This window comes from Silene latifolia, chromosome 9, assembly GCF_048544455.1.
Source record: "Silene latifolia isolate original U9 population chromosome 9, ASM4854445v1, whole genome shotgun sequence".
In the NCBI taxonomy this organism is placed as follows: domain Eukaryota; kingdom Viridiplantae; phylum Streptophyta; class Magnoliopsida; order Caryophyllales; family Caryophyllaceae; genus Silene; species Silene latifolia.
In genome coordinates this window covers 167,707,866-167,779,954 of record NC_133534.1, presented here as the reverse complement: position 1 = coordinate 167,779,954, position 72,089 = coordinate 167,707,866, and the positions used below count along the sequence as shown (strand labels likewise).

Here is a 72,089-nt window from a genome sequence, read left to right as displayed (position 1 = left end):
TTTAAAAGTTGCACTTGTTGAAATCTTCATTACGACGGTTTGAAAAACGTTTTTGTTTGAAAACTGATTTCGAATTTTGAAAATTCGAGGGTAAAATTCGTCATTATGACGGCGTAAAAGGGTGCTTTGAGAGACAACGGTCGATGAGGAACCGAGGTTTAAAACGGTCATTATGACGACGTAAAATGGTATTTTGAAATGTTTTGTGAAAACCAAGGTTTGAAATTGTCATTACGACGGCATGAAAAGGTGCATTTAAAATGGTTATAAAAACCGAGTTTTGAAATGGCCATTATAACGGCATAAAAAGGTGCTTTGAAATGGTTGTAAAAACCGGGGTTGAAAATCGTCATTACGACGGCCTAAAAAGGCGTGTTTTTTGAAATGGTTGTAGAAAACCGGGTTTGAAAATCGTCATTACGACGGCCTAGAAAGGCGTGTTTTTTGAAATGGTTGTAGAAAACTGGGTTTGAAAATCATCATTACGACAGCCTAAAAATGTGTGCAACGATCGGCGTAAGACCGAGGTTTGAAACGGTTGTGAAAAACCGGGTTTGAAAATCGTCATTACGACGGCCTAAAAAGGCGTGCAACGTGTTGGAGCCGGTGTCCTCCAGTTAGTGCGGATAACGTTATTGCACGTACACTTGTACGGACAAGTGGGAGCTTGTTGGGGCTGGTGTCCTCCACAGTTAGTGCAATGACATATAAATCTCTAAAAGGATCAAAGGGTACTTTTGTATTATTATCAGTTGGTCCACGTTTATCAATAACGGTTGGCTTGCTAGATAAGTTTGACGTTATTGTCATACTGATGGCGGTGATCAACTGGTCCCTAAAAGTCACACCTATAGGATACGTTTGAGAGATGTGACGGTATGAAAATACAGTCATGTTGATGCCTAATATGACTAAGCAGTTAGTCGGAGTTATTGACTAATAATTAGTCAAACGCGATGTTGAGATAATTATTTAATACGGATTAAATAATAATGGCTAAGGTGAATTAAGCAGTTAATTCGTAAATTGAATATAAACGATTATATTTAATTAATGTATATTGAATTTAATTAATTATACAATATTGTCATTGTCGGACATGTATTAATATGTCGACTAATTCATGTTACTAGTCGATATTTTATTATCCGATAACGAGTGACGATTTATAATTAAAACCCGTCATATACATTTAGCAAAAACAAGTCGGACCACGAGTTAAAATAAGGAGAAAGTGGAAAGCCCACTCCCTCCCTAAGTCACGGTTTGGTCGACCGAATGGAACAAAAAGGAGAGTCCCTCTCCTTTTTGACCTAATCATTGTCATTTGCAAAAATTAGGGTTTTGGAGGCATTCTCTCTAAAATTCTAGATCTCACATCAGAAAACTCACAAAAACTCTCTCAATATTGCAAGGCAATTAGAGAGTACTTTCTAGCACAAGGGGCATAGTCTCAGACGATCTTGGGTGCAACAATTAGGAGGAAATCTACATTGATTTCTGTTCATTAGGCCGAATTGCACAAGGACCCGAGGTTGATTCTTATTCTTTTATCGTTTCTCTTGTTTTTCGTTTATGACAATTAATCACATGTTAAAATTGCGTTATAGTCCTTAATTTTAAGGGGTTTTATACGGATATTACCCTACAAGTGGTATCAGAGCGAGGCCACGTAAATTTTTCATCGTGATTTTCATTAAACGATTTGAATCGATAATTTTTTTTTTTTTGCATTGAAAACCGTGCGGCCGAATTTTTTTTTACACGGCTGTTGTTTTTTTTTTTTAAAACCGTGACATCAGTCGATCATGGACTGTATTGTCTCGATCGATTGGTCTTGTTTTCGATTAATTTTTGCATATTGTTATTATAATCGGTCTTTTTAGCAATATGTCAAGGTTTTGTCAATTGTAGATTTAATTTAATACGGATTAGGTTTAAATTGCAATTGGTTTTTTTGTCAAATCGATTTTGTTTGGGATTTGTTATTCTCACGGTTTGAGCTGCCGAAATAAAAAAAAAAAAAAAAAATTCCATGTTTTGCTCTCGGTCAAGCCGTGAATAGAAGAAAAAAAAAATTTCGTGTTTTTATTTTTTTTTCGGCCTTGATATGTACATAATACGGATTTTGTGCACTCGCTTGATTGTGAAACGGTTCACACACGTACCATTTAGTTATTTTAAAGCGGTTTAAAGTAACGGATTGTAATGAATTAAAATTAAGTTGATAAAAGCGGTTTTGTCATATAATTTTAAGCGTTAAAAGGTGGTTTGGATAAATTTAACATAATTACGGAATTATGTCACGAATAAATTTTGTTTTAGTTGATGCATCTTTTATTTATCGTTACTTTTGAATGCCATGAATGTTTTTATTACGTATTTAATTTTACAAACGGTTGTAACTTAGTGTGGCCTTAGTAGAACGTGTTACCGTAATGATGGAACACGGTCTTGGTTGTATTTTGAGATCTCGCATCTCCATTTTGGATTTTTCCTTATAATTACAGTTTTAATTTAGAATGTAAATAGGTTTATATTTTGTAAATTTTAAATTGTAATTTTGAGAAGACCGAAGATGGAGAATCGAATGCTCACTCCCGCTACATGGATCAAGATAGAACATCAAGATAAGCTTCTCGGGTCCAACGGTGGATTCCAAAGTTGTATTATGTTCATTTTGTTAGGATAGGACACACTAGGACTTTTATTTACGTTTTACATTTGTTTTATGTTTTTCATCGTAACGATAGTTTGCATCATATTCCGCCTAAAACCAAACCACCTAATATTTGCATGAAAACTGACTCATATAGAGGTTACGCGTTAGTTTTCTATGACATACAGATGTCACACGGTCTTTCTAAGCCATCACCTAAGTTAATTCATTCTCGTAATGCTAGATTTTCGTTCACTTAAAATGAATTAAAACTAAGTTGATGGGATCTTCCTCGTATAACCAAAAATTGAGAATAGTCTTTATAGGTCAAACTCCAATGAATCCCTTCTTCGTCGGTAGGCATAATATGACCCCTTCTACGTCGGGTAAGTTGGAACTGATTGACCTATTTTATCTCAACACTATGGTCACTCGTACGATCATGTGATTATGGTGGACTATAGATAGGATTTACGGAAATCTATCGACCAAGAGTTCTAACGGTAGAACTAGCTAAACAGTTGGCTTATCAATTTGCGGAAATTGAGACTTGGGATCATTTGTATAATTCTTGAGGTAGATCGATTATACAAGTGCAATGAGTCTACACGTTAAAATGATTTTTAAATAGACTTAAATCACCTCGATGAGTTGCTTATTTCGTTTTGTTTTTCCTTTCTTTTTCAGTGTAGATCACGATCATTTAAACTGCTAATAATAAAATGGCTGGCCGTACGGACGACCCAATGCCAAGTGTCACATTGGACCGTGAGTCCTGGCTTCGGATCTTCATGAATCAGATGAATAAGTCTACTCGACTGAAAAATGATGGATCAAACTTCGCGGACTGGGAGGCGGCATTACGGAATGCTGCCATTGCTGACGGGAAGCTCAAATATCTGATAGAGCCCATCCCGCTAAACCCAGGCCCCACGGCTGGAGTTAACGAGATCGACAAGTATAGCGATTTCGCCATGGAAGCGGGTGCGATAAAGAACGTACTCATTTTTGCAATGGAACCCAATTTGTAGAAACGCTTCATAGCCCAAGGTGCAAACAAGATTTTCACCACGCTCACTAAGGAATTCTCGAAAGCACCGAGAATCGTGACCTATGAGCACACCTATCGCTTCTTTGAGGCGAAACTCCAGAAGGGCCAACCGGTTAGCCCACACATTCTCAGCATGATTGAGAATGTCGAGAAACTGGAGGCACTTGATTGCAAGATCAGTGAGAACATCGTGATTGACCGCATGCTTCATTCACTCCACGATGGTTTTGCGCTCTTTAGAGCCAATTACTATATGAATGATTTGAAGAAAAGTCCTCATGCACTACACTCCCTTCTCGTACAGACCGAGAAGGACATGAAGTTCAGTGGGAGCATGAAACAGGATGTTCTCGTTGTGTCAAACAAGGGCAAGGGTAAGGGCAAAGCTCAGGCAGACCTAGCAGTAGGTAAACCGAAGTTTAAGAAGTCGGGATCAGGTAAGAGTGGGCCTGGTGAGTCGAGCACCTCATCAGGCGCGACAAGGAGCAAGACCGGTAACATGGAATGCCACCATTGCCACAAGACTGGGCATTGGAGGCGTACATGTCATGTATACCATGAGGACATAAAAGCAGGTCGCGTTACTCCTGTTGGTATGTCTTCTTCTTCTTCTACTTTTATTCATATGATTGAGATTAACCAAGCAAGTTACGGAACTTGGGTACTAGATACTGGTTGTGGCTCTCATCTGTGCAATCATGTGCAGCGGCTCCGAAACATCGAACCCCTCGTAAAGGGTGAGGTGGACCTGCATGTCGGGAATGGAGCACGAGTGGCTGCCGTCTCGAGGGGAACATATGTGATCCAGCTTCCTAGCGGATTTGAGTTATTTTTATATAACTGCTATTATGTACCCAGTCTTTCCAAAAACATTATTTCATTTTCTGCACTTGACAAACTTGGTTTTTCATTTGTAATAGAGAATAATAGCTGCATTTTCTCATTACACGATATGATTTATGGCAAGGCAGTCTCCATGAATGGAATTTATGTTTTAGATCAGACCACTGAAATATTGCACGTAATGAATAAAAAGTTAAAGGTTGGTGACAAAGATCAAACTTATCTATGGCACTGCCGTATGGGACACATTAATGAGAAACGCGTTAAACAGCTCATACAGAATGGAGCTATCTCGGCCTTTGATTTTCAATCATTTGGCAGGTGTGAATCATGTCTCATTGGCAAGATGACTCGAATTTCCTTCAAAGGTGTTGGAATGCGCGCTGCTGACCTATTAGGACTCATACATACGGATGTGTGTGGACCTATGTCAATCACCGCACGAGAAGGCTATAGGTATTTTATCACTTTCACGGACGATTTAAGTAGATATGGCTATGTCTACTTAATGAAGCATAAAAGTGAGTCCTTTGAGAAATTCAAAGAATACCAGAACAGGGTACAGAACCAACTGGGTAGAAAGATTAAAACACTACGATCAGACCGTGGTGGCGAGTATCTTTCACACGAGTTTGATCAACACCTTAAGGACTGTGGGATTGCCTTACAGTTAACTCCACCTGGAACACCTCAGTTGAATGGTGTGTCCGAACGGAGAAATCGAACACTACTTGATATGGTTCGATCCATGATGAGTCACACCGTATTGCCTGATTCATTGTGGGGTTATGCTCTTTCGTCACATTTGCTCTAATACTTAACCGAAGTCCGTCTAAAGCTGTTGACAAGACTCCATATGAACTATGGAAGGGAACGGTCCCTAACTTGTCCTTTATACGGGTTTGGGGCTGCGAGGCTTATGTCAAGTGGAGACACGAGGATAAGCTCGGCCCGCGATCGGTCAAGACATACTTTATAGGTTATCCTAAAGGAACATTTGGTCATTACTTCTATTCGCCAACCGAACAACGTGTTTTTTTTGCGGCTAGTGCGACATTCTTAGAGAAGGAGTTTCTCGAGAACGCGAAGAGTAATAGAACCTTCGAGTGTCGGAGATTCCGAACCAAATGCCGAGCAACCATTGGAGGAACCAGTTCCTTCAATCCCGGCTGCGGTGAATATTCCTGAGGAACCTAGGAGGTCGGGTAGAGTCTCTATTCCTCCGGACAGATACATTGGTATGGTCGAGGAACATGACATAGATGACATTCTGCTCTTAACGAGTAGTGAACCCGCAACCTATAAAGGTGCCATGACTAGTTCCGACTCAAAGCTATGGCTTGAGGCCATGCAATCCGAGATGGACTCCATGTATGAGAACAACGTATGGGATCTTGTTGACTTGCCTGCTAAGGTTCGTCCCCTTCAATGCAAATGGCTTTACAAGATAAAGCATTCTGTGGAAGGTCAACAAGATATCTATAAAGCACGACTAGTTGCTAAAGGTTTCACCCAAGTGCCAGGTTTGCACTACGATGAAATTTTTGCACCCGTAGTCATGCTGCGTTCCATTCGGATTATCTTAGCGATTGCCGCTTTTCATGACTATGAAATTTGGCAGATGGATGTGAAAACCGCCTTCTTAAACGGTTATTTGGAGGAAGAGTTGTACATGGTACAACCCGAAGGTTTCATCGATCCTGAACATCCTAAGAAAGTGTGCAAGCTTAAGAGTTCCATTTATGGACTTAAGCAAGCTTCTCGGAGTTGGAATCATCATTTCGACCAAGTGATAAAAGAAAATGGATTTACTCGATCGGTCGAGGAACCATGTGTAATACTCCGTATTTATAAGTCTTTGGGTACTCTATCGAGTAGGCCTTACTCTGTCGAGTAAGGGTACTTTGCGAAATAAAATAGTTTCTGACCTGTTGGGTACTCGATCGAGTAGCTGGGGCACTCGATCGAGTAGGGGGGTACTCGATCGAGTACCTTGGGTACTCGATCGAGTGTCCGGTTTTACGGGTAATTTTCTCGGGTTTTGTTAATTATGCGATTAAGGTATTTAAGTATCGTCGTCATTGTTTTAAATCACTTTTACAAAACCTAAAACCCTGTTTAAGAGAGAAAGCAACAAGTTCATCTTCCTAATCGCATTCTTAGCAATTCCCGGAGTTCAGACGGTCAGTTCTTGTCGTTGGTTATATCGTTGGATTCCTTGCGTCGAGGGTAAGATCTACGTACCCTTTTTATTGTCTTTCCTTTGATTTGGTTAAACCCTAATTTTGGGATTGGGGGTTTTTATGATTTGTTAAGGTTAGATTGTGATTATGTGATTATGTGATAGGAGAAGGATTTGTAAAGGAGAGGTTTTGAGACAATTTTTGCTAGATCGTCGATGATTGTGTTGCTTTCGGTAGGATTTCCTACTCGTATTAGTCCCATAATGGGATATTGGTGATGTGCTGTAATTAGTTGTTTGATATGATGATTGTGATGGTGATTGTGATTGTGATTGGTTGTCTATGGTTCTCGAGATGCGTTCTCGGCTGAGTGGGGTCACTTGCGGGAGTGACTTCACGCCCTAGTTTCGCCCTTCGTGGAACCCGCCACGGAAGGGGATGTGCACATTAATGGACAGGGTTATCGCTCGGTATGATGAGCGGGGCTTAGGTGGGAACGGCTGCGGTCCCCCATCTGGCGGTGGGTCCGGTGGGATGTCAAGTATTGAGATGATGGGAATTGGTTGGTGGTGTGTGTGTGTGTGTGTGATTCATTGTCTGTTTATCTTATTGTTGATGTATATTGAGTTGTGTGATTAGTATTGACCCCGTTTAAATGTTTTAAAAACTGTGGTGATCCATTCGGGGTGGTGAGCAGTTGATTGGCAAGGGTATATCTTGATACGCGTGGGATCTAGTGGGATGGAGTCATCACATATCGAGTCTTTAGTCTTCATTTGTGTTTGTTAGGACAGTTCCTTTCAGTTGGTTTATAGTTTGAGAACAGTTGTATTTTGCTTACAGTTGGTTTTGTAATGTAATCACTTAAACTTATTTGATTAAGTATGTTTCTTCATTGTCTTATGATTATCATGCCTCGGGTAACCGAGATGGTGGCATCCTTATACCTGAGTGGTCCTGGTAAGGCACTTGGAGTATGGGGGTGTTACAAATGGTATCAGAGAGACGATCCAGAAACCTATAACCAATGAACTTAATGAACATAGGGAGTCAATTAAAATGAACCCGGGGTAAAGGTTGTAGGAGCTAATGCAAAGACTTGGGAGACGTCCTAAAGTCGCGAACTCGCCCTACAATTTTGAACCGGTCACCATGGGATAAGTGTCGGGATCGTTATGTGCATATTGTGTCTTTGTGTGTATCTATGTAGTAGTATGTTGCATGAATTGATGATGATGACGTGAATTATATGTTGGTGGATTGTAAAGCATGAAAGTATAATGATTGATACATGTAATTTGGCATGTTATAGTTATGTAAGGGAAAAGTGTTTTGTCTATATATATATAAAGCGATGTGTAAGTCTACATGTTGTTGTTGTCGTGTTGAGTAAAAAGTACGAGAAAGTTGGGAGTGTGAATTGAACATGTCTTTGAGTGAATATGTTGAACGAATATGGTGGATAAATATGTGGTATGATGGATGAATTAGTGGAAAATATGAATCATCGTGGTAGTAACATGTGAATAGGGGACTTGATGTCATGTATTTGTGATTTTGTTTACGAAAAGTGATAGAATAAAAACATGTGGGTAAGTCATAATTGGCAAGTTAGATAAGTTATGTGCATGATGAATGTTGTTGTTTGGCTTTTGAAAATAGTAACATATGATTATGAATACTGGTTTTATGAGTTTTGACTGGTTTTGTTTGCTTGGTTGTTGTTTAAGTTGTTTGGAAGTAAAATCAAGTAGTTGTGTTTTTCGATTATAAAGAGGTTGTCTTTAAACTGTTATAACTTGAGATTCATAAATGATTTTGATGTGATTCCAATTGGAGGTGATAGCTTGTCCTTTTACGATTCTAACGATAGGTCACACGCCCAAAACGACCAAGAAATGAGTGAGTTATGACTGTTTTACGAAAACTGGACAGTGCTGAGAATTGGGGTACTCGATCGAGTATCCTCGGTACTCGATCGAGTAAGGGGGCACTCGATCGAGTACGTTAGTTACTCGATCGAGTATCCCTGGTGATTTGTTTTACGTGCTTCTGATCTTGACCTACTCGATCGAGTAAGTCCCTTACTCGATCGAGTGGCCTGTACTCGATCTAGTGACCCTTGTTTTGGGTCATATGCTTATCTTTTGACTTCGTTGCATATTATGTTTAATTCAAAGTTATTATTTTGCTTCTTTATGCATTGTTTTACATGTATGTTGGTCTTGACGCGTAAGTTACCCAATCTTGTGGTGTAGTGAGTGACACCTGTGGTGAGTATGAGTTCGGTGGGAGGACATGAGTTATACGTGGTTGTAATAGATAGTGGAAAAAGAAAAGGAAGATTGTTATGGCTTAATTGAGACATAGAGCATGTTTTCTGAGATGAAATGAGATGAGTGATATGAGTGTGTGTTGAGTAACGTAAAAGTAAATGAATGTGGGCAATGGATGATGTGAGTCTAAGGAACGTGAGAATGAAAGGATTGAGAGTAAGGATATGGATAGTGACAACTTGAGATGTGTAAAGAATTATGGAGGGAGGTAGTTAAGAGCCGTGTGGGTTAAGAATATACATAATAAAAGTTCGTTTTAAAGGGGTTGAGAAGAGTGGTATATAGTGAACTTTGTGGAGACATGTCGCGGGGTGGAGATTTGGCTTTTTAAGAGATGAAACTATTGTGGGTTTTCCTTGGGCAATTAGCGGTATGAAAGGAATTTTGATTTCTAGAGATGTAAGAAGGAAGATGCAATTGTTGAACAAAGAAACGTTGATTCTATGGATGGATTAGTGGCAAGGGTGATTGATGACATAATAAGAGAATATTTGTGGTAAGAAAGAGGGAGATGATATCGATATAAAATAATGGGATTTGAGTTTTGGAGCGATGAGAAGGTAATTGGCGCACAAAAGGGTTATATAGGAGTAATAAGGAGTTGAGCTATTAAATTGGTATTATTGAGTGTAAAAAGAAAAGAAGGATAAAAGTAAGCTGAGGAAAATGTTCACCGGAGTTATGTGATATAAAGGTAAGGAATCATCGAAATGTGTGATAGTATCACGAGGATGTTAGCTGAAGGTTATATAGGAGCTTCAGGACAACATGATTGATAATGAGTTTCGAGGAATTAAGGGAGTAAGAAGTTGGTGGAGTATTAGTACGATACGAGATATTTGGTGGAGAGTTGGATGACAATACAAATAAGATAGTATTGGGAATAATGTTGAGGTAATTTTGTGGATGGGTTTGCTGTTCGTTATTTGGAATGTTAACCAAAAATAGGAGAAAAACCATGTTATTCTGATATGAGTGTAAGAGGTTTGATATACGAGCAGTGGTGGCATTGTGGTGTTATCACTAGTGGTTAAGAGCGATGGTATATTAGAAAGGTAGCAATTCTAAAGAGGCTGATTTGGTAGGGACCTGATTGTTGTGTATGATTGTGAGAGGGTATAAGATGTGGTTAGATGAGGTGGATGCTAATAGTTGAATAGTAAAGGTATGGTTATATTTGGCAGGAAGTGATGGTTGTGCGAATGGGGTAATATGTTATGAGGGGCATATGAGTTAAACTCGGGTGACAGGTAACCTTTATCGAGTGGTAACTTACGTGGTCAGGATTGACTAGTTGGTTGTGATTACGGGTCTATGATATGTGTAAATGTTTGTGTGAGGTTCTGACCTCACAAGAAGTGGTATGGTGTGATAATTATAAAGTTGTTTTATGAATGTTCTGTAATATATATGTTGGACACGGTAATTTAATTGAATGATATCCAAAAGGGTAATAATTTGATTAATTGTCATGGCTAGTTATAATTTTATGTGTATTAATAACACATGTGTATTCCATGAAATGGTAGAAATGATGTTCATGAGATGCTTATATCGTGTATCCATATAATATGTTGCGTGGTGACTTAATAAAGTGGATTTGAGTAAGTTTTTCTTGTCCGAGAAGTTATCTTTGAGTCGGTGTTTATGGGAATTGTATGCGAGTTGTGATGTCTATCGGTGTGGTTGTGGTGCTTCGGGTGGTGATCCGGGCACGGTACATAGTCTTTGTGATACGGGTATTTTCGCACTACGGTGTGGCTGTTGGTGGCGGTGTTGTGATGCCGTCACCGTTTGTGGTGGAGTAGGCGGGATGATTATGATTCGAGTTTCGAAAATACATACCAGTCATACATAGATTGTTGTTTTATTTGTTGTTGTTTCCTGTGAGTTTCAGTTTGGACAAATAGACTATTGTTTTGCTTGCTAATGTTTCTTACAAGTTTCAGTTTGAGAAGGAGGGTAGAGTTTAATATAAAGAGAGTTGTATATGTTTTCGTTGTTGTCATGGTATAGTGACATTCTGTTAATGGGACACGGTTGTGAGAGGTTGTTACAATAATTATGATCTTGTTCTAGTTAAGGTTTCATTAGACATGGTAATGGCAAGTGAGTCGTAGAACATGTGTGGTAATGACCCGAAAGATGCAGGTGGTTCATAATCTTTTGTTGAGACAATGAGTGTAGGGTATTGGGAATTAGTGTCATGTTAAGTTGTGTATGAGTTTTGCGGTAATGAAGGAAAGAACTTGAGGATCTAGTGTGAGTATACGTAACGAGTGTGGATCGGGAGTTATGCTTCTGGAAGATAAGTGCTTTACATAGCGAGGTATGTTGGTTTGGCAGTAATAATGAAGAGTGGGTATGGCGATTTGCTACGAGTTTATGGTATAGGTTAGGTGCTATGCCGAATGAGTTGAGGAATGAGAAATGTTTATGTACGGGAGCCTTGGATATAAGAATAGTGAGTGTTTGGTTTATAAACGGTTATCTTTGACATGTAGTGGTAAATAGGGTAATGAAATATAGCTAAGGATTTAGTATTAGTGAGTTACGAGGACGTAACATTTGTCTTAAGAGGAGTAGGATGCAATAAAAGAGAGTTTCATGGTGGTGCATGCGGTAATATAATTGGAAGTAGAGTGTTAGCGTAGCGTAAAGGAGGGATTTGTTTTGTGGATAATACTTATAAAAGGCCATGGCCGTGCTTGTAGTAGTGTGATGCTTTGGAGTATGAGAATATTTTATATAATGTTGTGAGTTGGAGGATGATGTTATGAGTCCGAGTAAACTTCGAGGACGAAGTTCCTTTTAAGGGTGGTAGAATGTAACATTCCGTTTGATGTCTATGAGTGTCTTAGTATTGGGTTTGATAGTTGATGATATTATGGAGCTAGCAGCATTAGAGGATGGTAGTTGATTATGTATGGAGTTGGTGTCGTGAGAGATATATATGTGGTAGATACGATATAGTGAGTCATGTTGTGGAAGTAAACATAGTTGGTAGAATGGGGGTTAAGAGTTCATGTTCTATGTTCGGTCGAGTTCTTGAGTCCTTAGCTAAGTTGTTGTGTCTTGGTCGAGTCAGTATGGTTGTTTTTATGTATGGGTTGAACTTCGGGGACGAAGTTCTTTTAAGGAGGGAAGACTGTAATACTCCGTATTTATAAGTCTTTGGGTACTCTATCGAGTAGGCCTTACTCTGTCGAGTAAGGGTACTTTGCGAAATAAAATAGTTTCTGACCTGTTGGGTACTCGATCGAGTAGCTGGGGCACTCGATCGAGTAGGGGGGTACTCGATCGAGTACCTTGGGTACTCGATCGAGTGTCCGGTTTTACGGGTAATTTTCTCGGGTTTTGTTAATTATGCGATTAAGGTATTTAAGTATCGTCGTCATTGTTTTAAATCACTTTTACAAAACCTAAAACCCTGTTTAAGAGAGAAAGCAACAAGTTCATCTTCCTAATCGCATTCTTAGCAATTCCCGGAGTTCAGACGGTCAGTTCTTGTCGTTGGTTATATCGTTGGATTCCTTGCGTCGAGGGTAAGATCTACGTACCCTTTTTATTGTCTTTCCTTTGATTTGGTTAAACCCTAATTTTGGGATTGGGGGTTTTTATGATTTGTTAAGGTTAGATTGTGATTATGTGATTATGTGATAGGAGAAGGATTTGTAAAGGAGAGGTTTTGAGACAGCTGCTAGATCGTCTGATGATTGTGTTGCTTTCCAGGTAGGATTTCCTACTCAGTATTAGTCCCATAATGGGATATTGGTGATGTGCTGTAATTAGTTGTTTGATATGATGATTGTGATGGTGATTGTGATTGTGATTGGTTGTCTATGGTTCTCGAGATGCGTTCTCGGCTGAGTGGGGTCACTTGCGGGAGTGACTTCATGCCCTAGTTTCGCCCTTCGTGGAACCCGCCACGGAAGGGGATGTGCACATTAATGGACAGGGTTATCGCTCGGTATGATGAGCGGGGCTTAGGTGGGAACGGCTGCGGTCCCCCATGGCGTGGGCTGGTCCGGTGGGGTCAAGATTGAGATGATGGGAATTGGTTGGTGGTGTGTGTGTGTGTGTGACAGTCACAAATTGTCTGTTTATCTTATTGTTGATGTATATTGAGTTGTGTGATTAGTAATCGACCCCGTTTAAATGTTTTAAAAAGCGTGGTGATCCATTCGGGGTGGTGAGCGATTTTAAGCAGGTATATCTTGGATACGCGTGGGATCTAGTCTGGGGATGGAGTCATCACATATCGAGTCTTTAGTCTTCATTTGTGTTTGTTAGGACAGTTCCTTTCAGTTGGTTTATAGTTTGAGAACAGTTGTATTTTGCTTACAGTTGGTTTTGTAATGTAATCACTTAAACTTATTTGATTAAGTATGTTTCTTCATTGTCTTATGATTATCATGCCTCGGGTAACCGAGATGGTGGCATCCTTATACCTGAGTGGTCCTGGTAAGGCACTTGGAGTATGGGGGTGTTACACCATGTCTATATATCAAGTCGAGTGGGAGCAAGATTGTCTTCCTAATATTGTATGTTGATGACATACTCCTGATTGGTAATGACATACCTCTCTTAACTTCGGTAAAAGTATGGTTGAAGAACCATTTCCAGATGAAAGATCTGGGTGAGGCACAAAGAATTTTGGGCATCCGTATCTATCGAGATAGATCACGTCGGATGTTATCTCTCAGTCAGGAGTCTTATATAGACAAGATTCTAGAGAGATTCAAAGATGACTAACTCCAAAAGGGGTTCCTTCCTATGGCTCCGGGGTGCATTTGAGCAAGTCTCGGGCACCGAGACACCGGAAGAGAAAGAGCGCATGACACGGATTCCTTATGCCTCGGCTATAGGATCAATCATGTATGCCATGATATGCACACGTCCGGACGTGGCATATGCATTGAGTATGACGAGTCGATTCCAACAAAGATCCAGGTGAATCACATTGGATGGTGTCAAGAACATTCTTAAGTACCTACGGAGGACTAAAGATTGGGCATTGACTTATGGAGGCGAACAAAAGCTATGCGCAGCCGGTTACGCAGATGCTAGCTTCCAAACGGATCGAGATGACTCGAAATCTCAGTCTGGATTCGTTTTTACTCTTAATGGCGCCGCAGATCACCTGGAAGAGTTCCAAACAAAGTGTTACAAAGCAGATTCTACGATCGAGTCCGAGTACTATGCCGCGTCCGAAGCTGCAAAGGAAGCGATATGGATGCGTCAATTCTTACAAGGACTATCTGTAGTGCCTAGTTCGAATGACCCGATCACCATCTATTGCGACAATAGAGGTGCCATCTTCCAAGCTAAGGAGCCTAAGTCTAGCAACAAGTCTAGACATGTACAACGGAAAGCTCATCTAATCCGAGATTACGTGGAGCAAAAGGAGGTAGTGATAGAAAAGATTGCTACAGATGATAATATAGCAGATCCTCTCACTAAACCATTACGACAAGATAAGCATGAAGGGCATGTTAATTCCATGGGAATTAAACGTGTTCCTGAGTTGTAGTACTCTTTTATGGATTAGATTCATTTTCTCGTGTACTCTATACGACATCATCGTTTTGATATTTATATATTTTTTTTTTCATGTGGAGTTGTACGACAATTTTGAACACCACAAAGTGAACTGAACAAACATTATATTTTTGGTCCTTAATTGCCCAAGTGAGCTGATAACTCTGGCAATTATTTTGTGACGTTGGTTGATGGTGGGTTCAATGAACCATAAGTCAAACGGCTGACTGACCAATCACAGAGGCGAGTTATACGGATATCTCGTAGGACACAATTGTGACAACGACATGGAGTCCTATGTGTTTTATAACATTCGGTGCCAGGTCGTGGATAGGACCTCCATGGTGATCCTAAGAGTCGATTCTTTTGACTATCGACTGTCTCTTGAGACTAAGGCAGATTTTGGGTGACTTTGGTTTCTTTCTCACGGTCATCCGTTACAGGGGGCCAAGTAGATTGTTTCTAGGTCATTTCATGTCTTTGAGATCGGCGCAGGAGTCGAGTTGAAGGAAATATTCAGCCTTTATCGTGTACTCGATATTTCTCGGGGCCACTCGAGGAGTCAGAATCGAAATGCATGGCCATGCTCGAATACGAATTCGTTTTATCAGTTAAGTTACTCTCTAGTCGGGGAAACCACTCTTGATACAGATCGATTGTAAAATACGACCTTTGCGGATACGGATCTGCAAATTGTTTTACATTGAGTGGGAGAAATTTTAAATGGATATGAGAATCGGTTATCGCACATACACTTGTACGGACAAGTGGGAGTTTGTTGGAGCCGGTGTCCTCCAGTTAGTGCGGATAACGTTATTGCACGTACACTTGTACGGACAAGTGGGAGCTTGTTGGGGCTGGTGTCCTCCACAGTTAGTGCAATGACATATAAATCTCTAAAAGGATCAAAGGGTATACTTTTGTATTATTATCAGTTGGTCCACGTTTATCAATAACGATTGGCTTGCTAGATAAGTTTGACGTTATTGTCATACTGATGGCGGTGATCAACTGGTCCCTAAAAGTCACACCTATAGGATACGTTTGAGAGATGTGACGGTATGAAAATACAGTCATGTTGATGCCTAATATGACTAAGCAGTTAGTCGGAGTTATTGACTAATAATTAGTCAAACGCGATGTTGAGATAATTATTTAATACGGATTAAATAATAATGGCTAAGGTGAATTAAGCAGTTAATTCGTAAATTGAATATAAACGATTATATTTAATTAATGTATATTGAATTTAATTAATTATACAATATTGTCATTGTCGGACATGTATTAATATGTCGACTAATTCATGTTACTAGTCGATATTTTATTATCCGATAACGAGTGACGATTTATAATTAAAACCCGTCATATACATTTAGCAAAAACAAGTCGGACCACGAGTTAAAATAAGGAGAAAGTGGAAAGCCCACTCCCTCCCTAAGTCACGGTTTGGTCGACCGAATGGAACAAAAAGGAGAGTCCCTCTCCTTTTTGACCTAATCATTGTCATTTGCACAAAAATTAGGGTTTTGGAGGCATTCTCTCTAAAATTCTAGATCTCACATCAGAAAACTCACAAAAACTCTCTCAATATTGCAAAGCAATTAGAGAGTACTTTCTAGCACAAGGGGCATAGTCTCAGACGATCTTGGGTGCAACAATTAGGAGGAAATCTACATTGATTTCTGTTCATTAGGCCGAATTGCACAAGGACCCGAGGTTGATTCTTATTCTTTTATCGTTTCTCTTGTTTTTCGTTTATGACAATTAATCACATGTTAAAATTGCGTTATAGTCCTTAATTTTAAGGGGATTAATACGGATATTACCTTACAAGGGGTATCAGAGCGAGGCCACGTAAATTTTTCATCGTGATTTTCATTAAACGATTTGAATCGATAATTTTTTTTTTTTTGCATTGAAAACCGTGCGGCCGAATTTTTTTTTACACGGCTGTTGTTTTTTTTTTTTGAAAACCGTGACATCAGTCGATCATGGACTGTATTGTCTCGATCGATTGGTCTTGTTTTCGATTAATTTTTGCATATTGTTATTATAATCGGTCTTTTTAGCAATATGTCAAGGTTTTGTCAATTGTAGATTTAATTTAATACGGATTAGGTTTAAATTGCAATTGGTTTTTTTGTCAAATTTTGTTTGGGATTTGTTATTCTCACGGTTTGAGCTGCCAAGCTTAGGTTATTGGCCCGGACAAGGAACCCGACTTATGACCATAATATCAATTAATGCACTTTAACCACGACCTCATTCGAGTTTCGCCTCTAAGGATCACAAAGACACAAGTGTCCTAATTTTCCCCAGCGGAGTCGCCAATCTGTGGACATGGGCCACAGGCCGGTCTGTGGATTTGGGCCACCTACCGATCTGCGGTCACGGGCCACCTGCACGCCAAGCCAAATTGTGGACATGCAGCGGTCTTTTGAAAGCTACGCTCGGTGACGTAAAAACGCTTTCGACCGGATCGTTTTAGATTGGTCGGTTTTGTCTCGGCAAAGGTCACGAAACGATGTTGAGATGTTCGGAGTCACCACCAATCATTTGTGGGATGCTTGGAACCCGTTCGAATCCACTTTATACCTATGTCAACCAAGGCAAAAAGCGGTGTTTGACATAGGTACTAAAGATAAGGACTCGTCCCCCTTTTAGCATTCTATGCCTAAAATGACTCTCGTACGCCCTGGATAAGGCCATCCACTATCCAAAGGTTCTGAGTAAGGGATGAGGGTACATATTGGGAAGCCCTTTAATCGGACACCCAATCCCGCCCGCGTTAGCGGCCTCTACTGATCGATCGTGGTTGTTTAAGTGCAAAAGTTGATAAAACGGTGAAAATGCATGAATGCACATCCAAAAGTTTTAACCTAACATGTAAGAATTTCCTAAGTCGGTTGTTTATGCATGTACCAAGAAATTGGTGTCAAAGTTGGATTTTGATTGGTTTGCATGTGAAAACGGAAATTAAACATCCATTTACCAAATTCGGATTACGATGCTTAACACGATCCATTATTTGAAAAAGAGTGTCAAATGACAAAGTGTAAGAACACGTAAACTTGTCAATCTGATCCGTCATGTATACGGGTTAACCGTAGTCGGATCGTCCTAGAAAAGTGCTAAAAACGAGACAGAACAGTGCCAGGCAGCCCCATTGGGGCCCGAGCCTATTGGCGAGGGAAGGGGCTCTGCCCAGGTTTATAAAAGATGAAAACAGGAGGCCTTGGGGCACGAGCCATGAGTCGAACTAAGAGGCGTCTCCTGGTTGTAAAAAGGTTGATTAAAATCATTTTAAAAGGTTGTTAAAAAGGTTATTTAAAACCGTATTTGTGATGAATGATTGCAAATGTTGTTTGCATGACTCGGGATAATTATTATTATTATGTTAGTAATATTCGTTGTAGGGTTTGCAAGTTTGAAAAGCATTGTTTATAGATAAAAATGTAAAATGTTTGATTTGTACTAAATATGTTAAGTTCATTTCTTTGTAATTAGTCAAGTTTGTCATCGTACTCGGATTAAACCGACATGGTATAAAGAACCAAGGATGATTATGAATTATGACTAATATATTTACAAATGTAAATAAATGAGAAAAATGCTAAATAAAAGACAAGGGTGTTAAAATACCCATTAAAATGTAATTAACCAAATAACATCACCGAGTCACTGATTAAACCGTCATGGTATATGGAACCAAGGGTGATTATAATTTATGGCTAAAAGGTTTGTCATAAAAATGATTTAAAACATTTGAAATGGTAAAAACTGATTGCAAATAAGAAATGAAATAAAGAAAAAAGACGAGAACAAACACGATTGAGTCTAACCTGAGAACCCACAAGAGGCGTGAGCCTCTTTGCATAGCAAAGGGCTTCTGTCTCGGGCCAAAACTCGGTTTTGGCTCGTCTAACCTATATTTGAATCGTGTTATGCATTATTCATGCATATAAACTCATAAAAACAGTAAAGAGATGAAATAAATGAGATATTTACACCCTCAAAATTACGTGTATTGATGTTTGTGAAGTAGACGACTTTAGAGACGGTTTTCTCGTTGTGACTAATCGCGATCAAAGAAGTTTAAAAAGGTGCAATAAAAAAGGATTTTGTTTTGAAAATATGTTAATTAAAACATATTGATTAATGTTGAGTTGGTCGAATGGGTCGGTCGAATGCACGGCGACGGTACCAAACAAAATGTGTAAGGTTTGTGTTTACGATCGGTAGGTCGTAAACACGTGTCGATTTTGTGACTTAGGAAGTCGGGTCTAGACGTTTAAGGGAGAAGGAGGGGGCGGACTCTCGCGTGAGTTTTATGGTGTGTGATGGTGGATATTTATAGAGAAATGGGGATGGTAGCAAGTCGGTTAGGCTTGCTTGCTGGCCAAGGGCATGCCTAAAGAGGCGCGAGCTACCTCGTGATGGAAAGGGGTGTAATGTCCCTTTCGCAAATTTGGATTTTGCATTTGTTCTAATCACTGTTTTGTTGGTTGTGATTTGTGGTCTTTGAGGTCTTTGAGGTTTTCTTAGCCGTGTAAGCTTCCTCTTGGGTGATATTTGGGGTAGGTATTTTGTGTCTTTGACTCGGGTTTGACCCGTGTGAGTCGGGATTTGAATTTCGAGTCGGTTTTTGGCTCGGTGTCGGTTTAGACTCTAAATAGGGTCATTTTAATGGAAATGACATGATTAAGATATTCATGGCATTATTTTTGACATTCGAGATTTGGGTTAACGCGGGTTGACTCAGGTTGACTTGAGTTGCGGGTTTCTGAGTCGGTTTTGGGTCCGAAGACGGTTTTAACTCTAAATAGTGTTATTTTAGTGCAAATGAAGTTAGAAAACTTTTTATGAAATCAATTGTCATATCCGAGTAGTGCATTAAATCGTCTCATGTATAGCCAATCCACGCACGCATATCAAAAACATGTTATAGTCCGATCATCATCGGGTGGTTTTTGGAAGGTGCATATACTGGGTATCTACAATCGTATAAAAGGTACTTGGTGGAAAAGCTCAAGAACAAACTTGCTAATGAACTTACTTGTGGAGACTTGACACCCACAATTTTAACTCCTAAAGTATCTAGTCATCAATGTTATGAGAATTCTCCTTCCACTTTGGAAGGATTGACAAATCTAAGTGCTATCATCATTGCTGAAATTAAAGAAGAAGGTGGTAAGTGGAAGTCTCCGGACGAAAATGAGCCATACTTCATTCCTCGTGTTTTCCTCGTGTTGACAAGAATCATGGGCTTATTGATTGGAATCATTGCAAAGGCTTAAGTGCCAAGGGCAAGGTGAAAGAAAGAATGAATGACAAGCTTCCTTGGGCAAATTTCATATTAAAGTGGAGCAAACCATACTTATGCTTATTTGGGGCTTGTTCACAAGCCTTTGACCTTCTTCTAAGAGCCTTGAGCTCTATGGACAAAGAACCTCCACAATTCAAACTAGTTTGGTGGAGTCCTATCTCAAACCACCATTTGTAATATATGCCTTCCCATAATTTTCGCATTATATAATATTGTATATACCTTTATTTTTCTTGCATTTTCTTACATGAGAGTAGTGAGAGAGGGTTGCTTACCCATTCATTGAGCATGTTTTCAGAAAACGATAAGAAGGAATCACAAAAGGGTGCAAGGAAAATAATTCAAATGAACGAAATGAGGGATTGACGAAAGAAACAGCAGGAGACGCTCGTCCTGATAGTAAGACGCTCGTCCTGAGCCTTGCTACGAGCACAAATCAACACTGTCTAAGAATCTGCCCGGATAGTCAAGAAGACGCTCGTCCCGACCAAGGATCCGCTCAAGCTGGCTTTAAGACGCTCGTCCTGGGCAACGTCTTAAGCAACTTTCTGCTCTAAGTGAGAATCCGCTCGTCCTAGCAGAACCGTGCGTCTTCTCAATAATCCGCTCGTCCCCAACTGAATGTGAAAACACACAAGCTCACTGACTAAGAATCCGTGCGTCTCCACAGCAGGACGCTCGGGCTGCAGCTGCAAGACGCCCGGATCGTCTTCGGGACGCTCGGATTGGCACGGGTTTTTGGCTGGGTTCTCGAATTATCCGCCCGAGCCCAGCCCAGGTCCGCTCGTCTCCCACCCATTTTCTTGTTATAAACAACCCCACCATTCCTCATTTTCCTTATCTTATCGTCTAAAAATCTCACATCATCATCCACACACAATTATCACAAAAACAAACAAAACCCTAACATTTCCATCAACAAAATGATGAACCTAAGAGGCAAGAGCAAGAAATCCGCCGATGCCGCACCTAAAAGGCGCAAGGGTGCTACTTCATCCACCCCAAGGGAGGCAAGGGGCCATCAAAATGTAGAGATACACGGTTATACAACTCGAATACTTCCCCGAGGTAATCTTCACTAGCGATGAATACCGCCAAAGATTTGAACATTTGTTACGTAAGCATTACGAGCCTACTCAATTTATTGATACCAATGTTTTAGAAGTTCTTAGCATAAGGTATCAAACCGAAATGTTCTTCAATGGTTTGGGTCTTGGGAAGTTATTCTATGCTCATGAGGATACCTACCTAAGACTTACCCTCGAGTTTTTGTGTAGTCTCCGCATTGTCACTAATACAAGGATAAATGTTTGTTTGGAGTTCCGTCTTTGTAATCAAGACCACAAGTTAACCTTAGACCAATTTGCAAACATTTTTGGTCTTGAAGTGCCGAGGGAAAACAACGATAAGCCCTCCGACTTCACCTTTAACCACATATGGAGAGCCATTTCTGGGAGGGAACTCCATTCCTTCAAACAATGTTATACCCTTGCCATCCAACATCCGGTGATTCGGATCACCGAGCGCTTTATAGCCGGAACCATCAATGGGAGGCTAGAACAAGATAGGTGCACCCTTCTTGACTTGACCTTCTTAGAGTCCTACTTGAATGTACAAGGGACGAGGGCCTATAATTTCAACACGCCCCTTGAGATGCTTACAAGGCTCTATGACTATGCTCAAGGGAATACTAATATCAAGACCTTTGTGATGGGAGGCCTAATCACAATATTGGCCAATGAACTTTGCCCCGGGTTTAACCTTCATGGGGGCTATGAAAAGCTCCAAGGGAGCACTTTGATAGATGAGGATGCTATCTTCAACCACCACCGGTGGTGCACTTACAATCAAGCCGGAAGTATAGAGTGGTTCACAAAGGGATGCTCTTCACTTGTCCTCTTGGGGTGGAACATACCACCTACCGAGCCACGGTTGAGTCGGTACTCACCTAGACCGGACTACCTCCTCCCCATTGAGATTCATCCCAACCCACCACAAAGAGAAGAAGCACCTCGTCAATCTCTTGAGTTGCCGGAATGGGTTAATGCACCACCATCCTATATACCCATTCCACCCTACCCCACACAACATGTACCATTCACTCCCCAAGATCCAAGAGCTCCAAACATGAACAATTTAATGAAGCTCATGCAAAATGTCGATCTTGGAGTGTACCAAGGGAGGGTCGACAACTACTTGGCCCAATACCCCTCCTACTACAACATGGCTCAACAAGGGTACATCAACCCTAGAGGCCCTCACCCATCTTGGGCTCAACCGCACCTTTTATTCTCTAACCAAGGGAACCAAGAAGGGAACTTTGGTGGCCAAAGTGGAGGATTCTTTGGCCAAGGAGGAGGATATGACCAAGGAAGTTCTAGAGGACGTGGATACCGCAATGATGATGATGATGATGACGAGTGAAAGGGCAAGAGGTGTCTACCACACCACCTCCATTTGTATGATATTCCTTCTTTTCCTTTCTCTCATATATAGTTGCATTGCATTTTAAATTATCTTGCATTTAGTTTACACCTCACTTGCATTTGTATTATATTTCATATTGCATCTACATTAGTTAGTTCATATAGTATAGTTGAATTGTAATATAACTCACATGATTCATGTAGTTAGTTGCATATAGACTAGAATTCATACATAGTCACTAATGACCAAACCTATTCCTTTCTACACTAGAAATAGTGCTTAAATCGGTTTGGGGAGGTTTGATCATAGGTGACCATAGTTTACTAAAAATCATGCATCATATAGTGTAGTGTAGATTGCATTCATTTGCTATATATGTCATATAGAATTGCATTTAGAGCATGCATTCATTCATATCATATCATTGCATTTGTACTTCAATTTCCATAAAATCAAAAATCCAAAAACATGTACTTCCTCTTCATTCCTACTCCTACATGTACATTGAGAACAATGTCCAAAATAAAGTGGGGGATGGGAATTTATATTATAAAATACATAAAAAAAATTGAAAATTTTTCGAAAAATCCCAAAAATATGTTCTTTAATTTCATTAAAACTAAATCCATAAAAATTTGAAAATTTCAAAAACCAAAAACATGTTCTTTAATTTAGTAGTGTAGAATTGTATATACTTGTGTTTTTGTTCTCTTCTCACATAGATACAACACTACATTTGAGGCATTGTCAAGGGAATGTGAAGACCGCTTGGTATGATCGCTCTAATCCCATTTTCCCTTCCATTTCTTTTCATTATTCATTTGAGGAGGATGGGCTTACATGTCAAGGAGGATGTGGTGTATTTTGTTGTTCCGATTTGTGTATCTATGTGTTGTTAGGAGTTGCAATTAGTTTACATGGCATAATAGTTGATAGAAGTATATGCATTAGAGTTGTATATATGTTAGTTGCATCATGGCATGTAGTTGCATGGTTAGAAAATTTTGTGAAAATACCTATTTGGGAAGCTTGACAAGTGTATATAAGGCCCTTGTAGATAATTTTTCTCCTTGAGACTTTGTTTGCTAGAGTACCCTCAATACACCCTAGGATGTGTCATATTAGTATATTTTGACCCATGGACTAAGGCCTAGTCAAGAGTACCTTGACAGGCTTGTCGTATACCTACCAAAAATAACCACCTGGCACTAACTAATATAGCTAGGGAAGTCGGGTCGATCTCCAAAGGGAGGCAAGATATCTGTTAAGGTCCGTCTATTTTGTCACAAAATGGGGGGTTTAAATTTGGTTTCTAAACTAATAAAGGCTTAAAGGAAAGAGCAGTAGGGAAAGAGCAATAAAAACAGAAAATGTAATAAAGATGATCAAGTGAGAGAGAACATGTCTGGATTTCGGTTCACCATGGTAGTCTAGCGACTCAAGTGCAAATAGCCTAGATAATTTACTGTGAGACGGATACAGGAAAGGTCCTTCCGGTCCACTTTCTATCCTAAATTTCCACTAACTTAACTTCCGTCCTCGTCAGAGTAGTCTACTGTTCATAGTAGATCTATTTAGTCCAATCTTCCGATCCAGGAGTAAATTTAACCAGATTAAAAGTAACTTAGAAGCGTGCACTCAACTAAGTCAGTATTATAATTATATTGCCATGGGTACAGATTCTCACAAATAAATCATCTAGCCTATTCGCTATATCGTCACAATCCTACCATGGATTCCCTAATCCCAACATGAATGGATTTAGCTACTCATATCGTTAATGATGTCAATAATAAAAATAATGAATGAACTAATAGAAAGCATGATGAAATAACAATAAAATTGCATAAATGAAATTAGGGCAGAAATTAATGATGAGAGAAACAAGAGATTAAAGTAATAAAAATGAGATTAAGATTAATAAAGAGAAGAGAGATTACAATCACAAGAATTCCGGCGTAAAGAACAACCAGGATCCAAGCAAATAAATCCGAGAGCAAAGTTATAGTAGAAAAGTTTAAGGGAGAGATTAAGAGTAAGAGTGGCGTTCTAAGATGAGTCAAACGTAATTATAACCTAATTATTGAAAGCTTAAATAGAAAAACAAAAGGGTCTTCTAAAAAATAAGCCCAACACGGGTTAATTAATCCCGTGTGACATCAAAACCTCTCGATCGAGTAGTATAAAACCACTCGATCGAGGACTTCAGCAACAAATCCTCTCGATCGAGTAGAAAAGTTACTCGATCGAGGAAACCTAGAAAACAACATTTCGATCGAGTAGATTAAAGTACTCGATCGACCTCTTCAGCACCCAAAACCACTCGATCGACCAAAAGTCTTCTCGATCGAGTGTTCTTCCTCCAAATCAGCTTCAAACTCGTCGCTAACTGCTTCGTTGACCATTCCTTCACGCATCCCAATGCAATATCTCGCTCTAACATTCTCGTCTCCTCAAAATGCATGCAAAACAGGACGAAAAGAGTACGATTTCACCACTTTCAGGTTCATTCCTGCAAAACAGACAAAACAAACCAAAGTAGCCAATTTGGGGCATATTGCAATACAAAACATACAAAAGTGCATAGAAATACGTGCAAAATAAGACTAAAAAGGCTATATAAAATGCACGTATCAAATCTCCCCAAACTACAACAAAATCAACAGCCATAGCTACAGCAGTCAATACGCAAACGAATTATAAGTTGTCCAGAAATAAAGCTGACCTATCGATCTTGCAAGACCAACAAAATTGGACTCTCACGTGGTCACTCTTCTCTCATGAAGAAAAGGGTGAAGTATATGTGTATAAGAGAGAAAGAGAAACAGTCAATCACCTAAACTGCGACCTACATAGCATGTATGCAACAAAAATGAAAGACGATTCAAGTACTATGCACACATTCCAACCAACAATGTCCATCACAGCCGAGGGCTTACAAATAGTATAGGAATAGTGAGGTTCAGGTGAGAAAAGGCAAAATAAATTATGGAAATGTGGAGGTAAAAAGCGCCAAGCTAGTTCCTAAATAGGACCATATAAGACCGTCCAAATCTCAACTTACTGAAAATAAACACAAGTGCCCTTCATTGGCACACAACTCACTAACCATATACAGTATCTCCTCAAAAATATGTGAATGAGAACGGAGGAGTGAGACGGTCACAAAATTCCCTTTTTTAATACCGTCTTAATTACACAAACAATCCAAATCAAATTTTTTCAAACTTTTCTTTCTTTTTCTTCCTTTCTGCCTCACGTGTGTTCAACTCCTGTTTTTTCATTTTTTTTCTTTTTTTTCTTTCACACGTTTTCCTTCTTTTTTTTTCAATCTCTTTTTTTCTCAAATCTTTTTCTTCCTTTCTCATTCCTCTATCAACTCCAACAATGGAAACGGGCCAAACCCGCAGACGGAATAAACATACCACAACAAACATACTAAACTAGCTTGACTGGGAAGGCTGAGTTTTGGATGTAGCTAATGGGTCAAAAAGGCTAAATTGTCTTAAGTGGAGCTAAATGGGTGAAATATGTAAGAAAGGGGAAATTTGCAAGCACCTCCCTGTATGTGACACCGACCACAAACCCGAATGTATGCAATTGACAAGAAATCGAATGTCATAAATGTGCAAAAATGATGAACATGCTATGCAAGGAGTACTACTCTCAATTCCTATGTAAACCGGTCATGAATGTCACCAGTTATAAGGCTTTAAATCTCATAAATTGTAGAGTAGGTTGCCAATTTCTCAGGTCAAGTCTACACGGTCAGCTAAATTTGAACAAAAACTCGTAGATTATGCGTAAAACACAGCTAATAACCATCAATGAAAGTGCAAGGCTCAAGTAAAATGACAAGTTAAAGTGCAATATCATCACGAAAATCAACCGTTCCGACTCAACCTATATGCAAAAGTAAACGTGAATATTTTATTAATTTTTGAAATTTTCTAATTTTTTTTGGATTTTTATGATTTTTAGGAAATAAATAAATACAATGCAAGCTGAAAATAGAAACGTGAATGCAAAACAAATGCAAATGCTGACTCAAAGAATGCATTACCCTCCTCAAACCAAAACGGACAACGCCCTCGTTGTCCTCCAGCATACACTAGCAGATATAAACAGGGGAATGGGAAACGACAGCCAATAAATGAATGAAAAACAAAAATAAACAGGAGACAAAAGGAAATAAAAGAACGAAATGGGACATACAAAACACGAACTTCCCCAAACCAACCTGAAAACTGGGGAAGTGAGTAGACCAGTAGCTACTCGCCACCCTCCTCTGACACGTCCTCCACCGTCACAGTGTAGTCCGGGTCCACCTGCTGCTCTCTCCTCCTCCTCTCCTCCTCGCCCCGAGCCCCTCGCCGCCTCACCGGGTCCTCCTCCTCCTCCTCCTCGTCACTGGCTGACTCAGGGTACCCCTCAGCTGGGTACCGGTAGAAGGACGGGTGTGGCCAATCCTCTGGAATAGGACGTCGTCGCCTCATGTGGTACTCGTATAGAGGGAACAAAGTAAGAGCTATATCCCGCTCCATACGAGCCTGCCTCTATACAAGTTCAAGCAACAAACTGAGGGTAGTTGGGTGCGAGTCGAGCGAATCATCCCCTCGGATGGTAACACGGCCAGCAGAACGGCCAGCAGTAGATGTAGCACGTGCACGACCCCGGCCTCTAATACCTGAAGTAGAAGCCTGTCCTCTGACGGAACGAGGTACTAGAGCCGCCCGGTAAGCAGCTGTGACTGCGGGTGACCACGCAGCAGGGGTGGTCACTGTATCTGAGGTACTAGCTGTGGCTGCAACAGAAGAAGCAGCAGAAACCGACACGGATGCCGAGCTAGCAACAAAGACCAAAACAGAAGCTGAGCTAGCAGGAGAGCTAGCAAAAATAGAGGCTGAGACGGAAGTAGGAGCGGAACTAGCAGCAGTGCTAGCAGCAGTAACAACAGTACCAGCCGTAGTAACAAGAAACACGGGAGCAGTGGCAGTGGTACTAACGGGTGTGGAGACGGTGGTGGCAGCAGGGACCACCATCTCAGTCAAGGATTGAGTAACAGTTGAACTGGATGAGGGCATTGTACTATTGTCCATCCTAATTAAGTAAGCAAGGGGGATAATAATCAATTAAACAAAATAAACACAAAGTTCCCCAAATTTCAGTCAAAAATTTCGACTCAAGCATAAACCCTAAACCCTCAATACTTCAAAATGGCAAAACTAAAGCAATTAAACAATAATGAAGCAAAGAGAATACTTACTTGATAATAAACCTACAAGATAAGCAAATTAATCGGCAAAAACGATGCAAGAATGGCGATTTTTCGATCAAAAACCGCAAACCCTAAATACCCAAATTGACCGTGCAAACAAGCAAATTCGAAGGGAAAATTAGAGGGTAAATGTCGGATTAATAGCAGAGAATAAATTTTAGGTGTTTGATTTGGTGTTTGGGCAATAAAAATGGAGAATATGGGGTTTTATCGTGCAAAAGGATGAACAAAATGAAAGAATAGAAAGAAATAATGAAAAGTAGGGAGTTTAAAAGACACTTCCTGCGTACGAAATTCAATTTCACTTGATCGAGTGATTTGAAATCACTCGATCGAGATGTCTCATCTTCAGTTGACTCGATCGAGTAAAGATCTAGTTGATCGAGAGCTCCCTCTTTTTGCTATTTCGATCGAGTAACCTGAAACTGCTCAATCGAAGCTTTTCCTTTGAATTCCTCTTGATCGAGTACAAAAAGTACTCGATCGAGTGCTTTTCTTCGTGTAATTCATCCAAGTACGTCATTATCTCCCCAAACCTGCATAAAAACACTCGCAAACATATCCCGACATTCCAAATCACAAAAATGACAGTCTATAGTCTTTCTAACTACGCTAAAAATTGTCTAAATTCTAATAGTCCTAAAAATGCAGTAAATAAATTCAATGGAAATTTAAAATTAGTTTTTACAAATTTTTACACGGGGCATTCCTCGCTCAATTCCCAAAGCAATTCAGTAGCCCAAAGGAGGGCTTCTGACTGGAGGAGGTCCCTTCAGCATCCTTGACCGTCCTCTTCATTCTCCACGAGCTTGAATTTGAACCAGTAGGGGGAGAATAGTTGACATCCACGTATGCACGAACTTTTCTCGTCCCTTTTTCTTTCTCACCAGCTTTGACGTTTGGATCCCCAATTTGATTGATTTTAGTTGCACAATGACCTTTGGCAGCTTCTGCATCTTTTTCATCTGTACCTGCAGCAAGGAAAACAGACGAATTCTCCTCCTTTTCGCTCTCAATCTGAGGCGGAGGGGTCACAATTGCAGCACAAAATTCCAAATTTTCATCTGGAGTGTCAATATGAGGGTCAGTAGAGGAAAGAGAATTGCAAGGTTGAGCTTGCATGGGAGCCCTACGAGACTTAGATTGATGGAAAATTAAATCCTCAACTCCTACCTGAAACGTGAGTGTCTTACCTCCGACATCAATCACTGCACGAGCAGTGAATAAAAATGGTCTCCCTAAAGTAATAGGGGTGTGAGTGTCCTCGGGTATGTCAAGCACTACGAAATCAACGGGAATAAAGAATCTCCCGATTTTAACAGGTATGTCCTCTATGACACCTAACGGCCGTGATATACTACGGTCGGCCATCTGTACAGTCATGTTTGTGCAATTAAATTTAGTCAAACCAAGTCTCTTAGCAAGAGAAAAAGGTAAGACGCTCACGCTAGCACCAAGATCGCATAGCGCGTTATCAATTAAATGGGTACCTATGTGACATGGAATCGAGAAACTTCTCGGGTCTGACTGTTTAGGTGGCAACTTATTTTCAACTAGGGCAGTCCCTACCTCGGTCAAAGCTAACGTCTCATGATCATTGATATGCCTCTTACGTGATAAAATTTCTTTCATAAACTTTAAATAAGAGGGTACCTTTGTCAGCAACTCGGGGAATGGAACATGACTTGTAAGCTTTTCAGGAGCTCGGCAAATTTACCGAACTGTTGATTGGCTTTTGTGCTCTGTAATCGCCTCGGGAAGGGCACGGTAATAGGAATCTCGAGCCCTTTGTTTCTTTCTTCCAACGTCTCAGCTGGTTCAAGCTCCTTATCACTCGATCAAGACTTTTTGCCTCTCGATCGAGTCTTTCCAGGTGAAATATCACTCGATCGAGCAATAGCAGGCTCTCGATCGAGTTCCTCTAATAGCACAGTGTTCGATCGAGCCAAATAACCACTCGATCGAATATATTCTTCAACAATTTCACTCGATCGAGTGGTTTGGACCCCTCGATCGAAGCCTTGAATTTCCTGTTCACTCGATCGAGTAGAATTACCCTTCGATCGAGTACTTTCTTCATCAATTCTACTCGATCGACCCCCTGAAACCAGTCGATCGAGTATTTTCTTCGTGGTCAGCTCGCTTTCAGCAACAGATGACTGCTCATCATCATTTATATCCTTCCTCGGGTCTGAAATGTCCCTGTCAACAGATAATTTTGGTCCTTCATAAGAACGACCACTTCTCAAATTAATCAAATTCACCGTCTCGTGTGGATTCTTCTCAGATTGAGACGACAAATGACCCTGTTTCCTCGTGGACTGGTTCGCGGCTAGCTGAGCAGCTTGAGTTTCAAGTGACTTGATGGATGCTTCTTTCTATTGGTCACTTAGTTGTCATTGCTTTGTCAACGACTGAAGCATTGTCTTTAACTCAGCTAGCTCACTTACCCCACTTGAAGACGATGCTCCTTGATTCGGTGGAGGAAAAGAAGGAGGCTTTTAGAAGCCTTGTTGAGCTTCATGAGGCGGGACATATGGCTGCTGCTGCTGCGGTGGAGGAGTGGGATTAAGAACATTTTGACTTGTCCACCTCAAATTGGGGTGGACTACCCCTTGGTTGTTGTAATAAGAACCTCCTCCCTGCCTATATTGCTGAAAGGCAAGAACTTGTTTTTTCTCTGTAAGACAGTCAATAGCAGTATGACCGTCATCACTTCCATACCTTTCACAAATAGCAGTTTCCTGTCTAGTCAACAAACGAACTGTCTGTGGCTCCCCAACAGATTGCAGGTCCAATCTATCAAACAGGGCATTCATGGCTTCCAGCTGAGCCACAACTGCCTTAGCAACTGAATGGACTGTTCGAATACCGTCCCGTGCGTTCCCATATTCAGTACAATGGGTCACCATCTCCTCAATAATGCCCCATCCCTTATCATCATCAATATTTTTCTAAAATCTTCCGTTGGATGAGGCGTCCAGAATAGCTCTATGGTCATCATACAACCCATTATAAAATTGGTTGCATACGAACCATTGATCAAAACTGTGGTGAGGAAGAGACCTCACCAACTTCTTAAACCGACACCAAGCTTCATAGAAAGTCTCATCAAGTGCCTGCTTGAAACTAGTAATCTTACCCCTCAGATGATTAGTGCGTTGTGGAGGGAAGTATCTTTTGTAGAAGGCAAGTGCGAGAGTCTCCCAGTTGGTGATACTAGCAGCTGTTCGGTCAAGATCAGTCAACCACTCTCGGGCTGAGTCAGTTAGAGAAAAAGGAAAGAGCACTTCCTTTATCTTGTCTTGAGTTACTCCCTTTGTAGCGGGAATAGTAGAGCAGTAATCAGTGAAGACCTCCATGTGCTTCCTTGGATCTTCACCCGCCACACCCCTGTACAGGTTTCTCTCCACCAGATTTATATAGGACGGTTGGATATCAAAAGTATTACCGTCCTCAGTCTGATGGTTAAAACCTTTAGGAATAGAGGATGCTTTAGGCTCCGAGTGACTTGCAATGTTCGGCATCTTTAATGGTTCTTTGGCAGAAATGAGATTATCTTCTTCTAAAGACTCTGCAAATAGAAAATGTTGTAGCTCAGGTTCGAAAGTACTCAAGTCTTCCTTTCGAAGTTCTCTTTGCAGACGGAGTCTATGCCGAAATAGTCTTTCTGGCTCAGAATCAGCTGAAACAAACTCCGACCTATTTGCCCTGGGCATACACAACACTGAAAGAGATAAATGAGAACTGTCTCAAGGAATAAAAATTCCCTGAGACGGATAAAAATAAACGAAAAACAAAAACAGATGGGGCTATTGCCTCCCCGGCAACGGCGCCAAAATTTGACAGGCTAGTCGCGTACCTACCAAAAATAACCAACTGGCACTAACTAATTGTAACACCCCCATACTCCAAGTGCCTTACAAAGACCACTCAGGTATAAGGATGCTACCATCTCGGTTACCCGAGGCAATGATAATCATAAGACAATAAAGAAACGTACTTTAAAAGTAAATATAGTTTAAGTGATTACATGATCAAAACCAAAACTGATAAACTGAAATACAACATTCTCAGACGGTCTACTGCTAAGACTAATCAAAGCTATAAAGCATCATCGACATAGCGGAAGACTTCTAACTGCCACGTGATGACTCATCCCAGCTATCCCATACGCGTCATATCATACCTGCTCAATAACTGCTCACCACCCCCGAATGGATCACCACAGTTTTTAAAACATTTAAACGGGGTCAGTACTATTTACACAAGTTATATAATCAACAATACAAAGAACCAACACAAACTCAAGCAATCATACACAATCGGCACTCCACTCCATCTCCTCACCGATCGTCCTTTGGACACCGCCTCGCGATGGGGGACCGCAGCCGTTCCCACCTAAGCCCCGCTCATCATACCGAGCGATAACCCTGTCCCATTAATGTGCACATCCCCTTCCGTGGCGGGTTCAACGAAGGGCGAAACTAGGGCGTGAAGCCACTCCCGCAAGTGACTCCACTCAGCCGAGAACGCATCTCGAGAACCACAAACAAACAATCACAATCGTCTGAATCAACCAATTACACTAATTACAGCACAAACACCACACATCATGTAAGTAATACTGAGTAGGGAAACCCTACCTGGAAAGCAACACAATCATCAGACGATCTAGCAGCTGTCTCAAAACCTCTCCTCTACAAATCCTTCTCCTATCACATAATCACAATCTAACCTTAACAAATCATAAAAACCTCCAATTCCCAAAATTAGGGTTTAACGAAACTTAACGAAATACTATAAAATTGGTATGTAGATCTTACCCTCGACGCAAGGATCACAAAGGTATAAAGAACGATGGAATCCGACCTCTCAAGCTCCGAGATTTGTCAACAACACGGATGAATGCGAAGAACGTAACTTGAATCTCTCTTTTAATGTTATTAGGTTTGTAAAGGTGTATTATGAAAGTGACGGAAAGATTTATATATTAATCCGTGTTATTAACAAAACCCGTCGAATTATCACCCGCTAACCGAGCTACTCGATCGAGTGCCCCCTTACTCGATCGAGTATCAAGGTTACTCGATCGAGTACCCAACAGGTCAGAAACTATTTTAAAACGCAACTCACCCTTACTCGACAGAGTAAGGCCCACTCGATAGAGTACCCAGAGACTCATAAAACCGTAGTATTACAGTCTTCCCTCCTTAAAAAGAACTTCGTCCCCGAAGTTCAACCCATACACTTAAACAAACATACTAACTCGGTCAAGACGCAACAAAGCTACTAAGAACTCAAAACAAAACCCCAACTTCTAAAACATGAAACCATGAACTCTTAACACCAACTCTACCAATTGTTCCTACCTCCACACCTCGCTCACGATGTCGTATCAACTACATCATAAACTCTCCCGACACTAACTCCATACATAACCAACTTCATAAACATCAAACGGAATGTTACATTCTACCATCCTTAAAAGGAACTTCGTCCTCGAAGTTTACTCATACTCATAACCTCATCATCCAACTGTCAACACTAGTGAAATATTCTCACACTCATAAACATCACGCTACTACAAGCACGGTCATGACCTTTAACAAAATTAACCACAACACGAATCAACCTTTTATTCGACATCAAGACTCAAACTTCCAAATATATTACCATATGCACACCCATCAAAATCTCTTTTATCGCATCCTACTCCTCTTAAGATAAATGTTACGTCCTCGTAACTCACTAATACTAAATCCTAGATATATCTTTACATTATCCTCATCATCACCGCATGTCAAAGATAACCACCTATAACCTAAACACTCGCCATGCACATATCCAAGGCTCTCTTACTTAAACAACTCTCATACTTCACTTCACTCGTAACACCACCTAACCTATACCACAAAATCCTTAGCTTAACCCAAAACTTCACTTGTTCCCTATTACCGCAACATGACACACCTCTCTATATAAACTATATAAAACTCTTATCGCCAAAAGCATAACTCGCGATCCACACTTGTTACGTACACTCACACTAGATCCTCAAATTCCTTTCTTTCATTACCGCAAGACTCATACATAACTTAACACGACACTAATTACTCAACATCCTACACTCACTGTCTCAACAAAGGATTATGAACCACCTGCATATATCAGATCATTACCACACATGTTCTACGAAATACTTGCCATGACTATGACTACTGATGCCTCATCTTAAGACAAGATCAAAATTACTGTAACAACCTCTCACAACCGTGTCCCATTAACAAAATGTCACTATACCATGACAACAACGAAAACATGTACAACTCTCTTTCATATCATACTCTACCCTCATTCCAAAACTTAACTGGTAAGAAACATCAATAAACAAGACAACTGTCTATCTGCACAAACTGAAACTCGCAGGGAGCAACATCAAACAAAACAACAATCTATGTATAACTGGTATGTACTTTCGAAACTCGAATCATAATCATCCCGCCTACTCCATGACAATCGGTGACGTCATCGCGACACCGCCACCAACAGCCACACCACAGTGCGAAAATACCCTCATCACAATACTAAATACCGTGCCCGGATCACCACCCGAGGCACCACAACCACATCGATAGACATCACAGCTACATACAATTCCCACAAACACTGACTCAAAATAACTTCTCAGACAAGAAAAACTTATTCAAATCCACTTTACTAAATCACATCACAACATATTATATGAATTAAACAGATAACCTCATGAATATCATCCCCTTACCATATCACAGATTAACATGTATCATGAATACATACAAGCATAACCAGTCATGCCAGATCACTCAAATTATTACCTTTTTAATCATCATTCAATTAGATTAGCGTACCCAACATGCATTACAGAACATTCAAATAACAACTTTATGATAATCACACCATATCACGACTTGTGAGGTCAAAACCTCACACAAACATTTATATATATCACAGACCCGTAATCACATCCAACCAGTCAATCCTGATCACGTAAGTTACCACTCAACATAGGTTACCTGCCGCCCGAGCTTAACTCATATGCCCCTCATAACATTTTCCCCCATTCGCACAACCATCACTTCCTGCCAAGTATAACCATACCATTACTATTCAACTATTAACATCCGCCTGATCTAACCACATCTTATACCCTCTCACAATTATACACAACAATCAGGTCCCTACCAAATCAACCTCTTTTGAATTGCTACCTTTCTAATATACCATCACTCTTAACCATTAGTCACAAACCATAACACTACCACTGTCCGGACATCAAACCTCTTACACTCATCTCTAAATATCACGATTTTTTTCCTATCTTTGGTTAACATCCCAAATAACGAACATCAAATCCATCAACAAAATTACTTCAACATTCTTCCCAATACCATTCTTAACTGTATCATCATCTAAACCTCCACCAAAATCTCATATCATGTAGATATTCTACCAACTTCTTACTTTCCTGAATTCCTCAAAACTCAAGACTAATCATGTTGTCCCGAAACTCCTCTATAACCATTAACTAACATCCTCATGATTGGTAGCACACATCTCGACGACTCCTTACCTCTATATCACATAACTCCGGTCAACATTTTCTTAGTTTTATTCCCCTCATTCTTTTCTTTTACACTCGACAAAATCAATTAACCATTCAACTCCTTATCACTTCTACCTAACTCTTTAGTGTTCCGGTTACTTTCTCACTGCTCCAAAACTCACATCTAATTATCTCATATCGATATCACCTCACTCTTTCTTACCACAAATATTCTCTTATTATATCATCAATCACCCTTGCCACTAATCCATCCATAGAATCAACGTTTACTGTTCAACAATTACATCTCTAGAAATCAAAATTCTTTTCATACCGCTAATTGCCCAAGGAAATCACACAGTATTTTCACCTCTTAATAAACCAAATCTCCCAAACTTACTCACTGTCTACAAATCCACCTCGCGACATGTCTCCACAAAGTTCACTATATACTACTCTTCTCAACCCCTTTAAAACGAACTCTCACTATATATTCTTAACCCGCATGACTCCTAACCATCTCCCTCCATAATTCTTTACACATCTCAAGTTGCCACTATCCACATCCTTACTCTCAATCCTTTCATTCTCACGTTCCTTAGACTCACCTCATCCCCTGCCCACATTCGCTTGCTTTTACGTTACACAACACACAGTCATATCACTCTTCTCATCTCATAAAACATGCTCTATGTCTCAATTAAGCCATAACGGTCTTTCTTTTCTTTTTCCACTATCTATCACAACCACATATGGCTCATCTCCTCCCACCAAACTCATACTCACCAAAAGGTGCCACTCACCACCCCATAAGCTTGGGTAACTTACGTATCAAGACCAACATACATGTAAAACAATGCATAAAGAAGCTAAATAACAACTTTGAATTAAACATAATATGCAACGAATTCAAAAGATAAGCATATGACCCAAAATAGGGGTCACTAGATCGAGTACAGGCCACTCGATCGAGTAAGTGACTTACTCGATCGAGTAGGTGAAGGTCAGAAGCACGTAAAATAAATCACCAGGGCTACTCGATCGAGTAACTGACGTACTCGATCGAGTTCCCCCCTACTCGATCGAGTACCAAGGCTACTCGATCGAGTACCTACGCATTTCTCAGCACTGTCCAGTTTTCGTAAAAAAGTCATAACTCACTCATTTCTTGGTCGTTTTGGGGGTGTGACCTATCGTTAGAATCGTAAAAGAACAAGCTATCACCTCCAATTGGAATCACATTAAAATCATTTATGCATCTCAAGTTATAACAGTTTAAAGACAACTTTTCTGTAATCAGACGACATAACTATTCGATTTTCTCTTTCAAACAACTTAAACGACAACAATGGTAAACAAAAACAACTCAATACTCACAAAACCAGTATTCTTAATCACATGTTACTATCTCCAAAAGCCAAGCAACAACATTCATCATGCACATAGATTATTTAACTTGTCAATCATGATTTACCCACATCCTTTTATTCTATACCTTTACGTACAACAATAACATAATATACGACATAAAATCCCCCTATTCACATGTTACTAACATAGGAAAAGTAGAAAATCCACTTCCATCACATAAACATGTTCTCCACATGAATTTCATATTCTCATGCAATTCCTTAACTCATCTTTTCAACCAAATCATAGATCACATTCATACCCGTATTCATACAACTTATTCATCCAATCATATGCACGCAATCATATGCATATACACAATAATAACCAGTAGTAATTCCCATCACAATTCATGTTATCATAAAAAAAATTACCTTCATCTTTTCCACCACACATCCATTCAACTATATAACACTCATCCATCCAACATACGCAATAGAGCATTAGTAAACACATAGCGATCCCGACTTATATCCCATGGTGACCGGTTCAAAATTGTAGGGCGAGTTCGCAACTTTAGGACGTCTCCCAAGTCTTTGCATTAGCTCCTAGAACTTCTACCCCGGGTTCATTTTAATTGACTCCCTATGTTCATTGGATTCATTGGTTACAGGTTTCAGGATCGTCTCTCTGATACCATTTTGTAACACCCCCATACTCCAAGTGCCTTACAAAGACCACTCAGGTATAAGGATGCTACCATCTCGGTTACCCGAGGCAATGATAATCATAAGACAATAAAGAAACGTACTTTAAAAGTAAATATAGTTTAAGTGATTACATGATCAAAACCAAAACTGATAAACTGAAATACAACATTTTCAGACGGTCTACTGTTAAGACTATCAAAGCTATAAAGCATCATCTGACACAGCGGAAGACTTCTAACTGCCACGTGATGACTCATCCCAGCTATCCCATACGCGTCATATCATACCTGCTCACCACCCCCGAACGGATCACCACAGTTTTTAAAACATTTAAACGGGGTCAGTACTATTTACACAAGTTATATAATCAACAATACAGCAACCAACACAGCTCAAGCAATCATACACAATCAGGCACTCCACTCCATCTCCGTCACCGATCGTCCTTTGGACCGGACCACCGCCGCTGGGGGACCGCACTGTTCCCACCTAAGCCCCGCTCATCATACTGAGCGATAACCCTGCCCCATTAATGTGCACATCCCCTTCCGTGGCGGGTTCCACGAAGGTCGAAACTAGGGCGTGAAGCCACTCCCGCAAGTGACTCCACTCAGCCGAGAACGCATCTCGAGAACCACAGACAAACAAACACAATCACAATCACAATCGTCTGAATCAACCAATTACACTAATTACAGCACAAACACCACACATCATGTAAGTAATACTGAGTAGGGAAACCCTACCTGGAAAGCAACACAATCATCAGACGATCTAACAGCTGTCTCAAAACCTCTCCTCTACAAATCCTTCTCCTATCACATAATCACAATCTAACCTTAACAAATCATAAAAACCCCCAATTCCCAAAATTAGGGTTTAACAAAACTTAACGAAATACTATAAAATTGGTATGTAGATCTTACCCTCGACGCAAGGATCACAAAGGTATAAAGAACGATGGAATCCGACCTCTCAAGCTCCGAGATTTGTCAACAACACGGATGAATGCGAAGAACGTAACTTGAATCTCTCTTTTAATGTTATTAGGTTTGTAAAGGTGTATTATGAAAGTGATGGAAAGATTTATATATTAATCCGTGTTATTAACAAAACCCGTCGAATTATCACCCGCTAACCGAGCTACTCGATCGAGTAGCTGAGGTACTCGATCGAGTGCCCCCTTACTCGATCGAGTATCAAGGTTACTCGATCGAGTACCCAACAGGTCAGAAACTATTTTAAAACGCAACTCACCCTTACTCGACAGAGTAAGGCCCACTCGATAGAGTACCCAGAGACTCATAAAACCGTAGTATTACACTAATATAGCTAGAGAAGTCGGGTCGATCTCCAAAGAGAGGCAAGATATCTGTTAAGGTCCGTCTATTTGGTCACAAAATGGGGGGTTTAAATTTGGTTTCTAAACTAATAAAGGCTAAAAGAAAAGAGCAGTAGGGAAAGAGCAATAAAAGACAGAAAATGTAATAAAGATGATCAAGTGAGAGAGAACATGTCAGGATTTCGGTTCACCATGGTAGTCTAGCGACTCAACTGCAAATATCCTAGATAATTTACTGTGAGACGGATACAGGAAAGGTCCTTCCGGTCCACTTTCTATCCTAAATTTCCACTAACTTAACTTCCGTCCTCGTCAGAGTAGTCTACTGTTCATAGCAGGTCTATTTAGTCCAATCTTCCGATCCATGAGTAAATTTAACCAGATTAAAAGTAACTTAGAAGCGTGCACTCAACTAAGTCGGTATTATAATTATATTGCCATGGATACAGATTCTCACAAATAAATAATCTAGCATATTCGCTACATCGTCACAATCCTACCATGGATTCCCTAATCCCAACATGAATGGATTTAGCTACTCATATCGTTAATGATGTCAATAATAACAATAATGAATGAACTAATAGAAAGCATGATGAAATAACAATAAAATTGCATAAATGAAATTTGGGCAGAAATTAATGATGAGAGAAACAAGAGATTAAAGTAATAATAACGAGATTAAGATTAATAAAGAGAAGAGAGATTACAATCACAAGAATTCCGGCGTAAAGAACAACCAGGATCCAAGCAAATAAATCCGAGAGCAAAGTTACAGTAGAAAAGTTTAAGGGAGAGATTAAGAGTAAGAGTGGCGTTCTAAGATGAGTCAAACGTAATTATAACTTAATTATTGAAAGCTTAAATAGAAAAACAAAAGGGTGTTCTCAAAAATAAGCCCAACACGGGTTAATTAATCCCATGTGACATCAAAACCTCTCGATCGAGCAGTATAAAACCACTCGATCGAGGACTTCAGCAACAAATCCTCTCGATCGAGTAGAAAAGTTACTCGATAGAGGAAACCCAGAAAACAGCATTTCGATCGAGTAGATTAAAGTACTTGATCGACCTCTTCAGCACCCAAAACCACTCGATCGACCAAAAGTCTTCTCGATCGAGTGTTCTTCCTCCAAATCAGCTTCAAACGCGTTGCCGACTGCTTCGTTGACCATTCCTTCACGCATCCTAATGTAATATCTCGCTCTAACATTCTCGTCTCCTCAAAATGTATGCAAAACAGAATGAAAAGAGTATGGTTTCACCACTTTCAAGTTCATTCCTGCAAAACAGACAAAACAAACCAAAGTAGCCAATTCAGGGCATATTGCAATACAAAACATACAAAAGTGCATAGAAATACGTGCAAAATAAGATTAAAAATGCTATATAAAATGCACGTATCATACCTTGTGGTGTGATAGCTCCTTGGCTACCGTTTATTCTAAGGTGACCTTTGAAGCCATGCAACCGTTCTTACACTTCTATCATCATATTTTGTCAACAAAAAGGAAATGGGCACAAAAATCTCCAAATTGAGTTCAAGTACCAAAATGAAAATCAAAAAGTTTGCAAAGATGCATTAATAAAAAGAGGAGCAAAAATAGACTCCTAAGCTTCAATAAAAGTGCCTTTGCTATAAAATGGGGTTACTTTGAAAAATGTTCAAAAATGCAAAGATTGAAAAATTTGCCAAGTATCAAAATTCCACACATCAAAGAAATGGCAAGAAATTGTTCTCAATAATGTCAAATGCCACAAGAAATTGGGGGGAAAACAAATCACAAAGCAAACTACCAATGTGAAACTCAAAACATCTTGATCCCTTTTAGCCATTGATCTTATTTGTTGCATGGTGGAGAGGGGACGACCCTTCCTCTTATCTAGGCAAGAGGGGGAATTCCGCGATCCTACAGTGTTTCTAACACCATAAGGAGACTACTCTTGACAAAATCATTTAGCGATTGTGGACAAAGGTAACCTAGTTTAACACAACTTGGAGGTGATTTGTTGGTATCCTTTTAGACTTAGCAGCTTGGAGAAACAATATCTATGATGGAGTGTGTACCCTTAAATTGCTTCCCCTTTAGATGATTTCCGCCACCTAGATGAGAAAAGTGGCTATTCTTTTGTAGATACATCCATTACTTGCTTTGTATGCTTAATGATTGGATGTATCGCCATTTTGGCAAGCCCCACCTTGCCTTGCAAGAAGGCACCCTACCTCATGGATGTCTTTTTGTGAGTTGAAGGGGCGGAGTGAGACCCGCTAATTATCTCACAACGGTTATATTATTACTAGGATAGTTTAAATAAAGGTCTAGTTCTAGTCACCTCTTTACTCGGGACGAGTAAAGGTTCGGTTTGGGGATGTTTGATGTGACTCTTAATTGCGTATATTTAGTCCCCCTAATTGAACCTATTTTGCATACTAATATAGCATTTCATGGCCATTTTATCCGTCAATTCCTTCCTATTTTGCTTTCCTAGTGCATTTTATATGTTTTATAGGAAAGGAGATAATGAGGTGGAATTCCCGTCTCTTGCATATATTCGGAAGCTTGTTGACAATCTCAGATAGACTAGTGTGAAGAGGAGGCAAGAAAAATGACGAATGAAGTAGGAATAAAGAGTATACGTAGATCGTAGGCTTCTAAAGCGAGAGGGTGGAAAACTGTGCCAAGATCCGTGCGTCCTAAGCACAAGACGGGCGGATTGCCTTGTCCAGATCCGAGTGGCCCGAGCACGAGACGAGCGGATCCGGGAGCTTTGATCCGGGCGTCTTCCTTGCAATACGAGCGGATCCCTTGGCAGAATCTTCCTTGCATTGTTATTTACTAATCCACCCTTGCTTAACTTAATGATGTACTACTACATATACTCCATTTGTAATAATCAAGATAAGAGTCCCCCTTAGAGGAGAAAAAGCTTCCTTAGATTAGATTAGGAGTAGATTAGAATAGATGAATCTCAATCATTCCACATTAATCTCTCCTTAGTTATTGTTCAAGTTTATTATTATTGGGTTATTGAAGATTATTGGGTTATTATTGGAGAATTGACAACTCTTCATCAATCAATCAAGTTTTCTTTTATTATTCTTTGCTTTATTATTTGGATCATCTCAAGTAGGCATAATCTCTTTTACCCTTGCTTTATTATTGTTAATCACATCATTTATTCATCATGTTTTGCCTTGTTAGTATGATTGACAACCTTATTAGCATGCTAAACTTGATCATGAGTGAGTAGTTTCCTTAGCTAGGGTTAATGGGGAATTAGGGGAAAACAAAAATGGGGAATGATTCTTGCTTAATCTAATATGTTTTCATAATTAATTTGCTTGCTTGTTGTGATTTCAACTTATGCACATGTTATGTTCAATGAAATGAGAGTCTATGAATCCTTGCATTTTTTGATCCATCACCCTTCTATTCAATGAGGCTTGTAAGTATATAAACCAACTCGAGCCTCATTAGACCATGCATATAGTTGAATAGGAAGGCTTAAGTCGACTTGTAGGTGTTGTACAATCTAATCGATTCGGCTCCAGGCCCCAAACCTTCTTAGGGATTGTAATATATACACTAACTCGATCCCATCACAACAATAAGTGCTTGCTACATAATTGAGAACATGTTTGTATGATCAACTCCCATGAATCCCCTATGAACCCATGGTATCCTAGCACTTTTAGTCATTTATTTGCATCCTTCCTTTTATTGCTTGTTTTACTTTATTGCTTCTATTAGTTTAGACTCACCAACTCCAACCCAAATCAATTGTGACACTATCATAAATTAAGATAGGTAGACTTAGAACCCAAAGCACACCGTCCCATGGATCGACCTCGACTTAACCACTACCTAGTTGTTTGTTGAGAAATATAAATGAGTTTGATTGATGGAGTGAACAACGACTCGCTCTACATCATTTGTGATTTTAATAGGTTATTATCACGCATTTCCATAAAACCCGATTATATACGATATATGGTTTAAGTAGGGAGATTTGGCACATTAATTTGGCATGTTAGACACGTATATTTATGCTGCATATTTTATTGATGAATGTCATATTTTATTTATATAATTTTGAATTATGTAATTTTATCTTAGTTAGTCTTAGTTTTAATCGATATTTCCCATAATGTAAGAGGATATTGATTCGGTTGTAATTTAATGTGATCTCGTATCACTTTTATTTTTACTAGTTTTTCATATTACAAATGTATAATAGAAATAGTTATGTATTTTATTATATTTGTTATTCCGGAGTTACTTCTAGATGGTGCTATTCGGAAGGTGTTTCGACAAGACGGAGTTTTCTTGGAAGGCGTGCCAAATGAAGATTCAAGGGACCAAAGGAGTTGGTTTCCGAATTTGTAATAGATTATTAGATTTTCTATTTTAGGAAAGGCCATACTAGGAAATTTATTTGTTGCTTTGCATTATTCTTTATATGTTACATGCATTGCCAAATCGCTATTAACATCACATGTATTTTTATATATATATATCCTCTTTTCGACCGTGTCGATTATAATTATCGTTAGTTCACTAATATAGTTCACATAAAAGCGATAGATAATAAATCGACAAGACCTCTCACATATTTAAAATTGAGATCAGCCTTTCCAAATAGTAGGACCCATGAATCCCTTTGACATTTGGGGTAGATTCGGTTTCCCAGGGTACTTTCATTTTTCATTGGGTAAGTGGGTTAATAAAACGTTATTACACGCAAAATTTGGTTGGACTCAACGGGATATTAAGACTAGACTTATGTTCTGGGGCTAGAGATGAAATTTATGAAATTCATCGACCGAGAGTTCTAAGGTAGAATCAATTAAAGAGTTAATTCACCAAATTTATGCAAGTATGGGATATATCGGTTTCCCGTGCCCATGTTTGTGTAAAGATGGATCTCGGAATCATTTATATAATTGGGTGGAGGTCATTATATAAATGCTAAAACACGCTAAAATGTTTTAATATATTAACGATGAATGTTCTTTTCCCACTATTTCGTTGTTTTATGTTGTTCTTTATCTTTTCTCCTATTTATATACGATATCAGTTCGGTTGTAACACGAGTCTCCGCTAAGCCACTATTGCTAACGACAAAGAATCTCTTTCTAAATTCTCAAATGAACCGTATCATAGGTAAAGGACTAGCTCCATAGGAATCGTTCTATTCCATAGAACTCCATAGGAGTTGTCCTATATCATATAAGATTAGTATCTTAAATTCCTAACATGCCTATGTATGATTTCTTATGAAGAAGTGTGAATAGAAGTCAAAATATGTTTTGATAATGTCATCTATGCGTCCACGGTTCAAAAGTCTTATTGCTCAAACTAACACTTGACATCAAGTACTTAAGTTATTAAGAACATGACAATGTTAAATTGGTAAATTGATTTATTGGAAATTCTGATTAACAAATACCATAATAGAGTTAACCCTTGTGAAGGATTAACTACGAATTTATATGAAGATAAAGTCTTCATCAAGTAGAAATTCTTGAAGTCAGTGGGAGCAATAAGAAGTAAGTACCTATTTTAATTGTTAAGGATAGAACTAGGCTCGAAAGAGAAGGTGTTAGACACTGAAATAGAGACAAACCCCAAATAAGTAAAGATCTAGGAAGTTGGTCGTGTGACTCCAACATATTCCTTCCTGAATATCTATGACATTGACATTGCATTCTTGCCAATTACCACATCATGAGTATTTGATACAAATTTATGAATCATGTTAGAAATTGCCACATTTCATGATTATGAAATATGGCAAAAGGATGTCAAAACCACCTTTCTAAATGGGTATTTAGAGAAGCATGCGTTCATAACACAATCAGAGGGTTTTGTAAATCCTTAGAATCCTAACATTGAATAATTGTACGACGACTAGCATGAATGAAATTGATATGAATGGAACTAAGATAGTTGCCACTTCATCCAAAGACATATAAATATTATAATGTGCTTGATCTAGTTTCCAATTTAGAGATGTACCTCAATAATCGTTATGATGTATAATACGTCTAAATAAGAATATAATTCAAGTTTTTATAAAACGCAAAGGGTTTCTCAATTATGCAATTGAAACAAGCGTTGTACCCTAACATACCACGATTAAGTTTATGGTAAGACCATGCAAATCAAGGTAATTATATTCAAACTAGAAATAAAATGTCATATATATACAAGACTCGAGTTGGTGATCCCAAATTATTTCTCATTTCTCGATTGAAAATCGCATTAAAACTAGTTCTGACTAGTATCCCATACCGTTTGATTGTGAATCTCATGAAATGTGCGAATCTTGTATTCAAAGCAAGATTTTTCGTGACTTTTCTTGAAAAGTATAGCGAATAGAATAAGTTATTCACCTAATTACACTTCAATGTGTATGGTTGAATATATTTTCAATCTGAGAAGGTCATTATTACTTCTTCTCTTTTACCGAAGAACTAGGTAGATACTTGGTATCCACTTAATGAGGTAAGAAGAGAAATTCTTTGAATAAGTTCGATGAATTCTTCTTATGAAGTATAAAAACCAAAGTATTAGTACTTTGTTTAGGATGAGAATCATGAAGCAATGACTTTATTTTACACCAAATAGAAAGTGATATGGTATCACAAGTACACTTTCATTACGATATGATTGAATCTTTATAATATAGTTGGAGGTAGTTTCTGTTATAAAATTTGTTTGACATTTAAATTTTCCATAAAACATGGTTAAAGCAATCATCTACTTTTCATATGAGATATGGTTAGGCATGGTACCTAAATTGTAGCTTGTTTCGATAGTAAAAATGTACTCTCTCTTCCTACATGATCACGAGAACAAAGGATTTGTGGCTCGTGATACTGTCTATTAAAGAATAGAGGATTATTTCTTAAAGACAGAGTGGGAGAAAATGTTCAAGAGCCGCAAACTGAGAATAAGACGTAGGAAGATGTTCCTTCTTGGTCAAAATCAGTAATTATTTCTTCGAAACCAAAGTTGATAGGAGTCATGTTACCTTTTGAAGGTGACAGTCATGCAACTTATTAAGATGCTTTATCCGGTCTCAACTGCACAAGAGTCCGAAATGAGTATAAACATGAAAATGTTTATTTAGCTTGGTTGATTTATAGCAAAGAATTTTGCACGCTACAAAAACGCTTCATTGAATTCGGATTTTGTAATAGTTGGATTTTAAAATCATTTTGCATGAATTTTGAAAATCGCAACTATCCTAAGGTAGGATGAAAACTTAAGAAGAAGTCTTAAGTAGAAGTTAAGTAGTTGAATTGTATGTTTTGATCATGTGATAAACTTTTCTCGAATTGTCGAGTAGTTATGTTTATACATGGAGTTTAGTGGGAGTAAGGCGGTGTTAATAGTCTTATATGTAAACGACATATTGATCATTGTGAATGATGGAAGACTTAGGAGAAGAATAATACATCTCTAAGATATCCAGACCTATAAAGATAGTTTTAAGAGGATATTAGCGTTAAATGAATATTCTTATATTAATAAGGATCTTGAAAAGTTCAAAAGTATTGAACATGAATAAATTGAATCCACATGCTTCCGTTGCAGGATTAATTCATTACGCTAAGATGTATCACCATTCTTAAACTTCCTATACTTGGAGTATGACGAGAAGTTATAAATCGAATCCTTGACAGAAGTCTCTAAATAGCCATATAGTTCATTAGTTAGTACTCAGGAAGTACTAAAGATATGAAGCTAAGCATTTAGAAATGAGATGGATTTATGTGCAAGGGGTTACACAAAAACCATATTCTAAACACATAAGGATGGTTTGCGAACCATCTTGGCTATATTATTTCAGGAGGATATCTGCTAGAAACGTCTTAGGCAGTTGAACAATGAGATATACACAACGAAAATTGTGTACACTTGCAATAATGAGATATGCAAGCATGAGAGGATAATGTTAGGTTTCGGTTTTATGAATTGGAGGAACTAGGGTAGTTCGTTCCCATAACCGAAGGTCCTATCCCTACACACCGTGAGGACATTGGGGGTTATTCAAGGCCAGAGAGCCTATGTCTAGATTGGATCAAGACATATACTCAAAAATTTTATAATAAAGATTATACATAACAAAGGGAAAAAGTATATAGTAAGGTTAGTAAAGGGCAAAGTGTTGCTAAGACTTACTAACCAAAGCCTTCTCATAGGCTTAGCATGATAAGTCATACCATTTCAATTGAATTGAGATAATCCACTATATACAAGATTAAAAATGAATTATAGATTATGTAGTAATTGATATTGTATCGATTTTTCATATGTGATAATGCATTCATCGTTTGAGTTTTATTCAAAAACTTTTTTCTTATAATACTTTGTTTTCCAAATAGGTTGTCGAGACAATTTTGAACCCTATTTATGTGAACTGGATTAACATAGTATTCGCCCCTAGTCACTTATATGAGGTGACGTCTCCTAGTGACTAGAGTATGAGTCGATTGATGGCAAGTTCAAGTGCCATAGGGTCATAAGGGATGACTAATCGATCACATAGACAGACTGTATGGAACACTCTGTCGGGCAGTGACCGCTAATAGTGTTTTGGCAATTTTATATAGCCTGGTCGTGGCGAGAGCTACTATTATATTCTTTTGAGTCGATTCTTTGACAAGAGACTGTTCGCCCAAGTCGGCACAGTTTCTGATTGACTTTGATTTTTGCCTCAAGCCATTCTGTCAAAAGGGCTGAGTGTGCATCTTTTGGGTCATGATGAACTGTGGGTGTACGAAGGGAATAGTGCGATAGGAATTGTCCACCCCTTGTCAGGGTTATTTGAAACCTCAAGGCCACTCGAGGAGTAGTGAACTGAAAATGCATGGCCACGCTCGGAAGGTATCTACGGTAGATAATTCCGGTCATATAGTTACTCTCCAGATCGAGAAAACCACTCTAGATATGATCAAATGCAAGTACGACCTGCAAGACACCTTGCATTAAGTGGGAGATAGTAATAAGACAAGAGAATTGGTGACGCACACTTGTCTCGGACAAGTGGGAGATTGTTAGAGTAAGTGTCCTCAACAATAGTGCGATCACATATTTAAATCTCATGATAAGAATACGCAAGGGATGATTCAATTATATAGTCAACTGATCAACATTAATCGGTAATGATTGGCTAATTAGAGTTTGACATTGTTGTCGTTTGACGGTGGTGATCAGTTGATCCCTTAAGGTCACACCTATATGACAATTCCCTTAATAGATAAGTTAATTTATTGTATATTGATACAAGTTAATTAACTCCTTAAAAATTGAACAATTTGGTTTGTGAGTAAGAATAAGTATCTTATTGTAATTTGATTAAATAAGATTTATTTTAGTAATTAAAAGATTTTATTACTAAAATTCATTATTGTTTGTGAAACAATTAAATTAAGAATGATTGATTAATTATAATTGCAAAATATTATGAATTATATTTATATGACCCATTTTAATACTTGTAATCATGTATTACTAGTTAAATTCTCACAAGTAATTTGTTTGTTATTATAAAATGATATTTAAGGGGTTAAATATGCATTGAAATATCTATGGGCATGGCGTGTGACACATGACCTACCTTATTACAAATGAAAAATTGGCAAACATAAAATGGATGTCCATTTTATGGGTGGACCGAAAATTAGAGGGTTTTTGGGGTTAGTGGGTGTTTTATTTTAATTGTTAAAATGAAACACTATGATTACCTTTTGCTAGCCTTACACACCTATGATTTAGAGAAGAGAAAAAGCAAAAGGGTGAAGGCCATGCATTGGCCTTCTTGACTCCCATAACCGGCTCCCCTCTTCTAAATAGAGAAAAATGTTCTCAATTTTTTTTAATCAATTATTTCACATTCTCACTTATTATCTCATCTCTCTAAAATTGTTTTAGAAACTTTGATTAATTGTTCAACAAATTCTAATATCACATAACATTATTACTAGTGTAGTAATACAAATATTATTAGAATTATTAAGGATATCTAATATATTAATATAGTTAATTAGTATATTAGCATTAATGGATAGTCTTGGTGCAACTAAGAGGAGGTATTCCACTATGAGTACTTAAAGATTTTGGAGGATCATCCTAATATGTTTAAGCTCAAGATCTAGGTTAGGAAGGTGTTCTAACCTAGTGCCCATATTTTGTCCATTATCAATGTAAGAAAATCGTTTTCTCCTTATTTTTGATTAAAATCATCTTGCATGCAACTAGATCCATATGATTATAAATTAAAAATAATTTATAAAATGATTAGATGAGTCTAATAGGGGTAAATAAACCCAACAACGCTGTGAGGAGAGAATTCTTGTGCTCAACTGGGAGAAGTGCCACTTCATGGTTACTAAAGGGGTGGTAATTGGTCATTTGGTGCCAGGTAAAGGTATCCAAGTGGATAAAGCTAAGGTTGAGGTAATTGAGCAACTCCCGTACCCGGTTAATGTTAAGAGCGTGCGTAGTTTTCTTGGCCATGCAGGGTTCTATCGCCGTTTTATTAAGGATTTTTCAAAAACTGCTCAACCTCTAACCCAGCTGCTTCATAAAGATACCCCTTTTGTGTTTACCGATGAGTGTGTTAAGTCTTTTGAAATGATTAAACAAGCTCTTATCTCAGCTCCTATAATCCGATCTCCTGATTGAAGTCTACCTTTTGAGATTATGTGTGATGCTAGTGACTATGTAGTTGGAGCTGTCTTGGGGCAAAGAAAAGAGAAGGTGTTGCATGCTATTTACTATGCAAGTAAGACTACTCTTGATGATGCGCAGATCAACTATGATACTATGGAGAAGGAGCTTCTTGCAGTTGTCTATGCTCTAGACAAATTTAGAGCTTATCTTGTTGATTCTAAAGTTATTGTTCATAATGACCATGCAGCATTAAAGTATCTTTTAACTAAACAAGAAGCTAAACCTCGACTTATTAGATGTATTTTATTATTGCAAGAGTTTGATTTAGAAATTCGTGATAAGTCGGGTGCTGAGAATATTGTTGCAGATCATTTGTCTCGTTTGAGATTTGCAGGAAGATAGACTTTGCCTATTCGTGATTCTTTTCGAGATGACCATCTTCTAGCTATTGCTGCGAGCACTCCATAGTTTGCAGATTATGCTAATTACTTGGTTGGAGGTATTCTTCCTCCTGACTTGTCTTATCAACAGAAGAAGAGATTCATGCATGATGTGAAGTGATACTTCTGGGACGATCCATACTTGTTCCGGGAGTGCGCAGACGGTATTTATAGACGGTGTATTCCAGAGGGTGAGGTACATGCCATTCTCTCTCACTGTCACTCTTCTTCTTATGGTGGTCATCATGGTCCATATAGGACTTTTGCTAAGGTAATGCAATCGGGTTTCTTTTGGCCAGCTATCTTGAAAGATGCTACTACTTTTGTCCGTTCTTATGATGCATGTCAAAGAATAGGTAATATTTCGCAAAGGCACGAGATGCCTTAAACTGGAATCTCAGAGGTGGAGATTTTTGGTGTTTGGGGTATTGACTATCAAGGGCCATTCCCTACTTCTCATGGGAATCAATATATTTTAGTAGTTGTATATTATGTTTCTAAATGGGTGGAGGCAATTGCCACCCCCACTTGTGATGCTAAATCTGTTGTTAAGTTTTTTCAGAAAATCATCTTTCCACGGTTTGGAGTGCCTCGCGCGGTGATTAGTGATGGAGGCAAGCATTTTAACGAACATCATCTCAACTCCTTGTTGGAGAAATATGGCATTACACACCGTAGAGGATTGGCATATCATCCTCAAACTAGTGGACAAGTGGAGGTTTCCAACAGAGAATTGAAATAAATCTTGGAAAAGTAGTGAGCAAGAATAGAAAAGATTTGAGTCGGAAGCTTGATGATACTTTATGGGCTTACCGTACTGCATACAAGACACCGATTGGAGCTTGAGTACAAGGCTAAGTGGGCCATAAAAGAGCTAAATATGGATCCCTCACTGGCGGGTGAGAAAAGATTGATGCAGTTGAATGAGCTTGATGAGTTGCGACTAAATGTATATGATAGTGCTCAAGTGTAGAAGGAACGAACAAAGAAGTGGCATGACAAGCATATCTTGCAAAGAGAATTCCATATTGGTGAAAAGGTATTACTATTTAATTCTCGTTTGCTTTTGTTCCTAGGTAAGCTATGGAGTAGATGGTCTGGATTCACAGTTGCTAAGGTGAACAAATTTGGGTCAGTTACACTGCAATCTGACAAAGATGAGACATTTAAAGTGAATGGGCAACGATTGAAAATCTACTATGATGGTGCCCATATTGGGGTGATAGAGACTGTTGACCTCTTCGCCATTGATTCCTCTTACTGATGAGGTATTACGGTCGTGCGGGACTGCTTAAACCAACGCTACCGAGAGGCAGCTCGGAGTTTGCAGTGTAATAATTTGTAATTTAGGAATTTAAATTTCATTAATAGTATTTCAATTATGTTATTTCATTATTTTGAGTGATGTGCGGGAGAGAATTTAACGTATTTCACGTAATTTTTTTAGCTAAGACAGATTTCAAGCATGCAAGTTAACGTAATTGTGAAAAAACGGATTGAAGTTGGTGCCTCGATCGAGTATTAGGAGGCTCGATCGAGGATTTTGTTAGCTCGATCGAGGAACCCAGAAAATTAATTAAATTGTCAAATGTCGAGTGTTGGGTAATTTGGAATTTGGTGCCTCGATCGAGTATGGTCAGGCTCGATCGAGGATGCAACCTGGACCGGGTTCCGTGAAATAAACCGGTTGTTTTCCTTGTTTCTATTCTCAACATATTACTTGCTTTCTTTTTATTTCCGTCCACTTATTCATTCATTCTCTCATTCTAACTCATATCTTCATCTCTAAATCTTCATATCATCATCAAATCTTCATTCTACTTTGTGCTAAATTGCTTGCTAGTGGATTAAATCACTCCTTTTTACTTATTTGTGTATTTCATTGCTCATATTCATCTAAGTAAGTCCTGTTTTTTGCTCTATTTGGTCCGAAAATTTGCACTTTTATTGCTCAAATCTTGTGTTTATTGCCATTTACTAAATCACATTGTTTGATTATGATGTAACAGTAACATTATGATGATGTTATACTAAGAGCAAAATTATGTTAACATGAGATATTACATTAGTATATAGTCTTTTATCACATGTTACAGTAATATAGCATACATATTATAGTGACATGGAATCTGTTACAGCGATTTAGCCGATCTGTTATAGTAATTTCACATGTCAAAATATTTAACTTAAATTTAAAATGCAAACAAATAAACAAAAAACAACGCGTAATTCATAATAAATTTGTTATAGTGAATTAAATTATATGTTACAGTTAGTAAACATGTGAATAGATAAAAAATTAAATTTAAAAAGAAACAATAGACAGGAAAAGACGTAATTCAGAACAGGATAAGCTGAAATAAATGTAAAATACTAAAATATACAGGTAAAGCCGGTTAAAATACACATGCAGACACAATAAAACGATTTTAATTCAAAAAACAAAGGAATTATAGTAAAACCTGGATGAATGTCATCTTCAATCGATACACGAATCAATGGAGTAGAAGGAATAGTCGACATGAAAACAGAGACCTGCAAAAACGAAAAAGCAGTGATGAAGAAGCGTGAATCATTTAAAAACTAGATACATACATTTACCTAGCTAGATACACTCTTTTAAATTGATAGATACATATCTTTAAGTTACTAGATACACTCCTTTAAAGTAATAGATACATACATTTACCTAGCAAGATACACTTCTTTATATTATTAGATACATACCTTTAAGTTGCTAGATACACTCCATTAAATTATTAGATACATTTCTTAGCTAGATACACTTCTTTACATTACTAGATCCATACCTTTAACTAGTTAGGTACATTTTTTTAAGTTACTAGATACACACTTTTACCTTGTTAAAAACACTTCTTTAAGTTACTAGATACACACATTTAACTTAGTAGATACACTCATTTAAATTATTAGATATATTTTTTATTTCCGGATACATTTTAATACTGTATAGATACACGTCTTGAACTTGTTAGATACACATAATACCCTACATGCTTTCAAGTGTCACCAACTTTGTAGATACATTTCTTTTGGCCCTGCGCTTGTACTGCTTGAATGCTTACTTCTCATTTAATTAACCATCTTTACCTCAAACACAAGTCATTTTGGACAAATTATCCGGATAATTTTTTAAAAGCAACGAAGTTATGGAAGGCACAATTGAAATAATCAATGCCACGGAGTTTTGAGGATCTTTTGTTTTGCCTTCTTTTGCAGTCTTGTTGCTTTAGAAGCCCGCGGAAGTGAATGCAAAAGAGGTGGGAAAACCAATTTGGGTTGCTGATTCATCAGGATGAAAATGGAATATTGCAACCCTTTCTTCCTTCGTTGATGTTAAAGAAGAGACGTAAATCATGATGAGTCAAATACTCATATATGAAAAGGAGGTGTCTCAGAGACGGTAATTCATCCATAATTTCGGAAAAACAAACCATGGGAATGGCAGAAAGTAGATGTACAAGCTCCTTTCGGAGAAATTCTTATGGAACTCGTCAAATGAAATGGGAAGCCTGAGGGTAAATTACTTTTGAGCATCAATGGCCATTTCAACAAAAGAGGTATTCCTGCCAATCCTATTTACATCCTGTACTACACTCCAATAGTGCTTGTTTGTGATATCATAGGGGCCTCTGTATTTTCTGAAATGATCCAAGGGATCTATTCTTACTATATCATTTCCTGTATCCTGCATTTGCAGCAATCTTCTTCCTCCAGGAAAAATCGACAGTAAATTATCCCGACAACAAAAAGATTATTCTAGTTCTTCAAAAGTATTTGCATATGGCGTGATAAGTGACGAACACGACTGATTTGGAAACTCAGAGAGACTGTTCATGCATTGTAACGTCAGTTACCTGGCTGGGCGCTTTCGGTAGTTAAAGTTGCAGCTTCTGAAAAAACCAAGTTTGAGGAGAATGCTATAGCCAACAGAATTACAAACCCTGTCCATTTTCTCCGTTCCTTCAAACCCGTCTCCATTGAATAATATCGGTCTTTCGAGCTCATTTTCATCACAGTAATGATGCTTAATCTAGGATTTCACAGATTTGAAGTATTACACGAAATAATCTGCGATATGATCAACAGCAAAGCTGAAGTATATAAGACTTGAAGCAGGTTGAAGCAACAAAGGATGAAGTCAATGCTAAAAAAAACATTGAATTGGAACAATGGAATACAGTAGTATGGTAGCACTAGCACTTATTATTGCACTAACAAACAAGTTATTCCGGTATTTTATGAGCCATGGTCATACATACACACTACAATATAATAGTCTTATGTCAAGTGCCAAATTATTCTTTTGAAAAGGACTTGTAAAGAATAGGTCTTCGATTAAAAATACTACGTGTTCCTTTTTAGACAAAGAGGGGAAGCACTATCAAGCAGACAAAGGTTAGTTGAGATAAGAAAACAAGAATTCTTTAATCTCCAAATTTGGTGTGCAACAACAATAATTATGTAGATAAAATACGCAATTAACCGACCGTTGTAATCAGTCATCTACCATGAATGAAGAAGCTACCTACTTTCATGACTGTCACTGTACAGTAATTAAATCGGCATAGAGAGAAAGCCAAGAAAAGAGAAGGATGAGAACTAACGACGATGGTTGCCGCTAATGTTTGTCGGTCGAGGGCGCTGGTGAATAAAATGGTCGACGATGATGTTGGTGGTCACCGTGACGGCTGAAGGTGGCAGGGGTAGAAGATTCGAGAGGATAACGCCTTAACTCCGGCGACATAGGACGTCGTCGTTGATGGCCGGAACCAGAGGTGCGCCGGCGTAACGCCTTAACTCCGGCAACATAGGACGTCGTTGTTGGCGTCTGGTGTTGATGGTTGCCGGTGTTAGGTGGTTGGAGAAGGGAGTCAGGGACTAAGGATGAAAGAGAGAGAGTTAGAGATAAAGTGATGTACGGGTTTGGGAAGCAAATGGGCCTTTTTTTACTGATTGGGCTTAGGTGATCTGACTCTTAAAGAACAAGTTCGTACGGTTCGCACTGAACTTTAGTTCGCACCTGACCCCGACCCTATATATATATCAATATATATACTTAAAAGAGGAACTTTTGAAGCGATTTTATTGGCTATAACTTTTGTTCAATAAAATATGTGTAATTAAAAAATATACATTAAGCAGCTATAAGTTTAAATATATTAATCATCTGGATAAAAAAAAGATAGAGAGTTACAAGGTTTTGAATGCTGATAAAAGTTTAGTAACAATAGGATGTTACGTTCATCCTATAAAAGTATCCTATAGCCAATATGAAATTTCAACGTATATTTTCCCTCCCATAATACTTATATTTTCCCCTTCCCATGTCTTGTTATTTTGAGATATAATTAATTATATGTATTCATAATGTGTACTGTGTAGTATATATAAATTTGATGTTTATATACGGAGTATTTTTTATCGTGTCTTTTAATAAAAATGTTTCTTTGCTATGCAATACAAAGACGGGTTATATGCTAAGAGGAAAAACAACCGTAAACGCCAAAAGATTTATCGAATGACATACTTTTTTTGGTCTAAACCATCCGGTAATCCGGACCCCATTGGGCCGACTAATCCGGATTTCGGGGCGTGTCCAAGGATTACGGTATTTAAACCCCTCCCAATCGCAGTTGTGGGGGATCGATCTGCAAACCTCCCTACCAAGCGCAGCCCCATGCTACCACTGCGCCAACCAACGATTGGTGTTACAGTGTTATCTGTTATCGAATGACATACTATGCAGTACGTTTTATTACAATTAAATTTGTGTTACAGTGTTATCTGTTATCACAATTCTATTATCACAATATTGTGTTATAGTTTTCATGTTTTTGAATACCACATATGGAATATTTTTTTACATAACCTTTATTTTTGACACAATTTCAGGGGTTTGGATTATTGTTAGATTAACATATGGGGTACTGTATTATTTTACGTCTATTTACTCGATATGGTGTTCAACTATCAATTATACTCTTCCTTGACCATGCTGCGTCCATACATGATGGAGTTCTTTTTCAAATATGTGTAGTTCATTCATACTCCGTACCATAGATAGATGTGGACACATCACCAACAAGCGAGAACGGATGAGCAACAAAACTCGAGAATTCATTGCAAACTCTAATTTTTGATCTTCTGCTTTTGTTTTTTTTTGGATGTAATAGTTTCAACAACCAATGTCTACCTGAGGTGGAAAATCAAAGGATTTTAAAAAAATAAAAAAAATCCAGCAATCTATTTATATTTAACTATTTAAGACACTTATAATTTTGTGAATAATATTATGTGAGCAACTAAACTACTTAATAAGTTACTAAATGAAAGACAAAAAAACAACTGAAAGTAAAATATTTCAAAGAGAGATTATATCAAATGAGAAAATGGGTCAATAATAGCATAAACGAATTAACTTTTTCTAGAAAAGGACCATCTTACGGTGTTAGTTGTTAGATCGCCTTATTCTAAAATTTGTAAATTTAAAAAGGACACAAAGAACCAAAAGGTCATTATTGTAAATAAAAAAGGATCAACATTTATCATTTGTTTTAATTTAAAAATGAATTATTAAAAATACGCATTCCTTTAATTTTTAAGCATATGGGTGAGTCTTACATAGTCTTGTGTTGTATATCGTTGATGAGTGATCTAGAATGAAATATTTGCGTGGCTCAAGTATAGTTCGGTTCGTGACAATAAAATGTCATAAATTGGGAATTAGCTATCAACTACAAAGTACATACTTCAAAGAATTTTGGTTCAGCATGGCCAAGGCAACATTGGGGAGCAATCTCCCGCTTTATATTTTGCAATATTCCATAACTAATGGGGTATTCCCTCCACCCCACTTTTATGATCCTACTTTTTTTTTTTTTTGGGAAAGATTTATAAATAGGATAAAATTATTGTTTTATCCCATACAATTTTAATGGGGGTGAATAGTAGTTAAAAATTTAGGAGTATTAGTGGTAGTACGATAAATTTTGGAGAAAGAAGACAATAAAAATGGGATGGAGAAATATAAATAAAATATTCCTTGCTCCATCATAATATGTACTAAATGGCGTCAATAGTTTTGGGATAAATTATAGAAGAAATGGACAATAAAAATGAAATGAAGGGAGTGATGCATGAGCTTCATAAAAGTCTTGATAAATCTGATTCTTCTTTTTATCTCGATATAAGACATTACTCCGATATTACCCGGCCAACGGCCGGGCGTGAAATCTAGTATATATATATTATAGGATCAAGGGAGTCCATCCTTGTTAAATGAGTCCTGCGTCCAAATCTAAGCCGTCAGATCAAATAGATCTAATGATCAAGATTTCACGCGTCTCATTAAGGATAAGATTGTCATTTTGTATGTAAAGGCTAATTAGTCCTGCTGCTCCCTGTCATTCTTTAGCCTGACTTTCTCTTTCTTCTTTTCTTTTTCAATTTTATCCCGTGAACAACAAGTTCATTGTCCCTTAACCAACTTCGTCATCGTTCAATTAAATGTTCAGCTTCAATCTGTTCGTCATCGCTCAACCAACTTCGTCATCTTGATTTTACTTTGTAGATTTTCGAGCTTCTTTACAGTTTTTTGGATCAATTAATGAGGAATCGCCAAACCCTAACTTCATCGTGTTTAACAATTCAGCAATTTCTTTTGCGATCTGTTTTATTATCTTTTTGATTTGCGATATATGCCTATAATTCTACTCAGGTAATCTTCAATCTCGTCGATCTATGAATATTTAATTTTATGTCTTACTTCAAATTTGTTTGTCCTAATTTGTCTCAATCATCTTCGATTTTTGTGGTCATATTTGTTTTAAAAAAACGATTTTATTCCATTCCAAAGTATTTGATGATATTAACTGTGTTATTTGATTTTTAATTCAACTGTGCTTAATTCTTAGCTATTTTCTTGTGATTCAGTCTAATTTAAAGTTTCAATTCAAGTGTGCTTTATTCATCGTTCTGCTTGTTCGATTGATTCCAACAGAAGATCAAGAAAACAACGTTTCAAGGAAGAACGGTAGAAAATGATCGATTTATCACAAAATCAAATGAAATAAGGTGTGAAATTGCAGGTTTTTTGATCAATTCGTGTTTTATTTCAATAAATCTATAAAATTATGTGATCTGCGATTATAATTTTGTTCACTTGCCTTGCATTCAATGATTTGTAAGTGTTGTCGACTTCATTATTGCAGTTTATATTTCTCTCGGCATTTTAATTTTGCTATTGGATAAGTGGAATTGTGTTCACATGATGGAATGACCATGACTATGTTACTATGATGGTATAAGTGTGTTATTATAACAATGTGAGTGTGAGTGTGTAACTTGTGACAATAATGGTTTAACTGTGTTACATTAATGGTTTAACTGTGCTACAATGACAGTTTTTTACAATCAATAATGGCTTACTCTTGTTATAATGACAGTTTAATTGTGTTATGATGATGATGATGTAACTGTGTTACATTTTGGTTTAGTTGTGTTACAATCAATAATTGTTTCCAGAATTTTTGTTATTTCGTATCTTTATAGTCAATTGACGATTTGAAGCTATGTTAATCATTGATGTAATTTTTGATTCTCGATTGTAGTGGTTTTTTCTTTGTTTTAAGTTGATGCTTGATTTCAACTTCATACTCTGCACCATGTATTGACATTGTTTTTCCTCAGATTTAATTTGTTTGGCATCCACCTTTGAAGTGCAGATGTTGTTTTAGTTTTACCATGTCTATTTTTTTGGGTGCAAATAACAAGTAGCACGTCGTTGGTGATCTGTGTTTATTCAAGGTTTAATCTATTTGATTCTTTGTTGTTATGCCGGAGTTTACTTCTGCTGTTTCTGAGAATCCTGGGGTCCTGTAATAGATCCGCTACTGTCAGCCTTATATATCTATGATATCTAGAATCATGTTGAACCTAAAGATCATCTTCTATGATCATGTGGCAGAGGTAATTAGCGACAGAGGATAGGCTTCTTGTAGAGTATGAAAGACAAATAGCAGCTGGTGAACTCCTGGACGGCAACCTTTGTCAGGTATGCAGTGATGAAGAAATTATAGATACAAATGCTGTTATTTCCGTATCATAGACGTAATGTTCATCTTTATTTGTCAAGTTCAGAAGTGCTAGTTCTTAGTGTTTTTTGTTAATACTCCTTTTGTCAATCATCTCTTTTCTGTATCATTCGTAATGCAAACACAGTGATCAGTGGTTCACTCACCTATGAACACACCAAACACTCACAACACAACTCTTTAATACCACTAATTATTATAAGAAGTAACACTAATTATTCTTTATCACAGCACAAGTTTTCTTTAGAGTAACACTAGTTATTATAAGAAGTAACACTAATTATTCTTTATCGTAACACTAGTTATTATAAGAAGTATCACTTGTTGTTTTGTTGGGTAACACTGCTTATTTTAAAAAGTAACACTGGTTATTCTTTCTCGTAACACTAGTTATTATAAGAAGTAACACTAGTTGTTTGGTTGGGTAACACTGTTTATTTTAAAAAGTAACACTAGTTATTCTTTATGTAACACTAGTTTTTATAAGAAGTAACACTAGTTGTTTTTTTGGGTAACACTTATTTTAAAAAGTAACACTCGCTATTCTTTATTGTAACACTAGTTATTATAAGATGTCACACTAGTTGTTTTATTGGATAACACTGCTTATTTTAAAAAGTAACACTAGTTATTCTTTATCGTAACACTAGTTATTATAAGAAGTAACACTGATTGTTTCGTTAGGTAACACTAGTTATTCTCAAGAGTAACACTACGTATTTTAAAAAGTAACACTACTTATTTTAAAAAGTAACACTAGTTATTCTTTGGAGCAACACTAAGTAATTTTGTCATTTACTAGAGTTCTCTTGTTGAGTTACTATGATTTCGATATAAAATTCAATTCTAGGTTAATTTTTTCGATTGAGTTGGCTCATGACTTAAATTTTACCCTTAAGTCATTAAGTTTTGTCATTGTACGGAGTATATGTTAGTGATCCTATATTGTTGACATCACTGATGGTTGTCAATTGAGTTAGGGCTATTTGTTGTTACTATCCTGCTGGAGTAGCTACCTAATTACCTGATTTTGACAATGACACTTTCGTGTGTTACAATCAATAATGGTTTTAATCAGTTTAATTGGGATGAGGGGCTAACAAAGAGGTTAGCATTCTATTAACTTATTTTTTTCTAGTCAATATTTCTTACTTTTAATTATTTTCAACTGGACAGTGATTCAATGTGATGGGATAATTGAGTAAGAGGAAAGCGAGAATAGTATGCGTACTGGTATTACAGTGTTTTTTTTTTTAATTTCAGTTTGAATTTTTTTTCTATTATCGCAGTCAGTAATGGTGTAACCAGGCCAAAGCTTGGTGTTTGGACCATGGTACACCACTGATCACTCTGCAACTCTACTTAATGATGAGGAAGCAACCTAAAAGCGATGTCTAGCCTTTTTCAACAACACTGCAATGTTGTGCAGGAAATGGACAAAATTGACGCCTATAAACAAATCAAGCGGGAGAGCAAAGAGCTAACTTCACATATAAAGAGAAGCGTCTTTGTAAGCTACAGTGCCTGAAGTTAGAGACATGTTGTTACATGGCAACTTGCTAATGATAACCAATGTGATTATATGCAGGGTAAGTAAAGATGGTGTCTGCCGCAAGAGACCTGCCATATTGACTACAATATGATTTTAATTTTTAGCCTTTGATGTGCAATCCTATGTTCTAGATATTAGATTTTCGTCTCAAATCCCCTTAAAAGGAGATGTAGTATATGATAAGAGTCAAGTTTTTGTCCTCGGTTGATCCAATCTTTACACAAACAATAATTAACATTTTAAAGGCTATTAGCTCAATTGGAAGAGCGGTGTGAAAATTTTGCACAAAGATATGGGTTCGAGTCCCATATAGCCTAACTAATTTGAAAATCGGAGACGCAAGCAATGCAATAGCATAAGGATGAGCAAAGCGGCAATCATCATCATATACTCGAGCATGCAAAACTAAGGATGATGAGCAATCCGGTTACACTATTTTTCTATCTCATAACCCTAGTTATTTTATAAAGTAACATTAGTTTTTTTTATGTAGTAACAATAATTTTATGATAAAGTAACACTAACTATTTTATTTTATAAAGTAACAGTATAAATAACAAAGAATTAGGCTATGTGGGACTCGAACCCACATCTTTGTACTAGATTGTACATTGCTCTACCGTTGAGCTAATAGCCTTAAACAAATACTTAGTATGTTAGCTTCTTAAATTTGAAGCAAGACCGGTGTTTTTTTGACAGTCAGATACTTTTTAAATAGCAATCCAATTTACATACGCATGTTACACCATCACCATACTACGATAAGCAATTAACACAATCACATTGCAAAATTTTCAAACCAAGACAGTCAGATAACATTGCAAAAAGATCAACACATAGCAATAGCAAACCTGGCAGCAGCAGTGGAGACATTGGATAGCCCGAGATTCCTCAAAGCCCTAACACTAGTCCTACCATCAGTATAAACAGTTGCAGCATCAGGCATATTACCCATAGCCCGGCCTGCAATTCAATATATGCTACCGATGATATGTGTTACAATTAGAACTATTATATGTTACAATAAGCGCTAATATGTGTTACAGTAATAGTTATACGTCATATCATTATAGTCAACAAAGATGATAATTGTGTTACAATAACCACAAATAAGTGTTACAATAATAGCTAATTTGTGTTACAATATCAAAAAATGTGTTACCAACACCACTTATTACAATAACAATAACAGTAAAATATATGTTATAATACGAGCTAATTTGTGTTGCAATAACCACAAATAACTGTCCACAACTCAACATTAACAGAATGATGAAATCGACTTTATATACCATAAATCATTGACATATACAGAAATCAAATGAAAAATTTTAAGGATTAAGACCGTTAAAAAGAACACACAGACAAATAACAAATATCTTCGGGATCGAGCATAAAGTGAAAGGTGAAAATCAATTAAAAAGGTAAAAAATGAATAGAATCCTACCTTGATTGGATAAGTGAACGATGAATTGGTAGCAATGCATATTTTTGTCAAGCTTCTTGATTTACACAGACAATTAACAAATATTACTCGAAGTAACACTAATTATTCAATGCAATAACATTCATTATTCAGTAAAGTAGCATCAAGTAATCCCTAATTACATAAACGAGATCTCTGAAAATAATTCAATCATTCATCACCTTCAGTAAAGTAGCATCAAGTAATCCTTAATAACATTAATTATTCAATCATTCATCTCCTTCAATTGAATAAAGAGATCGAGACATACTTTATCTAAAATAATTCATCACAAATGCAAATACACATGATATATGAAAGATTTACCATATTTTGATTTTGTTCCGAAAACACCTGTGGTTGTTCATCAAATCTTAATCTTCATCATTGATCGATTAAATAAAAGTTGTTGATTTGATTAAAACCAACGGAATTATTAGTTTTTCCTTCCAGTTTTTTTTTATTTTTCAAGGGTTCTTTGATTTAGGGATTTTTTTCAAAGAGAGGGAGAGGGCGATAGAGCTGAGACACGGAAATGAAGAAAAAAGGAGACTGGTTTGGTCTTGCTATTTTTATTAAGTTGTATACGTGACACAATCTGAGCACTCCATCCTACAGATCCTATGGTCCTTATTTGGACTCAAGACTCATCTAAGGGAGTGGACTCACCGGATCCCCTCTCTCTCTCTCTCTCTATATATATATATATATATATATATATATATATATATATATATATATATATATAGGGTCGGGGTGATCCAGGTGTAACCATCGATATAATGAGAACAGTGAACTTCCACAAACCTTAGATCTAAAACAAATGAACGACCTGACATCATACCACATCTTTTGTCCAATTCTCCGTCATTTACTCATTTAACCAAATTACTCTTTCTCTCTCCCCAGGTCACCAATATTCTGCTGCTTTCTTCATCCATGGCGACGTAAATCGGACCATCTTTCACCAGTCATCAAAATTCGACGAGGTTTGTTTAATTTCTCTATTAATTTCCCTATTAATTTTCCTGATTTCCGACTTTATGTGTTTCGAATTTGTTAATTCGAGTTTGTATTCATATAATTGGGGTACGAAATTGAAATTAGGGTTGGGGAAAATTGAAAAATTACCCCAGTTGTTTCGAATTTGTTGATTCGATCATGCCAATTTTCTTTGATTGATTTTGCTTTTAACCTAAGTTGATGATATGTAGTAAATTAGGGTTCATAAACAATAAAATCCAAAAAAAAGTCTTTATTCCATCGTTGTATGTAAATATTAGTTCTCGTTCTATCTTATTATGTTTATTATGTTCAAGTTCAAAGTTACATTATTTGACCTTCAAAGACAAATTGGGGATAATAACATGGGATCGAGGGAGTACATGTTCAGTCTGATTTTAGGGTGTCCAGCTACCTGCACACGTTGTTTTCAAAAAGTACTCTTGGAATTTGCCAAAACCTGAAGTTCTTCTCATCATGTGGGGCCAAGTATTAAATTTGTCATCTTTTGTGTTCAAGGTATCCTGTTGATCTTTCAAAGCGGGCTAAGATCCACTCAGTTTTGGATTTGCATCACTTAAATCTACATCGTGGTGCAAGTAATCTGTCTTTATTATCTTGTTTAATTATGTCTTTCTCCTGTTATACAGTGACCTATGTTTTAAATACTGTACTTGCTCCAGTATTTAGCCGACCCATGTAAATCCTCAAGCTGCTGCAGAAGGTGAAAATATATTGAAATCATCCTTGTCAAAATTAGAAACAATATGGCTCAAAGGGAGTGGAACGTTCTTGTTGGCTAGTTATCAGCCATCTATAGTAGCCCTTAGCCTTGTCTGTGAGATACGCAATTGGAGGTGAGCACTTTTTCATCATCAGTTTTTACAAGTTTTTAGTTTCTTGATCCTTATTCTCATCTTTTTCGGAATACTACCCACTAGTAGTGAGGCTCTACCTTTGAATTCATGTATGATATAACACTCCTATGAATCCTGTCTCCTATCAACACTTATAAAATTAGGAAACGATTAAGAAAATCTTTACTCAACATTGAGCCGAATTCGTTGGTCCTCGAAAAATTGGCACTGAAAAGAATCACGATCTCTTGCTGGGAGACAGATAATTTGGCAATTGCTGAATTTCATGCCCGAGTCAGGGGCCTCATTTGCCCCCACCCCCTCCGTCCGATACAAGATCGTAAAATTTGTCAAGTTTTATAGAGATCACATCTTTTTGAAGGCGATGATTGATTTAACACCTTCAGACGACCTCGATCTTCAAGAAAAGGTACACTATTTTTAATTTTTAATCAAGCCATTTTTTTTCTCTCCAACGGTTTTATTTTACCAATCTACATCCCAAGTTTTGCAATGTTCTTGTTTATGGTATACCTAAGATATTGAATGAGCCAACAAATAATACTATCATCAGTTGTAAATTGTAACTAGCATCATACTATTGTCCTGCAGGCACTTGTCACAATTAATAGTCTACTGCAACTTAAATCAACTGGGCCTTCAGTAGTCAAAGAATTATGTGGATTAGACAAGGCATTGGTGAGCATGAGGCGCCAACCAATCTTATTTACGTGACCTCGACATGGTTTAATTCTTTGATTCTTCTTCATCAGTGTTGACAGCCCGGCCATATGTGTATGCGATATAAATGTAACATATCTGCCCGACTTTTAAAACATTTGAAAGGACTATTAAAATTGTGATGAAATTACTTGTCATAGATTGAATGACCTCTTATACCTTTATAACCGTTATACTCTAGAGCATTTATAAAGAACTATTTACATTCATTGAGAAAAGCAGCAATAGGTCTCTCACCTTGTTCCTTAGTAGAGAAGTGAGGGAACTTTTCAGTTTATAATATCATCATGAAATCATTGCTATTTTTACATTATGAATATTTACGTTTTACTTATTTTGAAAGTCAATTAGCTCAAATGAAAGAGCATTGTGCAATGCACAAGATGTGGGTTTGACTCCCATATTGGCTATGAATACCAAATCTTTCTTTTACTCTATGAATGAAAAATAGTGTAATCGGTAATCCCATTTAATTCAAGTATGACATGTATGGTAATAGTTTTAGTATATATGCTAGTCTTGAAATGCTTGTATTAAACTTTTGGAAACTACAAAGCTATTACACTGGCTCATTGCAATTGTTGTTGCTCGCTTGAGTCCGATCATGGTCTGCGCGCCATTGCCCGAATGTGTTGATATCCTCCTAAATAATTGTGTTGTATTGCTTGCATCATAACACGTTACTATCATCGTATTTGTGATTTAATAGCCTATATGGGACTCGAACCCATATCTCTGTGCAAAATTTGCACATTGCTCTACCATTGAGCTAATAGACTTTAAAATACGCTAAAAAAATACGAGTATGAAATAACGGTCATATTATATGATTATGGCCGCCTAAATAACCGACACAAGTACATTGAAATGTTTCTCACATATTAGTAACACATGTAATAGATACACTAAAATGCCTTGAAAGGCCGGTAAATACATGAAATCTCCTCCACATATCCTCCATAGCCATTTCCCTTATTTCATACACATGGAACCTTATTTCATGCACATATAATCTTATTTCATGCACATATAAAATTAATTTTCTTAATCTGATGCAACTGGAAAAACTTTTTAATGCACATAGAACCTTATTTCATGCATATAGAACCTTATTTCATGCACATACAACCTTATTTCATGCACATACAACCTTATTTCATGCCCATTTAACACTTATTCCATGCACATAGAACTTTATTTCATGCACATATAATCTTATTTCATGCGCGTATAAAATTAATGTCCTTAATTAACCAACATTATTAGTATTTTAATATAACCAACTTATGCAATTTAAGAACGTTTTAATGAACATAGAACCTTATTTCATGCACATAGAACCTTATTTCATGCATATATAATCTTATTTAACCAAGGACCAACCTACTACCTACTCATACTCACAGTCACTAAGGACCACGCTCATGTCATAACCAAGTCATTGAATATAATCCTTAATCCACACCTTCCATACCCCTCCATTTCATTTCTCCCTCAACCCTCACTTCTTTACCTTCTCCCACTAGCCACTGCAGTCCAATTTCTCAATCTACCCCACTAAATAAGCTCACTTTCTCGGCCTTGCTTGGTCAATGACCACATACCAAATCTTGACTAATGATAAGGATTTGAAGAGGGTCAAGAAAATAAGATTTTGTGGTTGACAAGATCTAGGTATGGTTGATCATGGTGGTATCTTGTAAAATGGTAGACTATCGCAAGTTTAGGTATGAGTGAGGAAAGAAAGTGGAATTAGTGAAAGGACTAGAGTTGAGAACATGGGAAGGATGGACAAACCAACAACTCATAATATTGCCTATAAACCAGGTTATATACATTAATCGACTCCCAATATAATGTAACTATGCAAATACTACCTCCTGCATTGATTTATATGCTTAAAAAAAGGATACACCAGTATATAAATTCTCATTACAGGATATTGGAAAGTATAAATTGAGGTGAATGCACATACAACTTCTTATCATGCACCTAAAGACAAAAAGACAGATGAGCAAAAAGACATCCTAAGGGGGGTCAGAGTGAACCCTTTCAAGGGGATGGCCGGCTGAAACTAGAACGATGTACCTAAATAACTTTTTAATGCACATATAACTTCTTATCATGCACCTAAAGACAAAAAGACATCCTAAAAGGGGAAGAGTGAACCTTTTTAAAGAGACTATGTAATATACGCTCGTGAAATGGTGATAATGAAACTCTCAAACTTAATTTTTAATAGTTCTTGAATTTACTCGAATACTCGACACCTCGAATCTTAAGAAATTGATTTGAGACGGTTCTCCTAAATGGTTTAACGAAATGCAGTGGCGATCATGCAGTTTTGTATATGTGTGAGAAGGAAGGTACTATTTGGTAGAATAACCAAGCAGTTCTAAACTTCACGATGTCACACAAACATAGTTGTAGATTGATAGGCTGATATCGTAATATAAAATTTAAAATCCAGACTAGTTCATATATGAACAGACTCTAGATACATGAATTGAGCATAGGTACAAATTGTCGACCACCTTCGCTCAAATGCTCAGTTCCTTTATAGACACTTGATGCCTTAGCAGAATATTCCAAACCATAAATTGTCATCTCAAATTCTAACCCGTTCATACTAATAATACAACACAAAATTAGGTTTAGGATTCTAAATAAAGAAATCAACACAAATGATTTATTTCATGCTATTCTAGTTCCTACCTATACCTACCATCAGTTCATTCAAGTATAATGTCATAAGTGTTATATGTAGTGCAAAAACTCTTCAATTATAGGAACTGGCAAAAACTCCTAGTCTTGTACATAGGGAAGTCTATCCTACAAACTATTAGTTTAATTGTTGTAAAGAAAGATCGAATGAGCAACACAAGTTGATGAAAATCTTGATTTATGCGCTAATCTTCGTAAAAAATTGCATACATGAACAAATAACAAAACAATAGGCTACGATCGTCATTAATTACATAAAATCATGAATTCGTATCCTATTCTAAGTAATCTTAAAGACAAAGTAAATCTCGCTAAATTTACATAAAATTAAAAATGTATCAGAAAGTAACAATCAATTATCTTAAATTAGGGAAAATAATAGAAAATTGGGTCAAAAGCACAATACAGCCAAATAAACTAAAAGTATGAACAAATTAGGGAAAGAATGGACTATAATTGTTATTAATTTGATAAGAATATTACCTAAATTTGCCGGATTAATCCTTAGTTATGGCGATTGAAGAGAATTTGAGAAGCAAAATTGCCGGTTGTCAGATCTTTGATGAATTAGTTCGGCTGGACATTGAAAAGCAAATTTGAGAAACGTTGAAAATGTGAAGATCGAAGAGAGAGAGAAAGAATGATAATCGATGTGATAGAAAAAAACAGTGAGATTGAGAAATTTGTAAAATGACAGGGGTAATAAGGTTTGGGGCGTTGAGAAGTTTGGGGAGTTAGATAAGTTAATCTCAACCCTTCAATTCATTGAGATCCAACGGCTCTGAGTGGTTCTCATGGTTCTCATTATGTAGGTGGTTCTCACTGGATCCCAAATCTATATATATATATATATATATATATATATATATACATACGCATGAACATGTTAATATCATAAATTAAGTAATTTACATGAATGGATGTTATATGAAGTAGAAATATCATGTTTAGTGATATCTGGAATATGTGACCCCAAAACCATGTTTAATTGTAGTAATTTAATGGTAAGAGTGATATATTTTTTTTATGAAGGGTGTGGTGTCACGGCTAGGACCGTGGGGGTGTAGGGTTGTGGTGGCCGTGGGTGGAGTCACCGTGGTTAGCTGGTCTTAGGCCAGTCTAGTCAACCACACGTTTTCTTTGCAGGGACATTATTTAAAAACCTTATGCCTAAATTCCTAAGCAGAAGCTTATGAGAAATCTACACCTACACCCACTAACATGTCTCAAGAGGAGATTGATCGCCTGATTGCCATGAATGAAGCTTTGACTGCTGCATTGAAGTCAAAGGGGTCAGCTCAGGATCCAGCTAAAGTGAGTGCTTCTATTGCGAGGCACAAACCGACGAAATATGACGGATTAGGTGAACCATCTTTACTGGGAGATTGGCACATGAAGTTTGACAACCTTTTTGAGTTGCTAAAGTGTCATGCGGAGTGACAAGTAGATCAGTCTGCTTACTATTTGAGAGGGAAAGCTGGCTTGTGGTCGACCCGTAACAAGGAGGCCATAAGAGAAGCTAGTGAGAGGAATAACTCTCTTTATATGAAGTGGTTAGGATTTAAAAAGGTTATGAGAGTTGTATTTGTTCCAGAGCATATCAGGAGCAAGATGAGAACAAAATTTGATTCCTTTAAGATGGCCGATGAGATGGCAGTGGAGACCTACTATAACAGGTTTATGGAGTTGTTGGAGTATGTGGCTGACTTGAATTTTAGTGAAGAAATATTGCCACTAAGATTTAAGAAGGGGTTAACGACAACTATCAAGAAGAGGCTGGTAGCTGGTCAGCCAAGTAGCATGGATGATGTCTATCAGCGAGCTGGGCATGCTGAGAGGATTGCAAATATGTTGAAAGAGGAGAAAAAGGAGAAGGGTGAGAAAAGAAAGGGTGATGCCGCGGGTGAAGGAGGAAGCAAAAAGCAAAATGTCAATCAATTTCGAAACTTTTTCTCGAACAGTGCGCCGGTAGGGACCTATAACCGTGGCAGTGGAGGCCGTTCCGGACCGAGTGGAACATGTGGGTTGGCTTGTTTTCGATGTGGAAGGATGGGTAATAAGAAGGCGGATTGCAGAGTTAATTTGTATAATCAAGGAGGAGGATATGGAAATGGAAATGAAGGTAGAGGTTACCGTACCCCTACATCAGGCTATGAGAATAATCAAAAGTCAGGAGGTTGGAGCAATCAGAAGTATTTTAACAATTATTCTAATTAGAACCGCTTCAACAACAACCAAGGCAATTAGAGTGGAAATTTTCAAAATATAATGAACAGTGGAAATCAGTAGAATGGGTCAGCATCGGCTAGCCAGGGAGGAGCTAAGAGTAGTCGGAAATTATTTATGATGGGGAAAGAAGCTGCAGAGGAGGATGCTCATGTTGTCACGGGTACCTTTCTTGTTAATTTTGAGCCTACCTTTATTTTATTTGATTCGGGGGCTACCCACTCTTTTATTTCAAGTGAGCATGCTAGAGCTTTAAAATTAGAGTATTTGATGAGATAAAAGACTTAGTTGACATAACTTCGGGGGATTCTATACCTTGTAATCGTGTTTATAAAGATGTGTCTGTCAAGATTGGGGAAGTTGTCTTTCTTACCAACTTAATTGAGTTTCCCTTGGGAGGATTTGAGGTAATCTTAGGGATAGATTGGTTGGGTAAATATAAAGCTTTTATAGACTGTCATCAAAAGAAAGTCACCTTAATTGGACCCGAGGGAGTAAAAGTGTCTTATAAGGGATTTATAGTTAAACCTAAAATGAAACTTATCTCAACAATTACCTTAAAATCTTGTTTGAGGAAGGGAGGACAATTGTTTTTATGCCACGTGAGGGACACAAGGGAAGAGACGCCAGGGGCGGCGGGTATAGCCATGGTAGGGGACTTTTAGCACGTGTTTCTAGAGGATATTTCAGGGTTACCAACTATAAGGGATATTGATTTTGGCATTGACTTTAAACCGGGACTGGGACCTATTTCTAAGGAACCTTATAGGATGGGACTTAAGGAGTTGGAAGAGCTTAAAAGCAACTGGAGGAGTTGTTGGATAAGGGCTATATGAGGCCAAGTATGTCACCTTGGGGAGTACCTGTGTTATTTGTTAAGAAGAATGATGGGAGTATGAGATTGTGTATTGATTATAGGGAGTTAAATATTGTTACCATAAAGAATCGACACCCTTTGCCTCGAATCGATGATTTGTTTGACCAGTTGAGTGGGGCCGGAATATTTTCTAAAATTGATTTGAGGTCGGGATACCACCAGTTGAGAATTAAGGAAGAAGATATTCCTAAGACTGCATTCAGGACTAGAGACGGACACTATGAGTTTGTTTTTATGCCATTTGGATTGACTAATGCACCGACAGTCTTCATGGACTTAACGAACCGCATGTTTAGTCCTTATTCGGATCAGTTCGTAGTTGTCTTTATCGATGATGTCCTAGTGTATTCTAAGGATAAGGAGGAACATGAGAAATATTTGAGGATTGTGCTGCAGACCTTGAGGGAGAATAATCTTTATGCTAAGCTGAGTAAGTGTGAGTTTTGGTTGGAGAAAGTTGCCTTTCTTGGGCATGTGGTGTCTAAGGAGGGAGTGTCAGTGGATCCAAGTAAGATTGAAGCTATTTCTAAGTGGGAGAGACCGAATAATATGGGTGATATTCAAAGTTTTTTGGGGGTTGGCTGGCTATTATAGGAGGTTTGTAAAAGACTCTCAAAAATAGCTCAGCCTTTGACTACCTTGATGAGGAAGGAAAATAAGTTTAAGTGGGTTGAGAGTTGTGAGAGGGCATTCCTAACCTTGAAGGAGCGCCTGACTACAACTCCTATTCTAGCTTTACCTGATGGGAGTGGGAATTTTGAAGTATACACCGATGCCTAGAAGAATGGATTGGGGTGTGTGTTGATGCAAAATAGGAAGGTGATACCCTATGCCTCGAGACAGTTGAAACCATATGAGGAGAATTACCTTATGCATGACTTGGATTTGGGAGCAGTGGTATTTGCATTGAAATATGGCGCCATTACCTTTATGGAGCTACTTTTAAAGTATTTTCTGATCACAAGAGCTTGAAGTACATTTATACTCAGAAGGAACTAAATATGAGACAAAGGAGATGGATAGAGTTGATTGGAGACTATGATATGGAGATAGTGTATCACAAAGGGAAGGCTAATGTGGTGGCAGATGCACTGAGTAGGAAATCTGTTCATACTTTGTGTACTGCCATGTCAAGGGTGAGATTGCTTGAAAAGGTGAAGTAGATGAGCATTTCTATGATTAAGAAGGGAGATACAATTGGAGACTTGACCATTGAGCCATAGTTGTATGCTGAAATCAGGGAGAAGCAAGTGGGGGACCCTCGGGTGGTGCGGTGGAGTTCGGTCGTGGATGATGCCGTGGAGGGGGACGAGAAGTCACGGTTTTCTGTGGCTAGTGATGGAAGCTTGAGATTTGACGGGATATGGTGTGTACCTGATGATGAAGAATTAAAAAGGAATATTATAACTGAAGCTCATTCTACTCCATATTCTGTTCATCCTGGAGGAGATAAGTTATATAAAGACTTGAAGAAGACTTCTTGGTGGCCTAAGATGAAGAAGGAGGTTGCTGAGTTTGTTACAAGATGTCTGGTTTGTCAAAGAGTAAAGGGAGAGCATAAGAGACCTCAAGGTAAAGTTCAATCATTAGATGTATCTGAGTGGAAGTGGGAGATCATTTTTATGGACTTCATTGTGGGGTTCCCTAGAACTCAGGAAGGGAATAATATGATATGGGTAATAGTGGATCGATTGACTAAGTCGGCTTACTTCATTCCTATGAAAGATACTTGGAGTAAAGTAGATTTGGATAACGCCTATGTCAAGTATG

General features: G+C 37.8%; 2 long non-coding RNA genes and 1 other non-coding gene across 7 annotated transcripts; 2 read left to right on the top strand and 1 right to left on the bottom strand.

The window, feature by feature from the left end:
* Positions 1-30,692: 30,692 nt before the first annotated feature.
* Positions 30,693-30,798, top strand: LOC141604005 (small nucleolar RNA R71). Its single transcript, XR_012525834.1, has one exon. It is a non-coding gene; the product is annotated as a small nucleolar RNA R71 (small nucleolar RNA).
* An 8,516-nt stretch (positions 30,799-39,314) lies between these two features.
* LOC141600190 (uncharacterized) lies at positions 39,315-54,788 on the bottom strand. 2 transcript variants are annotated; one of them, XR_012524246.1, is made up of 4 exons: positions 54,388-54,788; positions 53,638-53,851; positions 52,222-52,294; positions 39,315-39,916 (listed from the first exon to the last, which is right to left on the bottom strand). It is a non-coding gene; the product is annotated as an uncharacterized LOC141600190 (long non-coding RNA). The 2 variants fall into 2 exon arrangements; XR_012524245.1 differs by lacking the exons at positions 39,315-39,916; positions 52,222-52,294 and adding an exon at positions 53,128-53,491 and having other exon boundaries at positions 54,388-54,785.
* A 2,260-nt stretch (positions 54,789-57,048) lies between these two features.
* On the top strand, positions 57,049-60,716 carry LOC141600189 (uncharacterized). 4 transcript variants are annotated; one of them, XR_012524244.1, is made up of 6 exons: positions 57,049-57,500; positions 57,783-57,856; positions 58,749-58,835; positions 60,165-60,208; positions 60,305-60,385; positions 60,464-60,626. It is a non-coding gene; the product is annotated as an uncharacterized LOC141600189 (long non-coding RNA). The 4 variants fall into 4 exon arrangements; XR_012524241.1 differs by lacking the exon at positions 60,165-60,208 and adding an exon at positions 60,052-60,108; XR_012524243.1 differs by lacking the exon at positions 60,165-60,208 and having other exon boundaries at positions 60,464-60,716.
* Positions 60,717-72,089: the final 11,373 nt, after the last annotated feature.